General features: G+C 44.8%; 3 protein-coding genes across 6 annotated transcripts in view; 2 read left to right on the forward strand and 1 right to left on the reverse strand.

Moving 5' to 3' along the window:
* Nucleotides 1-1,486, reverse strand: part of ARHGAP17 (Rho GTPase activating protein 17) — a 57,069-nt gene extending 55,583 nt beyond the window's left edge. For 2 of the 3 annotated variants that reach the window (XM_072120074.1, XM_072120075.1), the window contains exon 1: nt 1,193-1,485. In XM_072120074.1, the coding sequence (XP_071976175.1) occupies nt 1,193-1,245 (53 nt within the window). In that variant the 5' untranslated portion in view covers nt 1,246-1,485. Of the gene's footprint in view, nt 1-1,192 lie in introns of all 3 variants that reach the window. The other variant, XM_072120076.1, reaches the window with a different exon arrangement.
* Nucleotides 1,487-9,768: 8,282 nt separating this feature from the next.
* Nucleotides 9,769-33,119, forward strand: LCMT1 (leucine carboxyl methyltransferase 1). Its single transcript, XM_072120077.1, has 11 exons — nt 9,769-9,918; nt 10,541-10,632; nt 16,503-16,624; nt 18,552-18,628; nt 19,461-19,522; nt 22,488-22,590; nt 23,897-24,017; nt 24,916-25,017; nt 28,858-28,949; nt 31,125-31,222; nt 32,896-33,119. Exons 1-11 carry the CDS (start codon nt 9,836-9,838, stop codon nt 32,916-32,918), a joined length of 975 nt encoding a protein of 324 aa, XP_071976178.1. The 5' UTR covers nt 9,769-9,835; the 3' UTR covers nt 32,919-33,119.
* Nucleotides 33,120-41,082: 7,963 nt separating this feature from the next.
* Nucleotides 41,083-58,822, forward strand: AQP8 (aquaporin 8). 2 transcript variants are annotated; one of them, XM_072120079.1, is made up of 6 exons: nt 41,083-41,222; nt 53,801-54,059; nt 56,155-56,281; nt 56,399-56,613; nt 57,256-57,390; nt 57,943-58,822. In XM_072120079.1, the coding sequence occupies exons 2-6, from the start codon at nt 53,809-53,811 to the stop codon at nt 57,983-57,985; spliced, it is 771 nt and encodes a 256-aa protein (XP_071976180.1). In that variant the 5' UTR covers nt 41,083-41,222; nt 53,801-53,808; the 3' UTR covers nt 57,986-58,822. The 2 variants fall into 2 exon arrangements, with proteins under 2 accessions (XP_071976180.1, XP_071976179.1); XM_072120078.1 differs by lacking the exon at nt 41,083-41,222 and adding an exon at nt 49,999-50,149.
* The last annotated feature ends 13,267 nt before the right edge of the window (nt 58,823-72,089 follow it).

The following is a 72,089-nucleotide window of genomic DNA, read 5'->3' on the forward strand; positions in this document are numbered from 1 at the left end:
CAGGATGTGACAGCTCTGTGCTCTCTATGCGTTTATGTCACAGAAGACTGTCAAGGTTGGAAATAACTGGGAACAGATTAGGTTAGGACGGGGTTTTAGCCTCTTTCCCCAAAAAGAACGCAGTCCTCGTCTTATAAGGAAAGTAAAAGTTGAATGAGGGCGCTGCAGATACATCATAGATAGGAGGTGCGAGTCAATTGGAAATATGGCGGCATCTCTGATACTACTCAAACAAGTAGAGCCATGTCAGGGCCAGGGCCGCGCCGCACCATAGACAAACCAATACAACCATCATGGCCGCCATAGCACATTCCAGCAGAACGACCGCCATACCACCGAACAATACAAAGTCATAGGACGGAATGATATGCCAGCACACAATATGGCGGGTCACTGCGTCACTATCCGTTATACCGATGATCCTGCCTCATGAAGTATGGCCCCCACCTCAAAGACAGAGCCAATACATCTACCGACGGCCGTAACATTGTCAAGTCCATACAACCGTACAGCGGCCTGCGCATCATAGCACAACCTGTCTGCGCACTATACAACCGCCATGACCCAGAACACCACACGCAGGCGCAGTCACATATCTGTCCACCGTAACATAGTGGGCGCACTACAGCCGCCATGCGCAGTCACATATCTGTCCACCGTAACATAGTGGGCGCACTACGACCGCCATAAGCAGGCGCAGTAACATATCTGTCCACCGAAACATAGTGGGCGCACTACGACCGCCATACGCATGCGCAGTCACTTATCTGTCGACCGTAACATAGTCGGTGCACTACAACAGCCATACGCATGCACAGTCACATCTGTCCACCGTAACATAGTGGGCGCACTACAACCACCATACGCATGCGCAGTCACTTATATGTCGACCGTAACATAGTGGGCGCACTACAACCGCCATACGCATGCGCAGTAACATATCTGTCCACCGTAACATAATCGGCGCACTACAACGGCCTTGGTCGCCACACAAGCACCCGGGGACGACCGCCATAACACCGACACCTATAGAAATGCCATATAAAGACAGTTATACAGCCATAAGGCGCCAGTATATGCAGTGTAGGGCACATGAGGGGCAGCACTAGTTATAAAGTAATGGTAGAAGTTACACAGAGTAGTAAGTGTCCCCAGTCAGTAGGTAGGTAGGTACAGGAGCCCCAGCACTCACCTCCCCACAGTCTGGTTGGCCAGCTGCCTCATACGGTTGAATTGTTTCTTCATGGCGTCTCCCTTCTTCGTCCCTGAACTCCCAGAGAAATCCCACCGTCCTCCCCGGAGCTCGGCTTAATCCATAGGGGGCGCTATGAGCCCGGGAGGCCCCGTCATACAGCGCTGAGAGCCCGGGCTGAGCTCCTGACTGGAATGGCTGGCGCCTCCCCGCCACACACACGGCTCTCCTCCCGCCCTTCCTCCCGGGCCTCCTCCCTCACCGCCTCCTGTCACAGTCCCCAACCACAACCCCTAACATGTCCGGGCAGGCTGGGGGTCGTAGTCTCTCCCACAGCTGGTCCCAGGAGCTGACACAGTCCTCACCACCAGCTTCTGTGTAAACTATCCCCATACACTTAGGTTATGTTCACACTGTGCGGTCCTATCACTTATTTGGCTCTAATTACCACAAATTTCTGTCAATAAAGGAAAATAAATGCATCTTTACTCCTCAACATGATTTTTTGTGTACAGTTTTTGGTGTGGAGCGATAAAATCCACACAGAAATAGATGTCAGGCCCGGTATGACAGACCAAGTGTGAAGTCGAGTGGAATTGGGGGGGGTTTAACAAATTTTTTTGTTGTATAGAAGAACTTGACATTAGACCATAGCTTGGTGTTGTCGCTTAATTCCCTCACCAAGCACAGCGCCATACATTGTACAGTGGCGGCACTTGGTATTGCAACTGATTTATTCAGAGGGACAGATCACGTGTTTGATGGACATGACGTCTTTGTACTGGGGAGCAGAAATGGGGGACCTGATTGCTGGGGGTGCCAGGCCACTATAATGTTTTGGGAAGCGATTAGGATCACTATGCCCTAATAACAGGGCGTAGCCGTATCAGATATCATGATGAGCCATCAGTCTTCATATGACACAGAGCGAGCGCCGATACTCTGATTAATCACAACACTAACAATCCCGGGTATAGTGCCCAAACACTAACAATCCCGGGTATAGTGCCCACATCACTAACAATCCCGGGTATAGTGCCCAAACACTAACAATCCCGGGTATAGTGCCCACATTACTAACAATCCCGGGTATAGTGCCCACATCAGTAACAATCCCGGGTATAGTGCCCAAACACTAACAATCCCGGGTATAGTGCCCACATCACTAACAATCCCGGGTAAAGTGCCCACATCACTAACAATCCCAGGTATAGTGCCCACATCACTAACAATCCCGAGTATAGTGCCCACATCACTAACAATCCCGGGTATAGTGCCCACATCACTAACAATCCCAGGTATAGTGCCCACATCACTAACAATCCTGGGTATAGTGCCCACATCACTAACAATCCCGGGTATAGTGCCCACATCACTAACAATCCCAGGTATAGTGCCCACATCACTAACAATCCCGGGTATAGTGCCCACATCACTAACAATCCCGGGTATAGTGCCCTCATCACTAACAATCCCAGGTATAGTGCCCACATCACTAACAATCCCGGGTATAGTGCCCACATCACTAACAATCCCGGGTATAGTGCCCACATCACTAACAATCCCGGGTATAGTGCCCTCATCACTAACAATCCCAGGTATAGTGCCCACATCACTAACAATCCCGGGTATAGTGCCCACATCACTAACAATCCCGAGTATAGTGCCCACATCACTAACAATCCCGGGTATAGTGCCCACATCACTAACAATCCCAGGTATAGTGCCCACATCACTAACAATCCCGGGTATAGTGCCCACATCACTAACAATCCCAGGTATAGTGCCCACATCACTAACAATCCCGGGTATAGTGCCCACATCACTAACAATCCCAGGTATAGTGCCCACATCACTAACAATCCCGAGTATAGTGCCCACATCAGTAACAATCCCGGGTATAGTGCCCACATCACTAACAATCCCGAGTATAGTGCCCACATCACTAACAATCCCGGGTATAGTGCCCACATCACTAACAATCCCGAGTATAGTGCCCACATCACTAACAATCCCGAGTATAGTGCCCACATCACTAACAATCCCGAGTATAGTGCCCACATCACTAACAATCCCGAGTATAGTGCCCACATCACTAACAATCCCGGGTATAGTGCCCACATCACTAACAATCCCGGGTATAGTGCCCACATCACTAACAATCCGGAGTATAGTGCCCGCAACGATGCCCGGCTCATACACAGGTTACAAAAGCACAGGTTTTGGCTTTTGGCTCACGCTGCTCCTCCATGCTTTACACTGCTGCTCTGCTTTTTCAGACCAGATTAGGCCCCCGGCTGTACTACTGGGGTGAGGCTATACTAAGACTAATTGTACCTCCCAAAATTCCCAAATTTAGCTGGTGCTGTGTGAAGGGGCGATCAGCTCCCTGCTCCTCTATATTCCCTCTATAAGAGCCTCTCCTGGTCCTATACAGCTGAATAGGCTATAACACACCCTGTATAATATGTGCACCCCAATATTTATAATGACTCCCCGGTGCCGCACAATGTGGCCGCATAGCCCTCGCTGTAGGTGCAGCCATCTCCAGGTAACAAGGAGGTGACGACATATCATACAGCCGGGGGGGGGGGGGGGGGCTCGGTATGTACACAGCTCCACCTTTCCGTATGACGGAAGTGAGGACATCACCTGCTCAGGTAACACAAGGTGTCACTGCATGGTGCACATGGGTGACGTAGGGCTCCGCAACAATCCCATGAATCATAACATTACACAGGAATTAGTAATTCACACATCAAGGCACACAGCGGCGGAGGAGACGAGTGATAACCCTGCTATACGGTATATAGCTATACTATGCTTCTTAAAGGGGAGCTGCATCAGAGTCGTCCTAGATTTAACCCTATTATGACTATTATAGAGTACATAGGGATGTTATCGCTTATAACACAACCTATGCAATGCACGTGGCCCAGGAGATCTATAGTCACTTACATCAACACATATCATGCTTTGCTTAAAGGGGTTGTCCCGGGTTTAATTGTTATCCCCTGTTGTTATGAGCGGTGGTGGACCGGCTGATAGGAACCGTAGCAATCAAAAGAATGGAGGTCTCGTTTTCACTAAATAAAGGAGCTGCAGGTCGAGCATGCCTACTGTCACTCCACTCAATACTATGGGAGTGTCAGAAGTTTCAGAGCACAGCGCTCAGTTATCTCCATCTCTAGTATATACAGTGAATGGGAATGCTCTGGATACCCGTGCACCGTGCTCACCAATTATCAACAATCCTTGGTATTGGAAGGCAATAGGCAAACTCAACCTAAATCTGCACCTGAGAGCGAGCTTTTGGAGCAATAATATTGTTATTATCTATTCTGGGGATAGAGGATAGCAATCAAATATGGTACAACCCTTTAAGCCACCAAAATGACACAAGATCCTGGAGCTACATATCTTCTGGACCTTCTGTTGCAGAGTTGTACATGAGGGTTTTCTTATGGGGAGTATAGGTTCACATTACCCTGGTGGACATAGTAATTATAATAATTCCTTCATTTATATAGCGCACACAGATTACGCAGCGCTGCACAGAACTTGCCAAATCGGTCCCTGTCCCCAATGGGGCTCACAATCGAATCAACCTACCAGTGCGTTTTGGAGTGTGGGAGGACACCGGAGGACACCGATGCAAACACGGAGAGAACATACAAACTCTTTGCAGATGTTGACTCTGGGACATGAACCCAGGTCCCCAGCACTGCAAGGCTGTAATGCTAACCACTAAGCCACTGTCCTGCATAAGTTGGATCAAACTTCAACTACCCCCAGAGCCCTCCCCTGTTGGCAAATTCTAGGAGGTGACTTTGGAGCCAGTCACTCAGGATTAGCACAGTGTTTTGCTGGATTTTATGAAAATTCCATGACATGAAGGCAACATGTGAAAATAAATTTAATCCAGATTTAAAGGGGTTCTACTAAGGGCTGCATCACATTGGCGTATATGTGAAGGTTAAACATACAAGACTTGTTCCCCAGGATCATCAGTGAAAAAAACGGACATGTTATCAGTTTTATTTTTGCAAACCCATTGGGGCACATTTACTTACCCCGGTCCCTCAGAGTTCCCCAAACTGTGCCGCGATTCACTAAGATCGTGCGCCCGATATTCTGCATGTGTCGCTTCCCCGCTCAGGTCCGCCAGAGTTCACCTTCTTCTTCCTGGTGCATGTAAGTGCATTGGTTGCGACACAATTTTAATCTTAAATCCGGCGCTCATTCCGAAACAGTCGGATCATCTGGCGGCCACCAATTTCTGTCACATGAAAGCTGGCGCCGCTACGCCAAAATCCAATCGTGTGCAACACAGTCCCCTGCTAAATTACTGTCACAGCGGCTCAAATCCCGAAAATGTGATCCGTGGACCCTTGGTAAATAAGCCTCTATTGGCTTCCGTGATCCACATCCGTAAGTAAAAACACATTTCAGGGTTAGACAGATTTCAAATTATTTTTCACATGATGAAAACACTCAATGAAAACAATGGCCCATTAAGGTATCCGAGAAAATCACTGATCCACGGATGTGAAAAACAACGCCAGTGTGAAAGAGCCCTGAGTTAGCAAGTTCCCCTTTCCAGAGGATGGGGATAACAAGCTGATCGGTCACAGTCCAAGTGCTGGCACCACCACTGATCACTAGAACGGGACCCCCACCAATGTGAAGAATGGGGGCCTTGTTCTTGGCTAATGGCTGCTAAATATATATTATTTTGAATGGAATGTCAGGACAAATACTCTGCTGCTCCAACCATTAGTGAAAAAGGGACCCCTGTTTGGATTGGTGAGGGCCCCATTCTTGAGATTGGTGGGGGATCCCTACAGACAGACCCTCATAGAACACCTTGTCCATAGGATAGGGAATAACTTGGTACAATCCCTTTAAAGAGTCTGTTATGTGGAGAGGGGATAACATGCTGATCCTCAAGGTTCTGACTACCGGGTCCCCTTTTTTAGAATTTTATTCTGTTCCCCCTAATGAATGTAGGTCGGTAGGCTCTTGCCCCATGCATTCTCCAGAATAGGATTGAGTAGAATGACAGCGAGGACTTGTGATGGGACTTATTCCCTCAGGATTGAGGGTCCCATTTATAATAATAATAATTCCTTTAGTTATATAGTGCACACAGATTACGCAGAACTGCACAGAGCTTTCCAAATCGGCCCCTGTCCCCAATGGGGCTCACAATCTAATCAACCTACCTGTATGTTTTGGGAGGAAACAGGAGGACCCGGAGGAAACCCACATAAACACAGGGAGAACATACAAACTCTTTGCAGATGGTTGAACCTCATCAATCAGACCCTATTCTGTCAATGGATAAGAGTGTAACCATCTTCCTTCAAGCACTAGGTCCATAATATGTGATTATATGTGCTCATCATTATTATAGTCACGAGTCCTTATTGTGCACCATATAGCGGTATAATAGGCACCTGGACTTATTACTCATCATATCCCCATAATTTACAGTGTATTATGCCTTATTGTGCAGCTCACTAGTGCAGAAAGCTGGGAACCTGTCATAACCGGATGACTTATATGGAGCCTGCAGCACAAAATTGTGGGAATGCTAAAAATGTGAGACTTTTATGGGATGGGGGAGGGTATGCACCTCAGTACGGTCAGGCAGGGTCTTTGTATGGTCAGGCAGAGTTTATGTGGGATTGTTCTGGTTTGGACCATACGTCACTGGGTTATCTGTAAGTTTTCCATCCAGACCCTGGTCAGAACTGGAGAGTCACAGGTTGGAGACCTCTGCACTGTAACATTGCGCAGAATTCCAGCAGTGATCAGAGCCGTGACTGTGCTGCCACCTGCTGGCTCTTTACAAAACACCACCCTGGGGAATAAGAAGAGACATGTGGTGGCCAGCTTTTTGAGGACCTTCCTGATAAAACACATGACATAAGGAAAAGGAAACAGAACTAGTAAAGCTTATTCTTATGCTGTAAATAGATAATTGACCGTTCAGTGCAGATGTAGAATCTTATAGACTTGTATCTTAATGTCTGCAAGTAGCTCACACAATCCCAGCATCGATTTACAGATGAGTGAAACTTGTACAGACAGAGAAATGGGGGAGAAAAGTTTCTATTTTAGGTTTAAAAAACTATTTTATTCTAAAAACAGCGCCACACTGTTCTACTGGTTGTGTGTGGTATTGTTTTTATAACTCACATGCTGTCCATTTCCTTCTGATCCTCCTTGAGATGGTTCTTCTCCTTCTTTGGAGTCCAGCTGTGTTTAATTAAACTGATTGGACTTGAAAGGCGCACACCTGTCTATACAAGACCTCACAGCTCACAGTGCATGTCAGAGCACATGAGAATCATGAGGTCTAAGAAACTGCCAAAGGATGATGTCACACATGGCGTTTTTAGGCCATTTTTGGCACCCGTTTTTAAAAGCGCATCAGTTTTTGTCCGGTTTTCAAAATTTGCGCCATTAAAAACGCATGGATTTTCAAAAACACATGCATTTTTAAAAAACGGATGCGTTTTTTAATGCATGCGGTTTTTATGATCTGAAAACGCACTAACTAAAAACGGCCCAAAAACGCCATGTGTGACATCACCCAAAGGAGCTCAGAGACAGAATTGGGGCAAGGCACAGATCTGGCCAGGGTTACAGAAGAATTTCTGCAGCACTCGAGGTTCCTAAAAGCACAGTGACCTCCATAATTCTTAAATGGAAGAAGTTTGGGACGACTATAACTCTTCCTCGACCTGGCCATCCAGCCAAACTAAGTAATCATGGGAGAAGATCATAGGTGAGAGAGGTAAAGGAGAACCCCAAGATCACCGTGGCTGAGCTCCAGAGATGCATCAGGGAGACAGGAGTCACATATCACAGCAGTCGGGGCTTTATGGTAGATTCTAAAAGCATCTCCTCAATGCAAAACACATGAAGACTCCCAGACTATGAGAAATAAGATTCTCTGCTCTAATGAGGCCAAGATTGAACTTTTTGGTGTTAAGTCTCCGGGCTGCACCAGCTCCAAAGCAGCTTCTACTCAACACTGAGCAAAGGGGTTGAATACTTCTGACCATGTGATATTTCAGTTTTTATTGTTTAATAAATTGCCATAAATATCTACTTTTCTGCTGGGAGGTTTTCTGTCAAGATGGGGGCAGAGTGTCTTTTTGATCTTACCACTTGGCTGCAGTGGAACAAAGAGTGAAAAATTTAAAGGGGTCTGAATACTTTCCGTACCCACTGTAAATGTATGTCTCTAATATGCTAAAATTGTGGTGCATTCCTGAATCCAGTGAATGTCATAGTGGCCAAGTCAATGAAATTTACATTTTACGTAAATAGATATACACACAAAAAATATGTTATCCGCTCAGTATGGCAGGTTAAAAGAAATCTTTCAGAAGTTCCCCAGATAAAGAATATAGATACACACACATATATATATATACGTACCTCTCTCACAGCATTCTTCTTCTGCTGCTCTGGCTGTTTTGGGCACTAGCAGTGCGATGGCATCCTTCCGATGCCTTTGTCCCAGTGAGGACACCCAGGAGCTCATGGTAGGAGTCCTGCCTGGTGTTTTTCGTTTCACGCCTTAAAGGGAACTCTCGGGTGAGAGCTGAGGAATGAGCAGCACAGACAAGTCACATGTTGTTTTTTGAAATACATGCAAACAAAAGCCCAACCCCTGAGACTACACAGAGGATTCTGTCAGGGTGCAAGGTAATTTATAACACACAATTATATTGTAATCTAAACGCTTAGAGGAGGCAGATTTACACTGCAGCTGTTATGGGCTTCTGAAACCTGTCTTTGGTGATAATGAGGTCCCTGGTGACAGGTTCCCTTTGAAGACTTGATTCTACTAGTAATATTTAAAGAAAGTGGGGGATGGAGCCGCCCCCTCCCTGTTCACTGCTGAAAACGACCCTACTCCATGGGAGGCAGGAACATTAAAGGTGAAGCTAGTTGTGCCATATTTTCTACATGCGTGTATGTTGCCTATGTAGGTGTCTGCTATAACCTTTAAAGTTCCCCTTTAAGAGCAGGATTTGAATATTTTTGTCATGCAGGGAAACTACATTCCCAGCCCTTATACAAGTCCTATTATGAATACATGGCACGGTTAAAGACAATTTTTATTAGTAAAATGATTGCGATTAGTATCTTGACACGTGACAATTCTTCTACCACACATAGCATTGCGGCTACACAGGTATAGTCTGCATTTAAAAAAAAAATTATGTAAAATTGACCCAACCTTGTAAATGACCTTAACTATAAATGTTCATAAATACAATATTTATGGAATATTCCATATGCAATATTCAGGATCATGAACATACAAAAATGAATGACCATATTTAAAGCTGAAAGCAAATAAAGCCTCTAATTCTAGCAGGTTTGGGCAGACATTTGCCAGTTTCCCAAATGAAAGATGTCTCCCGTCCTCCCATGACGACCGCAAGAAACACTTCCGGGTTCCATTCACACATGCAACCAATAGGAATACGTTAAGATTGACGGACACTCGGTTAGACCAATGGCAGCGGGGCATGCTAGAATCACGCAGCCAATAGCTTTGCAGATGTGAAACGTCAACAAGGTGCCGGAGATTCGTAGAGCAGCGGCGGAGACATCATGTCCAGAGCTACCGGGCAGGACTCCGACACCGCGGACGAGGCTGTGAGGGGGACGTGCGAGGACGCCTCTGTCTGTAAGAGGTAATAGCTGTCACTAACGAGTCATATGACACCGGACTTAAAGGGGACGTATCTGATTGTATTGTCAATGGACAATCCCTTTAAGAAATGTATAGACATGTAAATTAGTGATCATACAAGGACATTTCTAGAACCTTCTTCAAATTCAAGGTTCTTATTTGTGTGATAGAGGATACTGGCTGAAAATTTGTGAGGGATCTGGCCTCTAATACCCCTTAATCTTGTAGCAGGTGTGAAACGTGTGAGCCGCCATTACATTCATCCCTTTAACATCCCAGTCTAGTGGTTGGAGGATACCCTGCTGGGATAATCCCTTTAAGAACATGTAAAAGAAGCAAACTGTGCCCAAAACTCATGATTTTGACCCTGTGTAGTGGAAAGTCTAATCGAGAGAAGGACTATTCATTGGTTGGACGACCCCTTTAATCAGTTTATTTATGATTAATTTATCAATGGACGTGGTCGTAGTTACCATTTTTGCTCCAATATTACATTGTATGTAAGATAAAGCCTTCCCCCCTCCCAATGAAATTCTGATTTTTAGAAACACCCTGTTGACCTTTATGATATATAACTCCTCCTCCATGACTCCTCCATGTAACTCTCTTCTTCTTCCCTCCAGGTTTGCGGTCAGCGCTGGGTACTGGAAGGATCCTTATATTCAGTATTTTGTGAGACAAGCCAAGGAGCGCAAAGCACCGGAGATCAATAGAGGCAAGACTGGATAAGGGGGGTCATATAGCCCCTGCACAAACTTACCAGAATAGGGGGTCCTTGAAGGGGTTGTTCAGGCACAATAAGTTACCCCCATTCCCTATTGTCGGACATGTGCGCTGCTGCTCCATTCTCTCTCTTTGGTGCTGACAGAGTATTGCGCTCGGCCATCTGTCAACGTCATAGAGAGGGATGGCACGTGTGCAACCAGATGCCCGGTTCATTTGGGATTACAGTGGACCCCCGCATAGAACCAGGTGACTCCATTCATTCTGTATGGGACCACTGAGGGATGCGCCCATTCTCCAGTATCATAGACAGTGAGGGGGTAAAGTAACTTCTGCCTCATCATTCATGCTAGTACTTGTCTTAAGTCACCGATTTAGTAGTCCATCCCTATTGAATGGGGGAGGGGGGGGGTTAAATCAAATTAATGGATTGTTGATGTGATCCTTTGTGTCAGGTAGAGCTGTAAAGGTAAGACTTGTTCATTGTTGCTTCTCCTTCAGTCTGCTGGATGGACCGGCCTTTGCTTATGTATCCAGAACTAGTCCATTGTGGTCCCCTGTCACGGCGAGGACGCCGCCGCCTCGTCACGTGACGTGGGGTGCAACTGTACGGGTTAATTTAGCCTGCTCAAACTTGCGCTCACCTTTCACTCAGGACACAAATTGAGCCTAAATCACACCTCATATAGCTCCAGCACCCCCCAGACCCGCTGCCACCACTTATTGCATTTATACTGGGACCAATAAGTATCCCACTCTACATCAATTCTTGCTCTCAAGCAGTCACTTTGTCACACCACTAGACATGCACTTTAGCAGTTACACAGCTAACCACACTTCACAAGGCTATGAGTTCGCAGAGCATACAGGGACCAAAATTAAAGTGAAAAGCTTTAATTACAAAAAGTTGATCAGTGCATAAAAAGATATTAAAAACAAAAGAATTACAAAGGACACACAACACGGCAAAACAGTTATAAAATAAAAAGGGAGAAAAATAACAGAAACTTACAACTTAAAGTAAATCCTGATCCCTGGGGGTGGGAGAAATGAGGGACACACTCAGCTTGTCAAGCAGCCCCCAAAATGTGAACACCAATTCTTGGATTTCATATTGTTTTATAACTTCTCAGTTTGGTTCAGATTTCAGAACCTCCCATTCATTAATTAGTCCAGAGGGTCATTCAGGATTGGGCAAAGTGGTAATGAGGGGGGAGAGTCCAGGAATATTTAAACAGTTCTTTGTTTCCAAATCCTGATGCAGAAGAGGGGGGGTAGGGAGACCAAATGTCCTTTGGGGTCTGAACAGACCAGTCTTCAGTTCAGAGGTTATCAGGCTGTTAAAGCTCCAGGATGTCATAAAAGCTGCCTGGACGCTTCAATGGATGCCAAATATTTAAACAAAGTTTGTAATTACCCTATAGTTAAACCAATCTTATACATTCACAATTAATATCTCCTTGACACCTCCCCCTTTCAAGATTGGGCAAATTTGAAATGACCCACGCCATTTGAAATTTTCCCAAGCCAATTACCAATAATACATTGCAGAAGTTCAGTACCATAAAAATCATTCCCATAAGATGTGATTACCTGGGCACATCAACCATCTGGTCCTTTGTCCTGTGTATAAGGCCAAGTAATATCACCCCTGGTCACTTGTACACTGCTGTGCTGGGACCCCCTGCTGACTTTATGGCCTTGTGCTGCAGAAACACTGAGTTCTGTGTCCCCTCTCCCAAGTGTGAAATGGTTAACCCTCTCACTGCTGGATGAAATGCCAATGGAGTTAAGTGTAGGACTACTGTACCCAGTTACATTGTGTTTTGGTTTTCCCGCTGTACAGCTATTAGAGTCCCTCTCTTTATCATTTATACTACAGGGCTTAGGTGGGACCACTGACTGAACGCTCTCCTGAGAGTCCCTATGCCCCTGCTCCCCTTTCTGATCGCTCCCCAAAACTGCACTGGCAACACTCATCACTGGGAACCCGACCTCACTGTGGACCCCAGTCTCCTCTCTCAGCACTGGTTCTAGTGTACACGCTGTCTGTGGCTCATAGACACACTGCATCTCCCCAGTCTCCTCTCTCAGCACCGGTTCTAGTGTATACGCTGTCTGTGGCTCATAGACACACTGCATCTCCCCAGTCTGAGTAGAGGCATCTTTGTGGCTCATGCTCTGAGCCTTACTCATCTTGACACCTCTTGTCTGCTCTAGTACCTCTCCTTGAGTAATGGCCTCCACCAGATCCACACTCTGGACCTTAGAGCTTTGATGTGCAGATTCAGAGACTCCATCTTGGCAGCCTCTCACACCCTTCACCATATCTGCTGACTGCAGGGTTATCTCTGGGGGCCCGTTCACCACCCCCTCCCCCGTAGCTTCCTCATACTGGGACACCTCTGGTTCTGGAGCAGGCATAGCCTTGCTCTTGCTATCCTGTCCTCCCTCCCAGACCAGTCCCCTTGGGCTTCTGCCCATTTTCTCATATGATTGTTGTACATCAGGCACATACACAGTTGTCATTTTTCCCAAATCATTTCCCAACAATACATCCACAGGCAATTCTTGTGACACTCCCACTTGTCTGATACCTCTACCAGAACCCCAGTCCAAAAAAACCTTGGCAACGGGCACTCCTGGATGGCACCCAGTTATCCCCTTCACAGGCAAAGTCTTTTCTGGAATGATGTCCTCAGGGTTTATAATCTCAGGGCGAACAAGAGAATAACTTGCCCCTGAGTCTCTTAATCCCTGGGTGACTCTATCACCCACTATCACAGTCTGCATATGGTGCTGTAACTTGTCCATATCACCAGAAAGCAGCATGACTACTGGTACTGTAGAGTAGACAGTTGCCCCTCTCTCTGGGCACGCAGACCTCAGATGACCCACTTTGTTACAAATAAAACATTTGCGCATATCCCCCTGATTTATAGACTCCCTCAGTGTAATGTTCTCACCCACTTTGGAGACAGAAGGCTGTGATGTTGTCCTGGCTTGTTTTTCCTTCCAGCTGGTGGACCTTTGGGGGGATGTTTCCCTCTTTGCTTCAGGCATCCGGTTGGCAGTATAGGAGTCTGCAATCTGCGCAGCTTCATCCGCAGTTTTAGGCTCCCTGTCACAAACAAACTGTCGTACATCCACAGGACAAATGTGCAGAAACTGATCTTTTATCATGAGATCCTCCAGGTCCTCACGGCTGTTGACAGAAAGTCCTCGGGTCCACTGTAGAAAGGTAGTCCGTAAGTTGCCTACTGTATCAGCGTAGCTCTCAGTTGTTTCTCGCTTTACACTCCGGAATTTCTTGCGATACACCTCTGGAGTTAAGTTGTACTTTTTAATCAAAGCAGCTTTTATAGCGTCATAGTCCTCATCAAGCTCAAGAGGAAGGTCAGCAAATACTTCCAGGGCTTTGCCTCTTAGCCCTGGGCTCAAATACTGTGCCCACTGCTCACGGGGCAGATGGTATTGTCTGCAGGTCTTCTCAAACGACCGCAGAAAAATGTCCAAGTCCCCATCCTTGTCCAGTACTGGAAAACGTTCTTGACGAGGTCTTTTGGGGTCTACATCCTGGGATTGGGGTTGCACAGAATTGATACCCCTTTCAATACGCGCCATTTCCAGCCTGAATTCTCTATCAGCCTGGCGCTCACGCTCTGCGGCTGCTCTTTCCTCTCTCTCTGCGGCTGCTCTTTCCTCTCGCTCTGCGGCCACTCTCTCCTTCTCTCGCTCTGTGGCCGCTCTCTCCTTCTCTCGCTCTGCGGCCGCTCTCTCCTTCTCTCGCTCTGCGGCCGCTCTCTCCTTCTCTCGCTCTGCGGCCGCTCTCTCCTTCTCTCGCGCTGCTCTCTCCTCTCGCGCTGCGGCCGCCTGATTAAATTGAAGGATAAGCTGCAGGCGCAGGCTAGGATCACATTCACCTAGCTGCTGTAGGGCCATTTGTAGAGACACATCCATGCCTACCTGAGGGCTCCTGCTGTGGGTAGCCTCAGGGGAAACTCTTCCAGGATTAATGTCCATATCTTGGCTCCCTTGAGCCATGCCAGATCCTTGCTCTGCATCTTGCTCCATCAGAGCACAAACCAGCAGCTCTTTGGACTTGTCAGCCGGGTCGATACCTCTCTGCTCACAGAGGTGGACTAGAGCTTCCTTGCTCTGTCTCTTGTAGATGGTTGCCATCACTGAGTGCAACCTTTGCCAAATAAAAGATAGAAAAGAAAAACGGGGAAGGGAAACTGTTTGCACGTGTGTCTTAGAACAGCACTGATTTGGTCCGTGTAAAACTAGGGTACTCCTCGCAAGGATTCCACTAGTCCTTAAGTGCAGGGGTTAGTTACTTAATCCCAACACTTAATGCTCTGACAAAAATGAATTCATCCCACCGCTGCCAACCAATTTGTCACGGCGAGGACGCCGCCGCCTCGTCACGTGACGTGGGGTGCAACTGTAAGGGTTAATTTAGCCTGCTCAAACTTGCGCTCACCTTTCACTCAGGACACAAATTGAGCCTAAATCACACCTCCTACAGCTCCAGCACCCCAGGACCCGCTGCCACCACTTATTGCATTTATACTGGGACCAATAAGTATCCCACTCTACATCAATTCTTGCTCTCAAGCAGTCACTTTGTCACACCACTAGACATGCACTTTAGCAGTTACACAGCTAACCACACTTCACAAGGCTATGAGTTCGCAGAGCATACAGGGACCAAAATTAAAGTGAAAAGCTTTAATTACAAAAAGTTGATCAGTGCATAAAAAGATATTAAAAACAAAAGAATTACAAAGGACACACAACACGGCAAAACAGTTATAAAATAAAAAGGGAGAAAAATAACAGAAACTTACAACTTAAAGTAAATCCTGATCCCTGGGGGTGGGAGAAATGAGGGACACACTCAGCTTGTCAAGCAGCCCCCAAAATGTGAACACCAATTCTTGGATTTCATATTGTTTTATAACTTCTCAGTTTGGTTCAGATTTCAGAACCTCCCATTCATTAATTAGTCCAGAGGGTCATTCAGGATTGGGCAAAGTGGTAATGAGGGGGGAGAGTCCAGGAATATTTAAACAGTTCTTTGTTTCCAAATCCTGATGCAGAAGAGGGGGGGTAGGGAGACCAAATGTCCTTTGGGGTCTGAACAGACCAGTCTTCAGTTCAGAGGTTATCAGGCTGTTAAAGCTCCAGGATGTCATAAAAGCTGCCTGGACGCTTCAATGGATGCCAAATATTTAAACAAAGTTTGTAATTACCCTATAGTTAAACCAATCTTATACATTCACAATTAATATCTCCTTGACATCCCCCCATCACAAACATTTAAAGGACATCTACCACCAGGATGAAGGATTGTAAATGAAGCACACTGACATACTGGTGTGTGCTCCCACTGTCAGGATCCGCTCTTTTTTAAGCTTCTTATACCCTTGTTTTTATGAATAAAAAGGTTTTTAAAAATAATGCAAATGAAGGGCTCCAGGCTCCATTGACATCTATATAACCCAGAGCACCTCAGGCTCATTTGCATACATTTTAAAACCTATTTTCGTAAAAACAAGGGTTAAAGAAGCTAAAAGAAGAGCGGATACTGGCAGAGGGGACACACACCTGCATGCAAGTGTGCTTGGTTTACAATACTTGATCCTGGTGGTAGATTTCCTTTAAGGGTTAAAGAGGGTATTCTCCTGCTGACAGCCCCAATAAAAATGCAGTACCGAATCCTACTATAAGACTCGCTCATCTTTATATTGTATCGATATATTGTACTTTCAATTTTATTTTGAAAAAAAATTGAGTCTACTTTCAGCCTTTAGCGTAAAGTATGTGCAGTCTCTTTACCCTCCTCTCATTTTTCAGGTTACTATGCTCGGGTACAAGGGGTCAATCATCTGCTCAATGCCTTCCTCAAGAAGACAGAGTGCCAGTGTCAGATAATCAGTCTGGGGGCCGGGCTGGACACAACGTTCTGGAGATTAAAGGTATGAAATAGGGCATGAGATCCTAGGGGGCAATCTGTCTGAGCTCCCAGCATTCTCTGCTGATACCGGATCAGCTACTTTAAGGAAATCTACCATTAAACTCCATCATAATAAACCAGGGACACTTATTCATAGATGCAGGTGTCTTGACTGTGTTAATCTTGCTATATTTGTTACCCATGGTCTCCTTCCTTCTAAAATCAACTTTTGAAATTATGCTAATGATCCTGAGGAGCTACCCAAGCCCCTCTGTGATCTGATTTGCAGGCTGTTACACAGTCTCGCCCTCCTCCCTGCTTCCTCAGCACTGAGATTAGAGCAGGGAATGCTCACTGCGTAAGTGCTGAGGGAGCAGGACGGGGGTGAGACAGTGTAACAGCCTGTAAAGGCAGATCACACAGGGGCTAGGGTAGCTCCTCAGGCTCATAAGCAAAGTTTATTTTGATGTGAATGATCACAAATACTACATTCATCACTTGTGGATAGGCGTCGTGCTCTTTTTGGATTCAAGCAGCCATGTTTGTTATTCTGAACCACCTCTGACCATACACTTTAGCTATGCAAGGTCTGCCTTACTCTGGGGATTTTTACTCCTCAAAAATGTATTCAGTGCCACCCTCGTTGTTGCCTGCTGGCACTTGTAGTGGAGGTGAGTGATCTTTATGATCATGACAATGACTTTGTTATCACCCTCTTATCAGGCTTATGAGGCAGGAGCCGTATCAGGATCTTCTTACAGCTACAGATTTACAATCTGATCATTTGATCTGATAAACGCTGAGACCTGTCAGTGAGCAGCGCAATGATCTGAGGGTGATTAAAGCGCCAGTAAAGTGGTGGCTTCCGATTTCTGAAAATCACAGTCCCCACTGATAATCTCACTGCGGCTCGTCCACTGCGTTCCCATAAACGTTTAGTGTATTGTACGTGGCTCTATTTGGGACATTATACATATAATATAGCGCTTCTCATACTGGAGACAGTAACCTTCAACAATATGACATAAGGTAACGGCAATGTATACAAATCCATAATGTATTCTACCTTTCACCACTGGAGGGCGCTCAGCTGAAATGTTCAATGTGCTAAACTGTGAAGGTGAAGCAGGGTGAGCGTCCTCTAGATACACATTACTATATTACTCATCTAATGTCTGATGGATAGAGCAGATCTATATGGGTACCTCTTCTATAATCATATCTTTAAGTCAAAAGTGTGTATATATTTAGTGCACTGGTGGCATCGCCTATCACTCTTAGCTGTGAGCTCTTAGCATTGAACTTCTCCATGACCAGAAGCCTGATACAGCCAGATAGAGCATAGGAGAATAGAAATACCAGATTTGACAGTCCTGCTGCTACTAACAACATACACAAAGGTCTGATTATACATCTCTCCAGGGATAATACCTAACACTGGTTGCAGAGAGCACCGAGCACAGCAGTGTGTGGCTTTGGAAAAGCTACAATCCTAGAATATAAATCTATATTTCACATCCCTGCTGCAGCTCATACAAAGGTCCGATTACACATCTATTCAGGTACAGTACCTAACACTGGCTGTGGTCTGTATGGTCACACCAGCTGACAGATTCCCTTTAAGCTGGAGGAATATCTATGAATATGGTGACTCAATATCGTGCAGCGATGCACCTATCATTTTCTTCAGAGATCCAAAAATCTACTTCACCTGTCATGAGGTTCATGGAGACTCCAGGTATACATGTTCTCTACTATTCATTATAAACTGAGTGATCTCTGGCTGATTTGCAACTACAACTCCCAGCATGCCTTTACAGCCATGCCTAAAGGTTATGTCTAGCCCGTCCCCTGCATCTACCATGATACTATTCATGATATTCCATGACACTTTTACATGATTTTATAGTCATTTTATTTTATTTATTATTATTATTTTTTTTTTGCAGGATGAAAATATTCTCCCAAAGAAGTATTTTGAAGTGGACTTCCCCTCCATAGTCTCTAGGAAACTATATAACATCAAGTAAGTCCATGGATGTGCATTCTCATGGCTTGGGAGAAGGGAGAATATCCACCTGTCATGCTGCTTGATCTGAATTATATGATAATTCACACCAAATGGTTCTAGTCCATGTGATCCCTGGAGGAGTGGGGGTGGGTCTAAAAGAAATTCTGTAGTCACAGGAGAATTGTGTGAACACAGAGATCTTCCTTTTCACATATAAGAAGTTTGTACTTAACCTGTTTTCTATATGTGCATGGATTTTCCTATTTGTAGACCCCAGTTCTTGTTGTTGCTGGGAAATCACAATGGTCAGTCCTAGAAATGAGCCGCTAATTCCTGATCCTGTGGACAGACTCTTTTTGGAAGAAGGCAGCCATGTTTTTCATTCATCGGGCAACCCTTTTAGAGAGCTGCAGGTGATTCATAGTAGATCCAGTCTGCTGATTTCTGGCTATATTGTATAGTGTATGTGCTTGTTATTGCAGCTCAGGCCCTTTAAGTTATGGGGGTACTCTGGGGAGACCTAGGTGTACCTATAGCTAACTAAAACACTGCAGACAACTCAATTAGATTGTTAGCAAATCAATGGCCGACTGTGTGACAAGCCGGTCCTCCCTGCATGGTGGTTAAGCCGCGTCATGCTCTGGTACAAGTCCCGGCGCTCAGGTTATTTTGCAGTATTCAGGATGATTATTTGCTCGCTGTTACATAACCACAATGTTTCCTGGCATGGTTCAGTCTTATTTCACCACAGCCGCCTGTAATAACTTAGTTCAAGTCTTTATCCAACTTGTAAAACTGGAGATTTTCTCATTTTCTTACGTTTAAATATTAACTTTATGTTTATTAGGTCAAAACCTCCGCTGTCCAAACCAATAATGGAATCCCATTCTGGAGAGTCACTGCTTATAGGTGAGCCTGGGGGTCTATGGAGTGGTTTCGGGGTGCACCATGGTCTCACTGATGGTGCCAGAAATACTGGCACTGGGCCTGCTGCTGCCTGAACAATCGTGACATAAGTTAATATTCATATTTTGTGGAAAGTGACATTGCCTCATGGATCCTTTGTGACATAATCCCAGTGTGCCCCAGGAACTTCATTCGAATGTGGCCACCTAACTATAACCACTCTAATTGTCAACCATATCGGACTTCATGTGATTTAGTATCATAGTTTATACGGTCGAAAAAAGACGCATGTCCATCAAGTTCAACCAAGGAAGGGAAGGGATTGGATGAGGAAAGGATTTAGGGGAAACAATTCTATATAATAGAATCAATGTTATTTAGGTGTAAAAAGGCATCTAGACCCTTCTTGAAGCTCTCTGCTGTCCCTGCTGTGACCAGCGCCTGAGGCAGGCTATTCCACAGATTGACAGTTCTCATAGTAAAATAAAAAAGCCCTGTCGCCTCCGGTGATTAAACCTTGCTTTCTCAAGATGGAGACGGATTTCCTAAAGGAAATCTATTTTCAAAATCCATCATGATAAACCAGGGACACTTACACATAGATCCAGGCACCGGGACTGTGGTAATCTTTTTATATTTGTTATCCATGGCCTCCTTGCTTGTAATATCAACTTTTAGAATTATTCTAATGAGCCTGAAGGGCTCTGGTAGTGGTACCAGAGCTCCTCTGTGCTGTAGCTTCACAGGTTGTAACAATGTTTCCCTTTCCTCCTACTCCCTCAACACTGTAACAGCCATGGAGGGGCTCTGGTAAAACCCCCATAGCCCATCTGGCTCATTATCATAATTTTAAAAGCTTTTAGAAGGAAGGAGACCATGGATAACAAATATAAGAATATTCCCACAGTCACGGTGCCTGGATCTATGAGTAATGCCCCTGGTTATCCATGCTTTGATAGTAGATTTCCTTTATCTCTCCCATGTAGTTCAGTATAATGAGCCCCATTTATTCTTATGGCTCTGGTTGTGATTAATGTATGAATCCTGGGGGTCCGACCACTCGGACATCTTTGCCATAACAAATCGAGCGCAGGTTTTTATTCTTGCCCTCTGATCTATTCACTCCGTGTATAGAATGGCTATTGTAGAAGTTCCATAGATGTGAGTGGAGCGGAGACCAGGTATGTGTCCCTGCCCACCCCTTCCCCTATGATCGGAGGTGGATCACACTCGGCTATCTTACTCTTTATGCGGATGATAGATATTAAGTTTCTATTATGACATGACCCTGTAAACTGGAGAAAAACCAACAGGTGCTAAAGGGAACCCAATGGTCCTGAGAGTGGACCTTAGAGGTCAGACCCTCTGTCACAGAATACAGATAGGCTTGTGATGAGCTGTAGGTGGTTTGCCACGCTCTTAGATCTTCCACTTTTTGCAGGCTAAGCCTTTGATATTCCCATTTGTGTGGCGGCCCATCAGATATAGTGTGTACATGAGATAAAGTATAATACATTCCCAATTACTGGATTCTACACAGATAGTAATGATGAGCTATCAGGACCCGGCGCTATCTCTCAGGTGTCCTCACTGGGTAGATAAGGGGTAATGTGGCCTGTGATCTATATTTGGCTTCAGAACAGCAGGGTCCACAGTTCTCACCCTCTGTATTGAAGAACTACAGGTAAGTGATAATAAGCTTTATTCATTGTTACATAGTGAGCTCTGGGGGTCTGACTGCTGGGACCCCCAGTGATGAGGATAAAGTAGTGGCCAAAGGTTCCCCTATAGAGCTCTGGTCACTTGATCCCCATTCACTTCTATAGGAATGCAGCAGGTCAAGCTGATCTCTAGTCACGTAGGAGACGTGATCACCGGGGGTCCCCCAGAGTCAGACACTTATCCCATTTCCATTAACCCTGCAGACACTTGCATGAACCTATAAGCCCGGGTCAGCTCCTGCCTCGCTGGTAAATTCCATATCTGATCCGTGTTTTCACTCTTACCATTTCATTCCAGAATGATTATTACGACTCGTAAAACACACAATTTACCTTTTATTTATCTTCCTAAATTGACACATCATAAAACCTTACATCAAGGGGAAAGGTGCAAACTGTTGCAGAGTGTGTGCACTTTGTCCGCTATGATACCACCCCCTTGGGTTTTAAGTACAGAAAGCTAGGATTACAGCGGGTGCTCTGCTGCGGCTGGACCTTATCTGGTTATATGCTTTTCCTTAGAATGGCCCAAGTCATTAAAGGGGATGGGAGATGCAAGAGAAAAAGGGGAGATGTGTTAGAGATTATTAAAGAAAAGCCATCATGTCCCCATAAATGGAGGTGACCTCTTCCCGTTTTCCCATTCATAACACCCACATCTTAAAGGAGTTTTCCCATGAACAAAAGTTAGGCCCTGTCCACGGATGGGACCAAACTTGCTGTTCAGTGGAGTCTCAGTCATGAGACCCCCACAAATCACGAAAAAGAGGGGTCCAATGGGGTCTAGCGTACATCCGTCGGACCCCTCGTCGCTCCATCAGACTAATGGAGCAGACGGCTGCGCATGACTGTCCTGCTCCATTAATCTCAGGAGGGACGTGGGACCCGACGGAGGGACGTGGGACCCGACGGAGGGACGTGGGACCCGACGGAGGGACGTGGGACCCGACGGAGGGACGTGGGACCCCATCGGACCTCTCTTTTTTTCATCATCTGTGGGGGGTTTCAGTGATGAGGTCTTGTTGCTCGTCACTGATCAGCAAGTTAGGCCCTATCCCATTTGTTAGTGTTCATTACAGCATTGATTTAGTGATTGGTAAGAACTTTCCCCTGTGTAGTCTCCGTCCAGACCTGTGGATGTGATTGAGGCTGATTGTTTGTCTCTGTTCTTCTCCCAGCACCTTGTAATATTTGTATAAGCTTCTCCAGACGCTTGTAAAATTATATTTGTCTGACTTCTCCCATAGATTCTCACAGCCTGGACTCTACTCATTTCTCCATAATAGGCGCAGACCTGAGAAACCTAAAGGACATGGAGGAAAAGTTGAAGAAATTTGGCCTGGACCCACAGTAAGGTGTCTGTTTGACTTCAATACATTGGATCTAATACCGTGCACTGTAACGTTATACTTTTTTTTTTTTTTAAATTGACATCAACATTTCTGGGTGTCATTGTATGGCTATGTATCCTTTAGGTGGGGATGTATAGGGGCATTACCTTGATGATAATGGGCTTGTTCTTGAGGTGCTTGTAGAAGGTTCATTCTCAATGGCACTGCTAGAGGTAGGGGAGCACAGGGTTTATCTATCTCTAGCAATCCCATAGTCGGTGAATCATGGCGCATGCTTAGCTTGATTCGAGACGCTTCTTGTAATCCCCCTAATGCAGAGAAATTGGACCCCCTTCTTGTGATTACCACTGGTTTAGACTAATGGGAACCCCCTTCTTGTGATTACCACTGGTTCAGACTAATGGGAACCCCCTTCTTGTGATTACCACTGGTTCAGACTAATGGGAACCCCCTTCTTGTGATTACCACTGGTTCAGACGAATGGGACCCCCTTCTTGTGATTACCACTGGTTCAGACGAATGGGACCCCCTTCTTGGGATCCCCACTCGTTCAGACGAATGGGACCCCCTTCTTGGGATCCCCACTCGTTCAGACGAATGGGACCCCCTTCTTGGGATCCCCACTCGTTCAGACGAATGGGACCCCCTTCTTGGGATCCCCACTCGTTCAGACGAATGGGACCCCCTTCTTGGGATCCCCACTCGTTCAGACGAATGGGACCCCCTTCTTGGGATCCCCACTCGTTCAGACGAATGGGACCCCCTTCTTGGGATCCCCACTCGTTCAGACGAATGGGACCCCCTTCTTGGGATCCCCACTCGTTCAGACGAATGGGACCCCCTTCTTGGGATCCCCACTCGTTCAGACGAATGGGACCCCCTTCTTGGGATCCCCACTCGTTCAGACGAATGGGACCCCCTTCTTGGGATCCCCACTCGTTCAGACGAATGGGACCCCCTTCTTGGGATCCCCACTCGTTCAGACGAATGGGACCCCCTTCTTGGGATCCCCACTCGTTCAGACGAATGGGACCCCCTTCTTGGGATCCCCACTCGTTCAGACGAATGGGACCCCCTTCTTGGGATCCCCACTCGTTTAGACGATTGGGACCCCCTTCTTGTAATCTCAGTGGTCAAACTCCCATCAGTCAGCTAGTTATCCCTTTTCCAGTGTATATGCAGTACTCTGGATATATACAACCCCTTTAAGCTATGTCCAGTGTAATGTGACTCTAGTCTGACACGACCTGGTTGCCCAGGTCACTAATGGTTGGACCCATTCTGACCTCCTTCTCTAATCCCAGGCTTCCGACTCTCCTCGTGGCTGAGTGTGTGCTGGTTTATATGACTCCCGAGCAGTCTGGAAGTTTGGTGAAGTGGGCCGCAGACACGTTCTCCACCGCCATGTTTATAAACTATGAACAGGTAAGGTTGTCCTTGCAATCCTGCAGGTAGGTTTTGTCCCTGTAGATGTGTGTAATCATACATTATGTGTATGTTAGTAGCAGCAGGACTGTGAAAAACGGATTCTATTCTAGGAATGTGCTAGGGGCTTATGCTCACACTGCTGTGCTCTCTGCAGGCAGCGTTGGGTATTCTCCCTGGAGAGATGTGTTATCGTACCTTTGTGTACTTTGTTAGTAGTAGCAGCAGGACTGTGATATATGAATTTATAAGCCAGGAAGTTCCCTGGGGTGTGTCCTCACACTGCTTTGCTCTTAGCTCTCTGCATTGTACTGCTTCACAGTATCTCCCTTATCAGTAAAAGCTGTGGGAGGATTCTGGTCGAGGACTACAGTGGTCACTTGCAGAGGATGAGGCACAGCAGTGTGAGGATATATTATATATTTGGTAATCCCTATACTGTTGGATATTGCTGCCTTCCTTCCACAGACTGTGCTGGTGCCTAATATTGGACATCAGAATAGTTTTCGCTATGTATTGTGGGTCAGAACCACTGAGTCCAATCATACTGTGATTTATTAGGGGACCCCACCTTACATGTTGTGTATTTCCAGCACCCATGTGTGACAATGGTGTTGGCAGATCAATGTGTCAGTAAAGTTTTTGTGACTTCCATAATTTCGTGTGATAAACAGGTGCAGATATTTGGCCACTGTGTCCCCTGCAAGTCGTGAAATATTGTAATGAGACGACTTGAGGACATCGTGTTACCAGATTTTCCCATAAACTTCCACCCGGCCGGGACTGACACAACCCAAGTCCGGTTTACAAGCTGTGAACAGTCTCCTATTATTTGTTCACTTATGGAGGGAGTTGGTGATCAGGAAACGTCCTTCAACCTCTGTTCTGGTTTTCACAGGTGAACATGGCGGATCGCTTTGGACAGATTATGGTAGAGAACCTGCAGAGGAGGCAGTGTAACCTGGCGGGGGTAGAGGCCTGCCGATCGCTGCAGTCACAGGTCAGGAGCTGCCCGTTATACAATGTTATCTGTCACACTATACCACTAATGTGTTTTCTATGTACCCTGCGGCTGTAAATGGACCATAGAGGCAATGATTAGTATCGATCTGTTGGGACTCCTCCTCATCTGTACTATCTATACTATACAGTGCATCATTCTTACATAACGAGATAAACTTACACTACTATTATACAACTACCATAATACTGACTCCCAATACAAAATATCTAAAATATTAAAGCTATAATACTGTCAAAATAAATAACTACTATAATGCAGCCCCCTATGCACAGGAATATAACTACTATAATACTGCCCCCTATGTACAGGAATATAACTACTATAATACTGCCCCCCTATGTACAAGAATATAACTACTATAATACTGTCCCCTATGTACAAGAATATAACTACAGTACTATAATACTGCCCCGTATGTACAAGAATATAACTACTATAATACTGCCCCCTATGTACAGGAATATAACTACTATAATACTGCCCCCTATGTACAGGAATATAACTACTATAATACTGCCCCCTATGTACAAGAATATAACTACTATAATACTGCCCCCTATGTACAAGAATATAACTACTATAATACTGCCCCCTATGTACAGGAATATAACTACTATATTACTGCCTCCTATGTACAAGAATATAACTACTATAATACCGCCCCCTATGTACAAGAATATAACTACTATAATACTGCCTCCTATGTACAAGAATATAACGACTATAATACTGCTCCCTATGTACAAGAATATAACTACTATAATACTGCCCCCTATGTACAGGAATATAACTACTATAATACTGCCCCCTATGTACAAGAATATAACTACTATAATACTGCCCCCTATGTACAAGAATATAACTACTATAATACTGCCTCCTATGTACAGGAATATAACTACTATAATACTGCCTCCTATGTACAGGAATATAACTACTATAATACTGCCCCCTATGTACAGGAATATAACTACTATAATACTGCCCCCTATGTACAGGAATATAACTACTATAATACTGCCCCCCTATGTACAAGAATATAACTACTATAATACTGTCCCCTATGTACAAGAATATAACTACAGTACTATAATACTGCCCCGTATGTACAAGAATATAACTACTATAATACTGCCCCCTATGTACAGGAATATAACTACTATAATACTGCCCCCTATGTACAGGAATATAACTACTATAATACTGCCCCCTATGTACAAGAATATAACTACTATAATACTGCCCCCTATGTACAAGAATATAACTACTATAATACTGCCCCCTATGTACAGGAATATAACTACTATATTACTGCCTCCTATGTACAAGAATATAACTACTATAATACCGCCCCCTATGTACAAGAATATAACTACTATAATACTGCCTCCTATGTACAAGAATATAACGACTATAATACTGCTCCCTATGTACAAGAATATAACTACTATAATACTGCCCCCTATGTACAGGAATATAACTACTATAATACTGCCCCCTATGTACAAGAATATAACTACTATAATACTGCCCCCTATGTACAAGAATATAACTACTATAATACTGCCTCCTATGTACAGGAATATAACTACTATAATACTGCCTCCTATGTACAGGAATATAACTACTATAATACTGCCCCCTATGTACAGGAATATAACTACTATAATACTGCCCCCTATGTACAGGAATATAACTACTATAATACTGCCCCCTATGTACAGGAATATAACTACTATAATACTGCCCCCTATGTACAAGAATATAGCTACTATAATACTGCCCCCTATGTACAAGAATATAGCTACTATAATACTGCCCCCTATGTACAAGAATATAACTACTATAATACTGCCCCCTATGTACAGGAATATAACTACTATAATACTGCCACCTATGTACAGGAATATAACTACTATAATACTGCCCCCTATGTACAAGAATATAACTACTATAATACTGCCTCCTATGTACAAGAATATAACTACTATAATACTACCCCTATTTACAAGAATATAACTACTATATTACTGCCTCCTATGTACAGGAATATAACTACTATAATACCGCCCCCTATGTACAAGAATATAACTACTATATTACTGCCTCCTATGTACAAGAATATAACTACTATAATACCGCCCCCTATGTACAAGAATATAACTACTATAATACTGCCCCTATGTACAAGAATATAACTACTATAATACTGCCTCCTATGTACAAGAATATAACTACTATAATACTGCCTCCTATGTACAAGAATATAACTACTATAATACTGCCTCCTATGTACAAGAATATAACTACTATAATACCGCCCCCTATGTACAAGAATATAACTACTATAATACTGCCCCCTATGTACAGGAATATAACTACTATAATACTGCCCCCTATGTACAGGAATATAACTACTATAATACTGCCCCCTATGTACAAGAATATAACTACTATAATACTGCCTCCTATGTACAAGAATATAACTACTATAATACCGCCCCCTATGTACAAGAATATAACTACTATAATACCGCCTCCTATGTACAAGAATATAACTACTATAATACCGCCTCCTATGTACAAGAATATAACTACTATAATACCGCCCCCTATGTACAAGAATATAACTACTATAATACCGCCCCCTATGTACAAGAATATAACTACTATAATACTGCCTCCTATGTACAAGAATATAACTACTATAATACCGCCCCCTATGTACAAGTATATAACTACTATAATACTGCCCCCTATGTACAGGAATATAACTACTATAATACTGCCCCCTATGTACAAGAATATAACTACTATAATACTGCCCCCTATGTACAAGAATATATCTACTATAATACTGCTCCCTATGTACACATATATATACTACTGAGAATACAATGAATGTGTATGACTTGGGTTAGGATCTGGTTTGGGGGTGACTATTGCTGTAATGTGTATTGTCAGCTCGGATACCTTTGTCATTGAATTCCTGATGAATCATTGATAACTTCTCCTATCGATGTCACTGACCTCTATTCGCACAAGTTTATTTTGCTGCGTTCGACGTGTGGATCAATTAGCCGCTGGACAACCTTTTATTAAGTCCATTGTACTTCATGTGATAAGATATCTGTAACTTGTGACACTAAGCAGGAATGAAGTGCAGATACCTGTGCCTCCTCATATGCAGGGACAAAGTGGGGCCCTGGGCGAAACTAAATGGGGCCCCAAAATAAAACTATTTTGTGAACAGTCGCAGTCAGTAAGAGGCTCCTCTAGCCCTGCTCTATAATAACACTTGTAGTTACACATAGTATTGGGTAAGTATCTGTAATATGGGGCTGTAGGAGAAATATATAGGAGAGAGACAGATGATAGAAGATTAATATGAAAGATGATAGAGATTTATAGATGCAGAAATATAAAGTAGATGATAGAGGAGAGATGGATATGAGAGATAGAAGATCGATTGATACTGGATAGATAATAGATGATGAGTAGACAACAGGCTAGATAGAACCAAGGGGTATTAAAGGAGCAATACATCCTCTGCCCACAAAAGTCCACAAGCAGGGGACCCCTTTAGTATAGGGGGCCCTGGGTAAATGCCCAGTTTGCCGCCCCCTTACTCCTGGTCATAGGATGCGGCCATACAGATATACATCTCTTACCTAGACCAGAGTCTTCTGCCAATGGCTCCTTGAATTCCGACATGCTGGATCCATATCTTCTGATGGCTCCGGTGGCCCCGTGTACTCTAGAAGGTCGGTCAGTCCTATAGGAGAGGTTTGACTTTTTTGTGACTTCCTTTTGCAGATGGAGCGCTTACTGTCTAATGGCTGGGAGGCGGCCGATGCCCAGGACATGATGAAGGTGTATGATAGTCTCCCGCGAGCTGATGTTATGCGGTGAGTGATTTCTCCCTGTGTATATGGTACCAGTACCACCCATTACTACATGTGGGGACCACACACAATTTTGCTTCCTTATTCCGATTTTCATATACCCATTCAATAAACACGCCATCTTGGATACCGTTCCAGCTCCTTTGCAGACATATATGTTAACATTTGTTCTACAAGCAATCCCTGCAGATCCCTAAAAGTCTGATATTTGTAATCAGGATTTATAGGGGTTGTCCGAGAGTTGGAATAAATTAGGAGCCGGGCTGGGATGGCTTTTTTAAAAAATAAACATGTAGTCTATGGGGAATGGGGTCCCGCTTGTAGAAATGGGGGTTACATAAGGATTGGGCAAATTGAAACTCATCTGCCCGATCATTGGGGCACATTTACTTACCCGCTCCAGTTGCGATTCTGCGGCACGTTGTCCGACGGTGATTCGGGTCTGCCGGGATTCAATAAGGTCGTGTGCCCGATATCCAGCAGGTGTCGCTGCTGTGCTGAGGTCCGCCGGAGTTCACCTTCTTCATCCCGGTGCATGTGAGTGCGTGATCTTGCGACACAAATTCTTTTTAAATTCCGCGGTTTTTCTGAATCCGTCGGGTTGTTCATCGACCACGGCCCCTGATCTCTGTCGCGTGCAAGCTGCCGCCGATGCGCCACAATCCTATCGCGTGCGCCAAAATCCCGGGGCAATTCGCTGCAGACCGGAAATATTCGGGAAACTCGACAAAAGTGTGGCGTTCGGACCCTTAGTAAATGAGCCCCATTATGTTTCATTCGGAGCTGCTACCTGCAATGTCTGGTAGTGGCTTTCTCCATTAATTACACATGCACTCATGGCTGAGCATGCATGTGTATGCGGGAGGCTGGAGAGGGATAACTCCAGTAACTGGGGGGATTGATCTGTAGATACCCAGGTCTGGGCAGTAATAAGCCTCATGTCTTTGGGTGACCATACACGTTAGACTCGGAGGGACTGGCTCATCATCTAAAGTTTAGGGGGCTGGTGGTGAAGGTACTTACCTGGTCACTCCTATGACAAGTGTAAAGGTGAGATGGATCTAACATGATGATGCAAGGTATTTCCCATTCCCTCTAGGCCGAGCATGCAGGTGTGTAGAGTCCTCCGTAGGAATACCTGTGTATTTCCAGCCTTTTTTTGATCGCACATGGACTCCGTAGCCTTTTCTCACCGGCTATAAAACCATCCACCGTTAAAATAATAGCGCACATAAAAGCGGAGAGAACACCAAAAATAAACATAATCCACGTCTGATGATCAACATCACGTGTGTCATAAACACTAAAAGTGCCATAAATGCAGTAAAATAAAACCGCAATGAAACGGCGGAGGGAAATGAAAGCGGCGTCCGGCCAAGGGCCCGAGATACTGATAGGGGATGTATGTGTATATATGGGGGTGACGGGGATGTATGTGTATGTATGGGGGTGACGGGGATGTATGTGTATATATGGGGGTGACGGGGAAGGGGATGTATGTGTATATATATATGGGGGTGACGGGGATGTATGTGTGTATATATGGGGGTGACGGGGAAGGGGATGTATGTGTATATATATATGGGGTGACGGGGATGTATGTGTATATATGGGGGTGACGGGGATGTATGTGTGTATATATGGGGGTGACGGGGAAGGGGATGTATGTGTATATATATATATATATATATATATATATATATATATATATATATATATATATATATGGGGGTGACGGGGATGTATGTGTATATATGGGGGTGACGGGGAAGGGGATGTATGTGTATATATATATGGGGGTGAAGGGGATGTATGTGTATATATGGGGGTGACGGGGAAGGGGATGTATATGTATATATATATGGGGGTGACGGGGATGTATGTGTATATATGGGGGTGACGGGGAAGGGGATGTATGTGTGTATATATATATATATATATATATATATATATATATATATATATGGGGGTGACGGGGAAGGGGATGTATGTGTATATATATATATATATGGGGGTGACGGGGAAGGGGATGTATGTGTATATATATATATGGGGGTGACGGGGATGTATGTGTATATATGGGGGTGATGGGGAAGGGGATGTATGTGTGTGTGTGTGTGTATATATATATATATATATATTATGTGTGTATGGATATAACTGCTCTGTTATCCATAGGATCGAGAAGCTGGAATTCCTGGATGAGAAGGAATTATTGGAACAACTCCTCCTCCATTATTGCATCAGCTGGGGATCTAAGGATTCCCGAAATCTAGGTATGAGCGCCTCATTGTTCCCCTCATTGATTCTCTATATCTCATGTAAGATGTATATAGGTGAGAAGATTGTGTAGGTTCAGGTTATCGGGACACAAATCTATACCTGTGCTGTGCAGGGGCTGCCAGGAGGAGATGAAACAACAAATCCATAAAGCAATGAATGGATAATTATATTTTCCTGGATATGTAAATCGGCTATAAAGTGCAGTGGGGGCGGGACCAAATCGGCAAATCTTCTTCCACGATGGAGGCTAAAAATGTCAGCAGCCCCACTTGCACCTGAAATCTGATTTGCATATCCATACAAATTATCTCTGCATTGATTTGTGTGGTAGGTAGCGAATGTATGCTGAGTGCTGAGCTTGGCCTCTCTGACCAATCCTATAGAATTGGAATGGAGCATCAGCTCATCCTGTGCTTTATCCACTAGTGAGAGCTGGACCTCCGTCCTGTGGATCACTGGGGGTCCCGTTTTGGTAATTGTGGAGGTCCTAGCAGTTGGACCCCCATTGATCTTCCTAAGTTCGGACAACCCCTTTAAAGGGAACCTGTCACCACATTTGCACACATACAGCCAGTGACATTTTCCCATAGAGCTCTATTAACTGACGGCCCCCCTTCTTTTAGCTAATTGTTTCGCTGGCATCAGGGGTGGGTTGTCCTGCTGGCCAGGCCCCTCCCATCTAATCCTCTTCATGCCTTATGCCTCCTTACTGGTCGCAGTTCATGTCAGGTGACCAGAGTCCAGGTGATCAGGTTCTTTAGCCTCTTAACAATGACAAACTATTGCCCCAAACTATTGTATCTGACGGCATGAAGTCACAGCAGCCTCCATGTATTTCTACCACTCCTCATCTTCCATGGAGGCTGCCGTGACTTCATGTGGTCACATGCATGGTGTACAGTTTGCTTTTATTAGAAGGCTAAAGAACCTGCAATGATGTCACTCTGGGCATAGGTACCATGTAAAAAAATTTACACAATATTTCCCATCTTTATATGTCTGTAGTTGAATATTAGTAGATGGTCCTTAAGTACAAGGAGGCAGAGCAGGGATTAGAGGAGACACAGAGCCGTCAATCACAATAATGGGACGTGGCTCACTGCCAGCCTGAGAGAGAGAAGAGTCACAGATACCAGAGATGAGTCAGAAAAACTAACTTGCAAATCAGAAAACGTCTGTAATTAAGGTACAGGGCTCCACTAGCACTAGGTGATATGGGGAGGTCTTATAACCCTTTTATCAGCAGGCATTGTTACTTAGGGGGTCAAAATCTGGTGACCGGTCCTCTTTAAGCACTAATTTAGGAGACACTTTAGATCTGACAGACACCATGGAGGAATGGAGAGTTACAGCTGCAAAGTGTGCACCCCTTTCCTTGCCTACACGCTCTCTTCTGCCTGCACCCTATTTTTCCCCAGATTATATCCTTTACATCCTATTGTTAATGGATGGCCTGAAGAAGGGGGATGCAGCTGAAATTTGTCTGTCTGAGACTATGCTGCGAGAGGGGAGAGGGAGCTCTTCAGAAGGAGCGTAGCCTCTCCGCAGAGTTCAAGAGACTAACCAGCAATAGGATGGGAAGTAACCCACAATCTATAGGCAGCGCACACCATTTTGGGCGTACACCTCTACAGCTGGTATATTATTCTTCCCATTTACTCCCCAGGTCTTGCAGAAATCACGTTTTGACCACATCACGGGGCATGGATGCTGCAGCGATGGATCCTGGATGCATGATCTAAGCTCTTGGTAAAGTCTCCATCCCTGGAGGACACGCACCTCTTACGGAGGACACCTGATCGCCCGATCCCCGTTTTCGTGGTTCGCCTTGGGGCTGCACTGACTGCACTGGTGTTTTGTGGCATTTTAAATAAATGACGACTCTTTGAATGGTTTGTACATTGAGGGGTTAAGTGGCGGTGCCCCGTGTCTGCCCGCTGCGGACTTCACTCTTTGTTTTCTTGTTTACGTCTCTCTTTTTTTATGACGAGGAAATGTCGCACGGTACAAGGTTTGAAGGTTTGGAATTGCTGAAGTGTTATTTTTACACTTGTCTGGCGGAGGATCTTCATGCTAAATGTTATTGCAGCTAAGGGGCGGGGTGAGGCCACACTAACGAAAATATTTGTTTTTCCAGAAACGGCGCCCCCCTTGGGTAATTATTTGTATAACAGCCACAGGCCATTCAATGAGAGTGGGCTGCAGTACCCTACATGGCCTCTGGATAGCGGTGGCGCTGCTTCTGAAATAACATCTTTTCTGAGCTTGGATCCAATTTTGTTTATGGTGAATGATTCCATAAGGAGTCAAGTCCGCTCCCCTGTAAGATTTTTTAGGTTTAGGCTGTTAATTATTGCGTGTGGGTGCAATGCTATAGATAAAACATGAAGAGGGCTCCGCCCATAGGATAGTGGCCACTGGGGCTTACTGCAAACATGGCTCCCAATGTAGATAATGAGAGATACCACAACCCAACGTGGGGTTAAGCAGAGAGATGGACACCCCTGGCATAGTAGATGTATAGACGGAAGTCTGCCTAATCCTCGCATTATATTAAGTGACACCCCCAACACTTGGGAATCCAAAAATCTGCACCTTAATAGCTATTGAGTGGGCCCATAGTATAGGAGTCCAGGGTAGTACATAGGATAAGATGATGATGGACGGATGAGAAGCAAATGTGTATACAAACAAGTGATGTCAGAGCTGGAGTTAATCTATGCAAAGCTTTCAAGGAACTACAATCCTCCTTATCCAGGGTCCTACGCACAAGTTTCCTTACATTGAGCCGATTAACTTACTATAGCTCATCCCTGGCTGGACCACACGTGCAGCATCTATATACACTGAGACCAATCCAGAATATCCCCTTAAATATTGACCTATTTTTTCCATTCTACTCTATGGTCTTTTTACTCTTTTAAAAGACCATTATTTTGTGCAGAATTGGGAGGTCTTCTTGAAGAGGTTACACTGTATATTTTTAGGGAAGGACAGGCTGAGATAAGTATTGTAGGTAAGTTTCATATGCTGTTTATAATCGTATATAATAGTACTAAAATACTGACCCCACCTGCAGGAATATGACTACTATAATACTGCCCCCTATGTACAGGAATATAATTACTATAATACTGCCCCCTATGTACTAGAATATAACTACTATAATACTGCCCCCTATGTACAAGAATATAACTACTATAATACTGCCCCCTATGTACAGGAATATAACTACTATAATACTGCCCCCTATGTACAATAATATAACTACTATAATACTGCCCCCTATGTACAATAATATAACTACTATAATACTGCCCCCTATGTACAAGAATATAACTACTATAATACTGCCCCCTATGTACAAGAATATAACTACTATAATACTGCCCCCTATGTACAAGAATATAACTACTATAATACTGCCCCCTATGTACAGGAATATAACTACTATAATACTGCCCCCTATGTACAATAATATAACTACTATAATACTGCCCCCTATGTACAAGAATATAACTACTATAATACTGCCCCCTATGTACAAGAATATAACTACTATAATACTGCCCCCTATGTACAAGAATATAACTACTATAATACTGCCCCCTATGTACAAGAATATAACTACTATAATACTGCCCCCTATGTACAAGAATATAACTACTATAATACTGCCCCCTATGTACAGGAATATAACTACTATAATACTGCCCCCTATGTACAATAATATAACTACTATAATACTGCCCCCTATGTACAATAATATAACTACTATAATACTGCCCCCTATGTACACGAATATAACTACTATAATACTGCCCCCTATGTACACGAATATAACTACTATAATACTGCCCCCTATGTACACGAATATAACTACTATAATACTGCCCCCTATGTACACGGATATAACTACTTTAATACTGCCCCCTATGTACACGGATATAACTACTTTAATACTGCCCCCTATGTACAGGGATATAACTACTATAATACTGCCCCCTATGTACAGGGATATAACTACTATAATACTGCCCCCTATGTACAGGGATATAACTACTATAATACTGCCCCCTATGTACAGGGATATAACTACTATAATACTGCCCCCTATGTACAGGGATATACCGTATATACTCGAGTATAAGCCGAGACCCCTAATTTCAACACAAAAAACTGGGAAAACCTATTGACTCAAGTATAAGCCGAGGGTGGGAAATGCATTGGTTACAGCCTTCCAGTATATAGTCTGCCAGCCCCTTTAGCATACAACCTGCCCAGCCCCTGTAGTAGGAAAAAAAATAACACTGTACTCATCTTTCCGACGTCCCCCATAGGTCCTCTTCTGTCTCAGACAGAAGAGGACCTACGGGTGACGTCAGAAAGGTGAGTTTTGTCTTTATTTTTTTAGTTGACTCGAATATAAGCCGAGTTAGGGTTTTTGAGCACAAATTTTGTGCTGAAAAACTAGGCTTATACTCGAGTATATAAGGTAACTACTATAATACTGCCCCCTATGTACAGGGATATAACTACTATAATACTGCCCCCTATGTACAGGGATATAACTACTATAATACTGCCCCCTATGTACAGGGATATAACTACTATAATACTGCCCCCTATGTACAGGGATATAACTACTATAATACTGCCCCCTATGTACAGGAATATAACTACTATAATACTTCCCCTATGTACAGGAATATAACTACTATAATACTGCCTCCTATGTACAAGAATATAACTACTATAATACAGCCCCCTATGTACAGGAATATAACTACTATAATACTGCCCCCTATGTACAAGAATATAACTACTATAATACTGCCCCCTATGTACAAGAATATAACTACTATAATACTGCCCCCTATGTACAAGAATATAACTACTATAATACAGCCCCCTATGTACAAGAATATAACTACTATAATACAGCCCCCTATGTACAAGAATATAACTACTATAATACTGCCCCCTATGTACAGGAATATAACTACTATAATACTGCCCCCTCAATACAGGAATATAACTGCTATAATACTACCCCCTATGTACAAGAATATAACTACTATAATACTGCCCCCTATGTACAAGAATATAACTACTATAATACTGTCCCCTATGTACAAGAATATAACTACTATAATACTGCCCCCTATGTACAGGAATATAACTACTATAATACTGTCCCCTATGTACAAGAATATAACTACTATAATACTGCCCCCTATGTACAAGAATATAACTACTATAATACTGCCCCCTATGTACAAGAATATAACTACTATAATACTGCCCCCTATGTACAAGAATATAACTACTATAATACAGCCCCCTATGTACAAGAATATAACTACTATAATACTGCCCCCTATGTACAGGAATATAACTACTATAATACTGCCCCCTCAATACAGGAATATAACTGCTATAATACTACCCCCTATGTACAAGAATATAACTACTATAATACTGCCCCCTATGTACAAGAATATAACTACTATAATACTGTCCCCTATGTACAAGAATATAACTACTATAATACTGCCCCCTATGTACAGGAATATAACTACTATAATACTGTCCCCTATGTACAAGAATATAACTACTATAATACTGCCCCCTATGTACAAGAATATAACTACTATAATACTGCCCCCTATGTACAAGAATATAACTACTATAATACTGCCCCCTATGTACAAGAATATAACTACTATAATACTGCCCCCTATGTACAAGAATATAACTACTATAACACTGCCCCCTGTGTACAGGAATATAACTACTATAATACTGCCCCCTATGTACAAGAATATAACTAATATAATACTGCCCCCTATGTACCAGAATATAACTACTATAATACTGCCCCCTATGTACAAGAATATAACTAATATAATACTGCCCCCTATGTACCAGAATATAACTACTATAATACTGCCCCCTATGTACAAGAATATAACTAATATAATACTGCCCCCTATGTACAGGGATATAACTACTATAATACTGCCCCCTATGTACAGGGATATAACTACTATAATACTGGCCCCTATGTACAGGAATATAACTACTATAATACTGGCCCCTATGTACAGGAATATAACTACTATAATACTGGCCCCTATGTACAGGAATATAACTACTATAATACTGGCCCCTATGTACAGGAATATAACTACTATAATACTGCCCCCTATGTACAAGAATATAACTACTATAATACAGCCCCCTATGTACAAGAATATAACTACTATAATACTGCCCCCTATGTACAAGAATATAACTACTATAATACTGCCCCCTATGTACAGGAATATAACTACTATAATACTGCCCCCTCAATACAGGAATATAACTGCTATAATACTACCCCCTATGTACAAGAATATAACTGCTATAATACTGCCCCCTATGTACAAGAAAATAACTACTATAATACTGTCCCCTATGTACAAGAATATAACTACTATAATACTGCCCCCTATGTACAGGAATATAACTACTATAATACTGTCCCCTATGTACAAGAATATAACTACTATAATACTGCCCCCTATGTACAAGAATATAACTACTATAATACTGCCCCCTATGTACAAGAATATAACTACTATAATACTGCCCCCTATGTACAAGAATATAACTACTATAACACTGCCCCCTATGTACAGGAATATAACTACTATAATACTGCCCCCTATGTACAAGAATATAACTACTATAATACTGCCCCCTATGTACCAGAATATAACTACTATAATACTGCCCCCTATGTACAGGAATATAACTACTATAATACTGCCCCCTATGTACAAGAATATAACTACTATAATACTGCCCCCTATGTACAAGAATATAACTACTATAATACTGCCCCCTATGTACAAGAATATAACTAATATAATACTGCCCCCTATGTACAGGAATATAACTACTATAATACTGTCCCCTATGTACACGAATATAACTACTATAATACTGCCCCCTATGTACAGGAATATAACTACTATAATACTGCCCCCTATGTACAGGAATATAACTAATATAATACTGCCACCTGTATTGCACATGCTGCTATCAGTCATTCTCTGTCTATCCGTGTTCTTCTGCAGACGGTATTATTATTCTCTTATATCAGGAATGTCTCATTGGGGTCTATAATGCGGCTGCACCTTTTACTCGAGAGCTTACAATAACCTTATGTCTACACTTAATATTCATTTTCCCCCTTGAATCCTGGTGGCTCTTGAGTTGTGTTTGTTGTTGATCTCGCCATTTTAGCGGTGACCTTGTGTGGAAGGAGTTGGCACCGTACTGCCTGAAAACATCTTAAGTGCCCCTTCTCTGAAATACAACACAGTAATGACACAGAGAGACTGGTAGCGGGTAATTGCTCCACTGCGTATGGCAGCACTTAGCAGGACGGAGAGGCTCGTATTTAGAGCACTTGAATGACTTAGTTTGTAGATTGGCACCTTTCCTTTACAAAGAAGGCACTTAGCCCGTGAGGAAGATTGCAGTCAATTCTCTTCCGATCTCCTGTGGTTTGCTAATGCAGAGAGAATGGGCAGCCTGACGGCCATAACTGGGTCACTCATGTGGGCATGATGTACTATACACGAGACACAGGGGTCTACGGGATGGGCACTGACGAAGGGCAAGGCTGAAACGTTTCCTTTCATCATCTAAGCTTCCCACTTATGGACCTCACAGGAACATCAACTCTGAGATTTTGTCACATGGGTGGAAGAATTCAGATCTCCACTAACCGTATGGACATTGATTCTTGGGTAAAGTTGGACTTCCTGAACGTCAGAAGTGTCCGATGGATTTAAGGTTGGCCTCCCGTGTATGGCTTGCCTTCAAATTTTGGGACATGGCTGAAAAGTTCCGTCAAGTCCTACTAAGAATAGACGCTCATGCTTGGTCATAGTTGTCCATCATAAAAGTGTCCAATGGACTTTTGTGAACCTCACATCTATGGCTTAAGCTTTGAATTTTGGAACGTGGCTGAAAAGTTCCATGGAGCCCTTGGAGTCCTACTAAGAAGGGTCTCTGATGCCGGGCAAGAAGGTCTAGATCATAGTAGACCTTCCAGTTCAACATTGCGTCTTTCAACGTTTTTAAATTTCATATATTTCATCTCTGCGTCAATTCTGGAAAAACTTTCCTTCTTATTTTGGAACATGTCTGGAGAATTTTTTGTTATTAGATGAGCATTGGTAAAGGGTAAGTCATTCCAGTTCGTCACTGGATTTGGGTTCCCTTGTCAGTTCTGTGTTGGGTTCTCCATCAGATTTTGGAAGGAGTCACACCACCACAAACCTTCATGAGTATTACAACAGATGCGGAGCAAAAGACCCTTGTGTAAAGTTGTCCTCCTGGTTCATCAATAGATGTCCAATGGATTTAAGGTTGCTTTTTATGTATCTACCAGGTGTTTCCTTCAGATTTTGGGTCATGGCTGGTCTGTGTGTCCATCGAGCGATGAATGGGCAGTGATGCTGGGTAACACGGCCTAGCTCATGGTTGGCCTTGCGTAATAAGAATGCCCAGTGGATCTAAGGTTGCTTATGTATCTCCCAGATATTACTTTCCTTCAGATCTTGAATCCTGACTGGAAAGTTGTGCAACCTTTGATCTATAATCTGATGCTGGGTATGAAGTTTATCTCATAGTTGGTCTCCCAGTTAATCATAAGAGTGGCCAACAAATGTGAGCTTCAGTTCTTTTTTTTTTTTTAGATCTCCCGGGAATGGCTTCCGATTGGTTTTTGGAACATGGCTGGATGTGTGTCTACCAAGATGTGTGTCTACCAAGCCATAAGAGCCCTGATCCTAGGTCAGGCCATGCTGATACATTTCTTTATGAAGGTGTCCATTACGCAAACTTAATATGAACATGGCTTCTGTGATGTCTATCCATCAGACTTTGGAACAAGGTTGGAAGGACTCAAATCTCCACAGGCCATGATGACTCTGGACACTGATGCTGAGTATTAGAACCTCCATTATATAGTTTGTATTCCAAGTCATTCTCATGGTGTCCAATGGATTCAAAGTTTCCTTCTTTGAATTTCCCTGGAATGGTTCTCCACTAGATTTTGCAACCTGGCTGGAAAACTTTACATCCAAGACTTGATGGTCCTTCCTCCAGTGGGGACTGATGGGTAATATGGTCCATCTTATAATTGGTCTTAGGGCGCATTCACATGGCCGTCTGCGGGGACGTACATGCATCCGCATGTACGTCCCCATAGACGGCAATAGCGGCACACCGATCCGCACACCGCAAAAAGATAGTGCATGCTCTATCACCTCCTCCTCCTCTCCAGTGCACGGCGGGCATACCGCGTGTGAATGGACCCTTAGAGTTTAGTGTTAATGTTTCCAAAAGATTTAAGGTTCCCTTTTACAGACGTTGCCCCCCGTGGCACGGACAGACACTGTTGTTGGGTAAAAGGTCATCGGTCATCATAAGAAAGATGATTCTATAGTAAGAAGATGTTACATGCCGTTTTTCTCTGTGATCCTAGAGGGATAAGCCACGGATCGGCCCCGTGCAGATTAGCCCCTCTTAATGGGAATAATATGGATATCCTCTAAGGACTCTCCCATTTTTGCCCCTTTAGAACATATGTGATCTTCCTACTTCTGAAACTAATCTTGCAGGCACTTCATTACTTTTTATCCTTGCAAAAAAAAAATTTTTTAGAAGGTTTTCCCTGGTGGTGTGTTGTGCATGTGCTCCGTGTGTACCGCTCTACCCCGGTGACCTGTGCCTGTCAGGTGACACTGAGATGAACTGTCTGATTAAGTACCGTCCCCGGGATTATCTACAGATGAGCTGGTAATGTCACCTCACTCATTCCTTCCCCAGCGCCGATACAGACAGACGGAAAGTTCTATCCACAATGTTCCATTATCAGTGATCGTCTACTATATCCTGGAGCCCATCTCTATCCAGAAGTGGAAAGGGGTAAGGAGATGCAGCCAATTTAACCAACTGAGTAACTTGGAAGCTAATGTACAAAGGAACCTGTCAGCAGCAGGTGTGACCATGCATGCATGTACGGCAGCCAGTGTAAGGTATTGTTCCTGGAGAGATGTCTTATCGTACCTTTAATAGGTGTTGTTAGTAGCAGCAGGACTGTGATAAATCCATATATCGTCTTTCTCAAGTGTGCTGGGGGTGTCCTCACACTGCTGTGCTCTTTGCAGCCACAGTTGGGTATTTTCCTACCTTTGTGTATGTTGTTAGTAGCAGCAGGACACTGAAATATGGATTAATATTCCAGGATTGTAGTTTGCTCCTGTGCCGCAATCCTTCAGATTTTTTATTAATGTTCTGTCTATGTCATTTAATAGACAGCAGATCACACATCCAGGGAGCACAAGAACATGCAATAGTGTGTATTGTATCTAATAATGTTCTGTTATCAGAGATAAGATCCCAGGTCTGAACTGTGTCTTACAGTGTGTTTGACGCCTTGGTGTAAGCTCCTTGTGTTTCCATTGATCTACGCGCTGATGGAAAGTTGATGTAAAGTGAAGCCTCCGGTCTTTTACCTCATCAGCCAGACATTCCTGTCCATAAAATGGCGGCAGATGGAGGGTCATGTGATCTCTAAATGTCCAAGGACCTTGATCTTCTCTTCATGAATTCTATCATAAGGTTCTGACAGGGCGATTGGACAGATGGCGGCAGATGGAGGGTCATGTGATCTCTGACCATAAACAAATGTCCTGCAGGACCTTATGATAGTATTCCTGAGTATAAGATCAAGGTCCTGATAGGGCGATTGCTCATGGACAGATAGAGATCACATGACCCACCATTTGCCGCCATTTTATGGACAGGAATGTCCGGCTGATGAGGTAAAAGACATGTAACGTGAAGCCTCCTGTCTTTTACCTCATCAGCCAGAGATTCCTGACCATAAAATGGCGGCAAATGGAGGGTCATGTGGTCTCTATCTGACCATGGACCTTGATCTTCTCTTCATGAATTCTATCATAAGATCCTGACAGGGCGATTGTTCATGGACAGATAGAGATCACATGACCCTCCATCAGCCGCCATTTTATGGTCAGGAATGTCTGGCTGATGAGGTAAAAGACAGGAGGCCTCACTTTACATCTACTAATAGTTTTGATATGTATATTGGTAAATTACCTCATGTCCTGCCCCCACAGTTACACAGATTATAAAAACATGAGGTAAAGCGGCCAATTTTTGTAATGTACAAATTTAAAGTAACTATTCGTGTGGAATATTTCTTTAATTTTTTTTCCTCCTTTGCTCTATTTACCCTCCTGTTATCGGACTTACCTCCATGGGGAGGATATAAGATTTGGTCCAATTGGACCATAATCAATAGAAACGCAGCAAAAAAGAAACCACTTTGGGCAAACACTTCCATAATGACGTCTCTGGAAACTTGGCGGTATAATATCTTGTAGATTATCAGCTCCATTCACCCAGGATCGCTCTGTTCCGGCCAGGCGGGCGCTCCCTCTTGGCACATGGTCTCCGCTCTACAGACGTGTGGGGGTTGTCCTTCAAGGTTATCTCCGAATTAGGGCACAGTCGTGTCTACACGCCATCACTTCCCATAGTCCGGAAACTTCCACAACAAAAGGCTCCATTCAGAACCGTGTCGCCTTGTGCCAGCAGAACCTGGGTGTGATAAACGTAGGGACTTGGACGTCACAGTAATTACCTGCGCCTACGAGTGATAAGGGGCGAGCTCTTACTCACTTGGTCATCAGATATCCATTTGTTTCCACTCATCGTATAGCTGCCCGCTCAGTTTATACAGCTGGCACCGCGGCCATAGACACAGCTGGATGACTGGAGCGAGATTGGCGTCCGGTGGTCCTGTTACCTCTGGCAATCGCTTGCTGTGGCTGGTGGCTACTGCTCAGGGCTCTTTACATGTGAATGGGGGCCTGCAAGTCCTCTGAGGTCTATCACTCCATCCACTCCTATGGGACATCTCAGGTCACCATTCACATTGGTGACATGAGGTACTATCAGTTCCCTCTTCTCTAATCATCATCCACAAAATAGTGAAGGGTAAAATATAATATTTACAAACAAAAGCCCCTTTTTCCCTTTGTACCTGAATATCCCCCCATAAGGAAGAGCCCTGATCTGTGTGGCTCCCGCTTGTCTGCATTGTCTATGGGAGGCTGAGGTGGTCTGAGGTAAGTTTTCTGGTCCACGTCCAGTTTTGGCTGTGATTTTGTTTTTTTTTTCATTCTGCATCCATCAATTAGAAAGTTATATGCAAGAAAATAAACTTTTATAGAAAAGTAGGTCACACTCCTCCTCCAGCTCATTACTGCTCTAAATTGAATGGTTTATTACATGCGGCCAAAAGTTGTCACAATTCTATCCACAGTTTCCTTCTCTGAGAGTCTTGCATCATCCACCAGTTTGGGAACATTCTCTGTCCTTATACCCTGTGTCCTGGGCATCTACAAGTACTGGGGAGGGGGATATATAATGTATATAACTGTTCCTCCTTATGCTTAGCCCTTATACCCTGTGTCCTGCGCATGCGTGCCTCCATGTAATGGGGGAAGGGGATATATAATGTATATTACTGTTCCTCCTTATGCTTAGCCCTTATACCCTGTGTCCTGCGCATGTGCACCTCCATGTACTGGTGGGAAGGGGATACATAATGTAATATTACCGTTTCTTATGCTCAGCCCTTACACCCTGTGCCCTGCACATGCACACCTCCATGTACTGGTGGGAAGGGGATACATAATGTATATTACCGTTTCTTATGCTCAGCCCTTATACCCTGTGCTCTGCACATGCGCACCTCCATGTACTGGTGGGAAGGGGATACATAATGTATATTACCGTTTCTTATGCTCAGCCCTTATACCCTGTGCCCTGCACATGCGCACCTCCATGTACTGGTGGGAAGGGGATACATAATGTATATGACCGTTTCTTATGCTCAGCCCTTATACCCTGTGCCCTGCACATGCGCACCTCCATGTACTGGTAGGAAGGGGATACATAATGCATATTACCGTTTCTTATGCTCAGCCCTTATACCCTGTGCCCTGCACATGCGCACCTCCGTGTACTGGCAACTTTTAACTCATTACTTACTGTGTTTTGCCCATGAATGACGCCTTCACATATTATTGGTTGTTATTACTGATATTTGGCTTACATTGTAAGGATCTTAATCTGAACAACAACCAGTGAAGGCAATATAAAATTAGGGAATTCGGAAGTGAACCCCTGGTGTGGAAAAGAAAACCATTACCAAGCTGTGCCATAGAGATCTTAAAGGACATCTACCACCAGGGTGAGGGGCTTCAGGCTCCAATAACACCTATGGAGCCTGGAGCCACCGAGGCTCATTTGCATACAGTCCTTCATCCTGGTGGTAGATGTTCTTTAAGGATGTGACATGGACAGACCATAGAAGGCGCAGGGGTTACGGTGTGTAGAGTAAGGCCGCCATGCACTTTTACACAGCGGTGATAAGAGCCACAATAAATAGTTGTTTTATTACTGCCACATAAAGTGCTATCACTTTACACTAAGACAATAAACACAAACCTATTGAGAAAGATAAAGGAATGTACAGATCCACGGCGTGACCTCCGTATCCAATCTGTCAGACTGATGCCCTAGTGGATTGACTGAGCTGCATCTACGGTACAGTGGTAGTGGTGACCCGATGAGACCAACCATAGCTGCTGGGCCATGTCCGATAGTAGTCACTACGCCACACATATCCTAATGACTGGTACCTACACCTTTCACCCACACCTGAGAGTCCTCCACAAGATGATGCACAAAAATAGTTGCAAGTTTTCAAAAATAAACAATCCATGTATATAAAATATGTTCTCATCACAGCAAACAGTGTAAAATACTGATATATAAACCTGTGCAGGCTCTGCTAGGGTGGAGCATGACACATACAAAGCACCAATAAGAAAATGCTTTTCTGAAGCTCCACCCCTGAGGAACTGTACTTATCAAAACATACTGTATAAGACCAGGGCCGGATTTAGACAAAGTGGGGCCCTGGGCAAAACTGAAATTAGGGCCCCAAAATAGAACTATTTTATGAACAGTAAGATTGTTCCCTTTAGTCCTGCATGATAAGGGGGTATTATAGGGGTATTAAAGGAGCAATACATCCTCTGCCCAGAAAAGTCCACGTTCAAGGGGCCCCTTTAGGACAGGGGTCCCTGGGCAAATGCCCAACTTACCGCCCCTAACGCCGGCCCTGTATAAGACTTCTTTACAGTGTTTCCATAAGGGTATTTGCAGCCCCGTACACACATTTAGTTCTCAAATAAGATCCTATAGTAAATAAGGGGCAGGAATATGATGTGTAAACGGGAAACTATAGTCACTAATAAAAGACAATACTGTGCCCCTTCCTTCCTAAGGAACTATATTCTAATATTTTATCTTCATATAATACTTCTCTCTTTCTATGAGATTTTCCTCCAGTGTCTGGTGTCTCTGGTGGCTTTATCTCCTCCTGGCACTCTGCCCGCTCAGTGTTTTGTTATCCAAGTGTAAAATAGATTTTCTTTCAGTAATTTTCCTTGGCGTCTGCCCTCTCTCACTCCGTCACATCTGTAAAATCTAGAACTTGTAAGAATGTACAGATAATATTTTGTTCTATGAGAGAACAGCAGTGTGAGGAGCACTTGGAGAAGATTCAGAAGCTTTCTACATTGGAAGACCCATTGGGTTGAGAAGGCTTCCACCTCACAGATGGTCCACGTAATGACGTCCTGGGTGTCACCATGTAGCCTTGAACTGAATAATTCTCCTCTGTTTTTTTGGTTCTGGAAAGTTCTTTGACATTCAGCCTTAAGCCCGGACGGATTAACATCAAGGAACATGAATGTATATGGTGCAGGTAATTGATGGTGACTGCGTAACAAAGATCATAAAGCAGGGTGGTGCAGAGTCACTTATCTGCATGGTAGTAAGGACATGCACCCGCACCCATCAGCACATCTCAGGGTTTGGGAAAGGCTGAAAATCATTGGATAGGGAAAAAAAATTGCAAAAATTGGGATCACAAGTGCAAAAAAGTAAAAGAACACGTGGCCAGACCCCCATGACTCCCCACATGTAGAATCCTGATTCAACGACTGTCACTATGAGTATCGAAGCTCAGTTGATGGTGTAAAATGGGGCCAGAATATGTTAAAACCTCAACCAAACATGGAGCATTTCCAGATGGGAATAGGACAGACTGGAAAGCAAAGTTTGAATGCCCCAACTTTTTAAGGGGTCATAGCGCTGGTGACATGGGATAGCCACAGGTTCCATTATTCCATTCCATCTTCTCCAGGCTCCGTTACATCTATGAAAGGTGGTGAAGAGGTTAATTCCTCGAAATGCTATTCCAGGAGCAGCAGGGACCTCATACCAGACGGATACCCCCTCCCTTTTATGTGATTACTGGGTGCCACAATGCCCATCCCTGTGTATTATTACATGTAATGGGCAGCACTTCTCCGAGGCAGAGACTATACTCCCCCCCCCCATCGCTCCTCACTACACAGACCCTATTGTTCCTACATTTAAAAAAAAAATTATAATATGGTTAACTGGTTAAGTGCTGCGGCGCTGCATTTACTACAAGAATGTGAACTATGAAGCAAGATGCCCTTAAAGTGGAGTAGAGTATAAGTGTGCACTCACTGTCAAGAGCTCGCTGCGGCGCATAGACTATTATGTATGTGTTTCACTATTAAAATATACAGCATGAAGATAGGATTCAATAAAGTTATCTCTGTTTTGTATATAAAGTTCAGATGCAAATCTGTGCCTCTCCATGGTTGCAGACTACGACACAGCTCGTGTAGTCTGTTACTTGCGGCAACATTGTTACAATCTGCTGGTTGTGGTTCCGCTGCCTTATATAACTGGATTGACTTTGGACTTTAGAGATCTCTCTGGTTTTTACTGTTTAACCCCTAGATTGAATTTCACTACAGGGTGGAGACCAGGTCACTACCTCTTGATTTAGTCTCTGCATAACCTGACTAAGGGCGAAACACTGGACACCAGGTGAAGAAGGGTCAGGCATAAGCCAAGGTCTGGACTGCTGAAATTTGAAAGTCAAGCCATAGGTTAGGTTGGGCAGACTACACAGGGTTTGTTTGTAGTCTGTAACCACGGTGACATGTAGATCTGCAAAAGAGATAAGACAATTTTAATCCAGTCTGTTCTATGAGTTGAAGCAGTGATGTATGAAAAGTGTCTTATGGGTCTATGTGGAGCCAAATTTATTACACCTTTGCTGGATTTTTGATAAATTCGGCACAAATTGTGCAATTCTTGTTGGGTCTTCCAATTATCTGCACCATGGAAAATTACCTCCCCGTCTAAAGGAAACACAGAACGTCTTGTAAATCTGATGGATGCTGCTGTTTAGCGAGATATAACCCGCTGCCCCTGACAAGTCATGACTCTGCAGCTCGTAAAGCGCTGGTGCCATGGCTGCGGGCACGGAGAGGAGTCCCGTGTGCGCTAGGGTAATTTTCCACCTCGTGCCTCTCAGGATTCACAGGTTAGGTCCATGTTGTGAAATCCAGTGATAAATCTCAGCTGAAGTGTCACTGCTCGTAGCGGCCATTCAGTATCTAACTATGAAATTGTGAAATAACGTGGAATGTGAGGTGAGAATTGTGACATCTGGAAGAATTCGAAAAATTTACTCACAAGATTATAACATCCATCCAGGATTTTAGTCCAATCTAGAATGATCAGGATTCCCCTGAGAAACATCTATAAAATGTGTCATCTCTAGAACGAGCATCTCTCGTCTTGGAGGACCCGGAATATCCATGAATTACATTGTAGTTTTGATTGAAAACAGTGTAATGCCTTTTTTCACCTGCAGGGGTGCTGCAGGGGGTCAGGACCTTTAGTAAATGTAACCTTGGCTTTGGGTTACAAATCAACTAGTGTTCAATTCTCCTACAGCGCCTCCGCAGGGAATCTGAAGCATTACACTATTCAGAATGGGTTGCCCTTAAAGTGTTTAGACACTTTGGGGCTCATTTACTAAGGGCTCCGGGGACTGCACTTTCGTCGGACATCCCCACGATTTCCGTTTTGAGCCGCTGGGACAGGTATTTAAAAGGGATTTTTGGCGCACACGATCGGATTTTGGTGCCGGCTTTCATCCGACACAGAGCAGGCCGTCGGGCGAACTGACGGTTTTGGACAAACTGCAGGATGTAACTTAAAAATTGTGTCGCAAGCCCAAGCACTTACATGCATCGGGAAGAAGAAGGTGAACGCCAGCGGGCCTGAGCAGGGAAGCGACACATGCAGGATATCGGGCGCATGATCTTCATGAATTGTGGCAGAGTTCATCCTCGTCAGACAGTCCTGTTCAGGGATCGCGCAGGGACCGGGTAAGTAAATGTGCCCCTTTGTGTCCTCCATTCAAGGGCCCATGATGCCTCCATGGTGTCACATCTCCCATATCTCTATAGTCTGCCGGAATCGTAGACTTATCAGATGACGCGTGGATTCTGCAGTCGTCAGCTCCATGTTCATTGTATTTATTCCCTCCATACTGGGAAAGTGCAGACGCCGACATTTTCATGGTGGTGGGCACATTAATCACGCCGCGCGGAGTGAAGACATTTATTGCATCCTAATGCTGGGGGAGGGGGGGACAGAACTATCATCAGGTCGCTATTCACACAATGGACCATCAAAGACACCAGAACAGATCAGAAGGAGGAATCTCCGGTGATAGTGGTTGTCCTCCATGTGAGGTCCTAACAGGACTGCCCCTTTAAAGGTTCTCTCCACCTTCATGTACAACTTCCTGGAATAACATTAATGTCATTGAAAGGTGTCGTTAATAATACTGATTATCTTGTGATGATGGGATAAATGTGGAAGAACTTGACCAGAAAGAGTAGGACATCTCCACCTCACACCAAGGGGTGGACTAGAAAGATGTAGGTCTTCATCCCGCTTCTCCCTGGTTCCATGATCCAGTGTTGTGCTGACATCCGATCTGGTGAACTTACATGTGTGGGGCCTCCTGGTCTCTAGGGACATGGGAAGAGTTAAGGGTTTAGTCTAAAACCATTCAGAATGCCCAGGGTGACCCAAATGTACCACTTGGAAAAGACCCTGGTGGATGCAATCGGAATGACCATTCCAATGGACAACCTTGGCTCCTGATAACATGTTACTCCCTCACCATAACACTACACCTACACTACCTCCTTTCATTCCCCGGGCCACATTATAAAAATATTCAGGAATGGTGTGAGGAACATGTCAAAAACTTCAAGGTGATGACTAGCCTTTAGATTTCCCCATCCATCATCTGCCTGAAAACTAAGTCTGATCCAAGATTCGCTGATAATGTCTTGGTTCCAGATACCACAGGACCTGAGTAGAGGTCTAGTAGGACCTCACCCCATAGGGTCACATCTGCGCTGGTGGCATTTGAAGAGACCACATACTAATAGCCTATGGGCAGATCGTTGCCTGCTCAGGATCTTATTGTCCCTCTTATTCATTGGCCGCGTGTTACTTATGGATTTAGAACCTTGTGATCTCCTCCTGTCTTGATCCTTGAGTATATTGCTCCCCGTCCCGCTGCCTGGGAGGGCACAGGAGCCGACATAGGAGGGAGGGCAACTCATTTACCTTCTTGGCAGGAAGATTATTGACTTGAGAAATGATTGAGATAAGAGCACATTAGAGGCGAGTGTGATTGGTCGCCCCGGACTCGGCTGCTGCATTTTATTGCTTTTCATAAGGAGAAGTAAAGTACTTGAGACAACATCTTCACATGGAGTCAGTCTAGAAGGTCCTGTCATAGGTGAAGACATCTCCAGGCGGACATCCCGGTAAGTAAACTCAGAAAACTTAACACTATACAAACTGTTATGTAATAATAGCTGTCATGTATTTTTTTTTACTTTAATTTTTTATGCCTTTTTGGGTAATTATTAGATAATTTTGGCTTTTTAGCTCAGCACCGAGCATTGGGTGGGGGGATAAACCTTCCCGATTAAATGTGCGATTTCTTCACATTGTAGCTGGGGGAAACCCACAATTTTTCCCAAATCTCACCACCTAATTTGTCTTTTGAAGAATTTTAACTTCCCTCTATAGGGGGACGACATTAACCCCTTAACACCACAGCCCTTTTTCATAATTTTTTTGTTTGTTTCCCTTTTACGCTCCCCTACTTCAGAAATCCATAACTTTTTTTATTTTTCTGTGTACGGAGCATAATGAGGACTTGTTTTTTGTGTAACAAATTGTACCTCCTAGTGATGGTTTTTAATATTCGGTGCCGTGTATTGGGAAATGGGGAAAAAAAATCCAAATGTGGTTAAAACACATTTGCGTCACCTTCTTGTGGGCTCTGTGCGCTCCCAATGGCACCTCTTATGTATTTTTTGGTTCGGTATCATCACAGAGATACTAAATTGATATACTGTAGGTTTTATGTTTTAATAGATTTTTAAAAATTTTAATTTTTTGTAAAAATAAAAATCTTCCCAGTTTTCCGTACGCTGACACATAACCTTTTCGTACTTCGGTGTACGGAGTTTTATGAGGGGTCATTTTTTTGCCGGGACGAGCTGATTTTTTAATTGCCACCTTTTTTGGGACAATCGTTGGATTATTTTTTATTTAAAATGTTATGTATTGCTAAAGGGCAGTAAAGTGTCAGCATTCTGGCGCTATTTTCCGTTATCAGGTTCACTGCTAGGAAAAAAAATGTACGATTTGATAGATCAGGAATTATAGGATGTAACGATACAGAACGTGTGTGTGATTTTCTTTGTTTAGTTTGATATCATTTCAAGGGAAAGGGGGTAAACTTCTTAGTTTTTTGTGAATTTAAAATTTTTTTTAAATATTTTTTTTTTACTCTATTTTTAGACCTCCTCGGGTAACTGAACCCTAGGGGGTCTGATCAGTCCTCCCATATGCTGCAATATGACTGAATTCACAGTCCAACTGTTTCAGTCTCTTACTCATAGAACATTACGGATCCGGTGTGCAGTCTAACGGAGATTCCTTGCTGTCATCATGACCCTTTGTTGCCCCCCGATGACATCACCGGGGGTAGGAGGGCAACAATCTCAGCCAAAATGTTGGCACCCACACGCTGACAGCATTGAAATGGTTAACGCCCACGATAGGTGCCAGAACCAACCCGGGACCCTATAATGCATATAAGGCAGCAAACATGCACCTAGTATGAAGAGGTACAGATCCACTCCCCCCTCCCCCTGCTTGTTGATGGTTTCTAAAATCCTATTCATGCAGCAGGACACTCTGTGAGTAAATATATTTTGGGGAATTTTTTGGTAATATGGACTACCCCTTTAAGACGCGCCCCCTTATAGAGAAATGTGCCCCTAGCCTGCGTCATAATATATACCCCCATAGAGTATAGAGCGGAGATAATCTCTGTCATTATATTATGGAGAAGATTGCGGCTATTAGGAAAGTATAGAGACTGATATTACTGTAATATGGATAATTGTTTGGGATGGGGGGGGGTGTAAATCACTTGGATGGGGTCATAAATGGGACACGTCATGAAAAGGAAACTTGACCTGAAAGTTGCTGACTTCATTTTACCCATATCAAAAGCCCCCAAGCGTTGTGTTCTCACCCGTAGAAGATCTTGTACCTCGAATAGGGCGATCCTGCACATTGCCAGCGGTGACTGTGATATAAATCTCCTAGGAATTGTAGATAAGGGAAAATGCTTAGGTCAGAAATCAAAGATCACTCACCTGAGCTATCACACAGATGCCTTCAGTCCTAGATTGTACCTTCACATGAGGATTATCCAGTGAAGGAAGGGTCCACTTACATGGAACCTATTGATGAAGTGTCCACCTACACAGAACCCATTAATGAAGGGTCCAACTACACGGAACCCATTGATGAAGGGTCCAGCTACTTGGAACCCATTGATGAAGGGTCCACCTACACAAAATCTATTGATGAAGGGTCCAACTACACGGAACCCATTAATGAAGGGTCCAACTACATGGAACCCATTGATGAAGGGTCCACCTACAAGGAAACCCATTGATGAAGGGTCCACCTACAAGGAAACCCATTGATGAAGGGTCCACCTACACAGAACCCATTGATGAAGAGTGCACCTACAGAGAACTCATTGATGAAGGGTCCACCTACAAGGAAACCCATTGATGAAGAGTGCAGCTACAGAGAACTCATTGATGAAGGGTCCACCTACACAGAACCCATTGATGAAGAGTGCACCTACAGAGAACTCATTGATGAAGGGTCCACCTACACAGAACCCATTGATGAAGGGTCCACCTACAGAGAACTCATTGAGGAAGAGTTCACCTACACAGAACCCATTGATGAAGGGTCCACCTACACAGAACCCATTGATGAAGGGTCCACCTACACAGAACCCATTGATGAAGGGTCCACCTACAGAGAACCCATTGAGGAAGAGTGCACCTACACAGAACCCATTGATGAAGGGTCCACCTACACAGAACCCATTGATGAAGGGTCCACCTACAGAGAACCCATTGAGGAAGAGTGCACCTACAGAGAACTCATTGATGAAGGGTCCACCTACACAGAACCCATTGATGAAGGGTCCACCTACAGAGAACTCATTGAGGAAGAGTGCACCTACACAGAACCCATTGATGAAGGGTCCACCTACACAGAACCCATTGATGAAGGGTCCACCTACACAGAACCCATTGATGAAGGGTCCACCTACACAGAACCCAGTTATGACCTGACATTCTGTACATATATTATGGTTTGGAACAAAAGTGCATAGGGGGAACTACTAAATAAATCCAAAAATGTGCAAAACCCCAATCTGCCTGCGGAGGTGCTACAGGAGTGATGAATATGCCTTTATGTTCCCCCAAAGTGCAAGATCCCTTGAAGTCTCTGGCAGTAGGAGACATAAAGCTGGCAGGGAGTGCGTGTAGCTATGAATTTGGGTTTTTGTGGACTATGTACATAAGGTGTCTGGATTATAAATAGCTCCCCGATTGCACAGATTAAGCAGTTTACAGGAAGGGGGTCACCTTGGGAAAACCTGTCTGCACAAGGCAAACAAAACTGAGCGTCTGTATGTGGAGCGCAAACACCATCTTATCCCTTAGTGCTCTTTCCAATTATAACTTCAGTCACGTTTTTAGGATGTGATCCAATTACTGCACCCAAAATATCCCATCACACAGTCACATAGATGTGCAACAGCCAACCTGTGCTACTTTATATGAAAGTGCTGTGTATACAGCTCCTCTGCAGGTCTATGTGTCTCCATGGTTACAGACTACAAACCAACCCTGTGTAGTCTTACATTATTACATACATGTGGTGACTTTTACTGTAATACAGGAATGCAGCATCTTGGTTTGTTTGTAGTCTGTAACCATGGAGACACATCGACCAGTGCAGGAGCTGTATACACAGAATGGCACCATATACTATATATATTGTTGTTTTCTGTTCACTAGATTCAGCCATGATGGACACAGAACTCGGGAACATGAACTTCAAAGAAATGGAAGAAATTGCACCCCAAAAGGAGAAAAAGCCCCACTGGTTTGAGGTTTATGTGCAGCCGTGTCTGGCCGAGCTGCTGGGCACCACCCTCTTCGTGTTTGTCGGGTGCCTTTCCGTCATTGAGAGTTCACCGGACACAGGCAGACTCCAGCCGGCACTGGCCCACGGACTCGCCCTAGGACTCACCATCGCCATCCTCGGAGGCATCAGGTAAATGTCCCTGCTGAGACCATATATATATATATATATACCCCAGTGACCATATATCATATACTCCATAACCCCAACACCAGTGACCGTATATCACATTCCCAGGCTCCACTACAGGAATAACAAGGACAAGACAATGTACCGGGGACTTACTAAAAGAATCTGAGATTGGGGGGACAGGACAGGGACACGCTGACACTTGGGGGACAGGACAGGGACACGCTGACACTTGGGGGACAGGACAGGGACACGCTGACACTTGGGGGACAGGACAGGGACACGCTGACACTTGGGGGACAGGACAGGGACACGCTGACACTTGGGGGACAGGACAGGGACACGCTGACACTTGGAGGACAAGACAGGGACACGCTGACACTTGGGGGGCAGGACGGGGACACGCTGACACTTGGGGGACAGGACAGGGACACGCTGACACTTGGAGGACAAGACAGGGACACGCTGACACTTGGGGGACAGGACGGGGACACGCCGACACTTGGGGGACAGGACGGGGACACGCCGACACTTGGGGGACAGGACGGGGACACGCCGACACTTGGAGGACAAGACGGGGACACGCTGACACTTGGGGGACAGGACGGGGACACGCCGACACTTGGGGGACAGGACAGGGACACGCTGACACTTGGGGGACAGGACAGGGACACGCTGACACTTGGGGGACAGGACAGGAACACGCTGACACTTGGGGGACAGGACAGGGACACGCTGACACTTGGGGGGATAGGACAGGGACACGCTGACACTTGGGGGACAGGACAGGAACATGCTGACACTTGGGGGACAGGACAGGGACACGCCGACACTTGGGGGGACAGGACAGGAACATGCTGACACTTGGGGGGACAGGACAGGGACACGCTGACACTTGGGGGACAGGAGAGGGACATGCTGACGCTTGGGGGGACAGGACACGGACACGCTGACACTTGGGAGACAGGACAGGGACACGCTGACACTTGGGGGACAGGACAGGGAACCGCTGACACTTGGGGGACAGGACAGGGAACCGCTGACACTTGGGGGACAGGGACACGCTGACACTTGGGGGACAGGACAGGGACACGCTGACACTTGGGGGACAGGACAGGAACACGCTGACACTTGGGGGACAGGACAGGGACACGCTGACACTTGGGGGGATAGGACAGGGACACGCTGACACTTGGGGGACAGGACAGGAACATGCTGACACTTGGGGGACAGGACAGGGACACGCCGACACTTGGGGGGACAGGACAGGAACATGCTGACACTTGGGGGGACAGGACAGGGACACGCTGACACTTGGGGGACAGGAGAGGGACATGCTGACGCTTGGGGGGACAGGACACGGACACGCTGACACTTGGGAGACAGGACAGGGACACGCTGACACTTGGGGGACAGGACAGGGAACCGCTGACACTTGGGGGACAGGACAGGGAACCGCTGACACTTGGGGGACAGGACAGGGAACCGCTGACACTTGGGGGACAGGACAGGGACACGCTGACACTTGAGGGACAGGACAGGGACACGCTGACACTTGGGGGACAGGACAGGGACACACTGACACTTGGGGTACAGGACAGGGACACACTGACACTTGGGGGACAGGACAGGGACACGCTGACACTTGGGGAACAGGACAGGGACACGCTGACACTTGGGGTACAGGACAGGGACATTATTACCATTACTGGGGTTCGGCGGCTGTGGTGTGAATTTACGTCTCTATTTCTTGTAACCATTAACCGGCATCAGAGAAGAGAAAGGTAAACTGTTATGGCTGAGTGCAGCGGCCGCTGAGATAAGGAGCCACGACATCTCCTTGTATCCAGTCACTTATTATGTGTGCAGTACACAGCCCTACACCTGCCGAGTACACGGGTCACTATCTATCTATGTCCACCTGGAGGCGATGTCACTCCCACTATTCCAATCCCTGCGTTGGGACTTTCCTTCTCACCATAACAAATCCTGACTGTTCCCAGTGCACACAACCCAGAGTCTATAATGTCCTGGTGGGCCGGGGTGGGGATGGGGAGGTGCAGACCTCTCATCTCATTACTTATCTTTATGATTTTAGTGGTGGACATTTTAACCCTGCGGTGTCCCTGGGCGCCTTTATCATCGGAGGACTCAATATGATCCTGGTGGTGCCATACTGGATTTGCCAACTTTGCGGAGGGATGATTGGAGCGGCACTTGCCAAGGTATGACAACACGTAGCACTTAGGGCAGTACCAGCAGTCTAGGGCAGTGTTCATACATATATGGTGCCTTGTACCTATCTGTCAGGTCTCTCCACTTACCTGCTGTGTATTTTCCAGGCTCTGACATTGGAAAACAACTACACCAGCGCCGGCGGAGCTGCCTTTAATGTTGTGACCAGTGATAGCCAGGTTCCCCGGGCCCTTGGGGCGGAGATAGTCATGACATTGTTCTTGGTGCTCGCTGTCTGCATGGGAGCCATCAATAATAAGACGGCCACTCCTCTGGCCCCGTTCTGCATAGGATTCACTGTGGCCGTGGACATCTTGGCTGGGTAAGTAAAAACCTCTCACCTCCTACTCTTCACCTCCTCTAATAGACCTCGTTCCACGGATTCCAGCGCAGTTGGAATTTTCTCTCTAGCCCGCACAGTTCCCGAGCAATCGCCTACTATGGTATCACAATCCAATATGCTAATTCCGATCCCTACTGTCAGGGGGGCAGCAATGACCACCTACCTGACTGTAAAGAATTGGATTCCAAACTTAGCAGAACTGATTGCTCGGAAATTATAGGGGCTAGAGAAAAAATTCCAAATCCTCCAGAATCACTGGAGCGACGTCTGTGAATGGAGGTAAGAGTTGGAGTTACTGGTGGTGGTGGGAACCTCCTCTTTAAATCCAACATAAGCATCTGCAACTATAATCTTTTGACCAAGATTCAAGACAAAACATTCTTCTTTCCTCATCTTTGATCATCTTTTTCGCATTCTTCTCTAGTGCTGCACCTTTTCTTTAGAATTCGCTTCTCCAAAGCTTATAACAATACAGAGTCACCTGTGCCCATAGGATTTATATTGGAGTAGATGTTCTCCTACACACACAACTCCACTCCATGATAACCGTTTCTGGAAGATCATGGCTCCCGTTTTCTGTGTGGCTCCTGATTTTCACATTTTGTCCTTGATGTATTTCAGAGGGGCCATTTCTGGAGCCTGCATGAACCCCGCCAGAGCCTTCGGTCCTGCTGTGGTGGCCAATTACTGGGCATATCACTGGATATACTGGGTTGGACCCATGATTGGTGGTCTACTAGTTGGAGGAATAATAAGGTAAATATACTTTGGTATAATACCCTCACATAGTGTATAAATAATACCGCCATACAGTGCTCAAACAATGCTATATACAACACCCAAATGATATGCAGTGAGCAATATGAATGGCCACCTACCCCCCACATAATTATCATTATTTATATTATCATATAGTAACTATTAGTATAATACCCTTACATAGTGTATAAATAATACCGCCATACAGTGCCCTATGCTACATACAACACCCAAATGATATGTGCGGTGAGCGGTATGAATGGCCACCTACCCTCCAAATAATTATCATTATTTATATTATCATTAAGTAACTATTAGTATAGTGTATAAATAATACCGCCATACCATGCCCACATAATATCGCCACGCCATGGCCAGATAATCAGCGATGAGCGCTGTGGATTGTATGAGTGACCACTCGACTCCCGAGTGAAGCTGTATGAAATAATGGCGCGTGATGAAATAATGGCGCCATACAATTCCCAAATACAACCGCCATGCAATGAATAATCAAGATGGTAACTCCCGCTCTTATCTTTTTTTTGTAAGGTTATTGTTCGGAGACCCGAAAATCCGCCTGTTTCTGAAGTGACGTAATGCAAAGAGTCTCTCCTCCGACTTCCGGGCTCCTCCTGCCCCGCCAGCAGGGGGCGCTGATAACCAATTCACTTCTACAGAACAAGAGACTTGTGTTCCACCCCATGAACTCACACAGATGGCTATGAATACCTGGAGAGAGGGTCCGACCAGCCCCCCTCTACACCCACATACACTCACCCAATGCCAGGAGTCTAAAGGTGATGCCGAGGAGACCCAGTCACTGCTGACACCTCGGGCCGAGCACCACTAGGGGAGGCTCTTACCTACTTACCTGCTCTGAAATATGGACCTTGTAAACCTCAGTTTATGCAAATGACTGCTACAGGCTCAAAGGATTCTGGGATTGCTTTCACTCTCCCTAAGGCAAGCAGAGCACTACATAGCAGTATGCAAGTCACAGGAAGCTAAAGCTTTACTATAGCTGCCCCAGACGTACTAACCACCGTGTGGTTCTATCTACTATAGTCTTGTAATTATACTATATGCTATTCTTATCCCTTGTCTGCTGGGTCATGGGCATTATATAATCAGGACCCCCGACAAGACCACTGTGATAATCAGACCCCAAACCACTGTAATAATCAGGACCCCCGACAAGACCACTGTGATAATCAGATCCCAGACCAGACCATTGTAATACTGAGACCCTAGACCAGTGTAATAATCAAAACCCAGACCACTGTAATAGTCAGACCCCCCGACAAGACCACTGTGATAATCAGACCCCAGACAACTGTAATAATCAGGACCCCCAACAGGACCACTGTGATAATCAGACCCCAGACCACATGTAATAATCAGACCCCAGACCAGACCACTGTAATACTGAGACCCTAGACCAGTGTAATAATCAAAACCCAGACCACTGTAATAGTCAGACCCCAGGCCACTCTAATAATCAGGACCCCCGACAAGACCACTGTGATAATCAGACCCCAGACCACATGTAATAATCAGACCCCAGACCAGACCACTGTAATACTGAGACCCTAGACCAGTGTAATAATCAAAACCCAGACCACTGTAATAGTCAGACCCCAGGCCACTCTAATAATCAGGACCCCCGACAAGACCACTGTGATAATCAGACCCCAGACCACTGTAATAATCAGGACCCCCAACAGGACCACATGTAATAATCAGACCCCAGACCAGACCACTGTAATACTGAGACCCTAGACCACTGTAATGATCAAAACCCAGACCACTGTAATAGTCAGACCCCAGACCACTCTAATAATCAGGACCCTCGACCAGACCACTGTGGTACTGAGACCCTAGACCACTGTAATAGTCAGACCCCAGACCACTGTAATAATCAGACTCCAGCCCCGACCACTGTAATACTGAGACCCTAGACCACTCTAATAATCAGAGCCCAAACCTACACCCAGAGCAGTTTCTTGGTCATTTGACCAACAGGACAAACCTTAAAATATGCACCTCCCCCCAAGCCAACTATTGTTGACCACTGCTACAAAGCTTAGGTCCTGCAGAACCTCATAATACACACCTCAGCTGCTGCAGAACATCGTTATACACACCTCATGCTGCCACGGATCCACATAATACACATCTCAGGTGCTGCAGAACCTCATATTGCACACCTCAGGTGCTGCGGAACCTCATAATACAAACCTCAGCTGCTGCAGAACCTCATAATACACATCTCAGGTTCTGCGGAACCTCATAATACAAACCTCAGGTGCTGTAGAACCTCATAGTACACACCTCAGGTCCTGCAGAACCTCATAATCCACACCTCAGCTGCTGCAGAACCTCATAATACACACCTCAGGTGCTGCAGAACCTCATAATACACATCTCAGGTTCTGTGGAACCTCATAATACAAACCTCAGGTGCTGTAGAACCTCATAAAACACACCTCAGGTCCTGCAGAACCTCATAATCCACACCTCAGCTGCTGCAGAACCTCATAATACACACATCTCAGGTGCTGCAGAGCCTCATAATACACACCTCAGCTGCTGCAGAACCTCATAATACACATCTCAGGTGCTGCAGAGCCTCATAATACACACCTCAGCTGCTGCAGAACCTCATAATACACATCTCAGGTGCTGCTTAAATCAATTTTAGACCTCAGCCGGAACCTTAAATATATTTTGAACCTTTCTATTAAACTTAAAATTACAATGAGACCCTTAATATAATTACACACCCCAGACCCCTATGCTAATATCAGACCCAAGACCACATTTTAACTTAATCAGAGACTATATTATTATATTTTCACCCCAATATTAGACCCCAGACCATACATATACTTAATGACTATACTCCAGACCAGACCCCTGCATTGATTTGATTTCGATCTCACCCTGTGTATATATATATATATAAATCTATATTCAGACCCAGGACTCCCTGTATCAGTATCGGACCCCAGAAGACCTTATCAGATATCAGACCAGGCACCTACCTGTGACCCACTGCCATTATCTGTAGAGTAACCTGGGTGTCATATACAAAGCTGCCAGCAGAGGGAGCCCTGGTAATGGCTGTGATCCTATAGGCGCCTCTGTATCTATGTACATAGCACTAATTGCATGAATAAAGATATTTACATTTTTATTAAAAAAAACTAAATTTGTTGTACATCAATTGTCTCACAAAAACATCTACATGGGTGAAGATATACTCCATTATTATCAAAGGAAACCTGCATGTGTAATCAGAGCATTTTGTGCGTTGTTAGTAGCAGCAGCAAGACTTAATGGTGGTGTGTGCTCACACTGCTGTGCTCTGAGCTATATACATTGAGTGTAGAGTGCAGAAGTATTGTCCCTGTAAAGATGTGTAATCAGCCCTTTGTGCATGATTTTAGTAGCAGCAGGACTGTGAAATAAGTAATTATAGTCCAGGATTGTACTAAAGGTTTCCTCACACTGCTGTGCTCTCTGCAGAGCATGTTAGTTAATGCCCCAGGACAGATGTGTAATGATACCTTTGTGTATGATTTTAGTAGCAGCAGAACTGTAAAATAAGCAATTATATTCCACTATTGTAGCACTGCTGCCATGTCCTCACATTGCTGTGCTCTCTGCAGAGCTTATTAGGTATTATCCCTCAAGAGATATGTAATGATACCGCTTTGTGTATGATTTTAGTATGATTTTAGACCGTGAAATAAGGAGTTATATTTGAGAATCTTACTGGGAGGGTGTCCTAACACTGCTGTGCTCTGTGATTTCATTGTACCTGGAGAGATGTGTAATCACACCACAGTGTGTGTTCTTAGTAGTAGAAGGATACTGATAAGCAATTCTAGTATTGAAGCTTCTACCAGTGCACTAGGAGCATGTCCTCACACTGCTGTGCTCTTAGCTCTCAGCAACTGAACTACTTCCCAGCCCAGTGATGGCTAACCTATGACACGCGTGTCAGTGCTGACACACGTAGCCATTTTCACTGACACACGGCTGCCTGAGAGTTAAGTTTCATCCTACATGATCAGGTGCAGTAGCCAGGAGGCTGAGAGATTGCACTGAGCTTCCAGCACCCCCCCCCCCTCCTCCTCCTCCCCCGGGCCGGCCCCTCCCCATGTGTGAGCTGTGCCTAGTGTCTCCAGTCAGCACAGGTATCAGCATGGGGCACAGCAGGAGAGGTGACCCAGCCATACACCCAGGAGGCTCCTCTGCAGCTCCTGATAGTTGTGGTGGGGGAAAGATGGCATCACAGTCAGAGGTCACATCGCTGCTGCCTTGTGTGATGTCCCAGCAGCTGCCACCTCTACACTGACCATCTCCACAGCAGGGGCAAGGGACAACCACTCATCATATAGTAAGTAAGGTCAGTGCACTGTATGATAGAAGACAGTCATCAGGTCTTGTGTGTCAGTTTTGTCATGTACAAGCCCAGACATTGCGATTATTTTGCTCCTCACACCTTCTCCATGCCAAGAGGGCATGAGGGAGATGCAGACAGCGGCGCCTGCGCCCTCGCTATAACCTGTGAACTTTCATGACAGAAAGTTCACAGGTTACTAAGCATTTCCACACCTGTCTGATTGTAACCGATCTATTACAATGTGCGATTTGCACATAGTAATAGATGATTGGGAAAATCCCCATATACGGCCATAATGTAGTATGCCAGTACATGGTAGGATCAATCAGACAGCCTACGGTTAAAGTACCCTAGAAGTTAAATAGTATACATATTTGTTATTTAAACTATAAATATCACAAAATTATGTTTTTTTTTTCTAAAGGTGACACACCACCCGAGTTATGCTCGGTTTTTTGGCGAATTTTGACACACCAAGCTCAAAAAGGTTGCCCATCACTGTCCCAGCCTCTCTCCTCTGCTGTACATGATTGCTGTTGTATTAAACCAAAACCCTGCAACGTCTTTGACACAGATGAAAAGAGAGAAAGCTGAATGCAAAGAGCTAAGAGCAGAGCAGTGTGAGGACTCCGGGAATATACATCAACAATAAATTTCACAGTCCTGCTGCTACTGAACACATACACCTCAGTCTGACTACACAGCAACATAACACCGGGACTCGCTGTATTGTCATCCATATTTCATGTATACAGGGTTCACTAGGTTTTGTGCAACTACAACTCCCAGCGTGGCCGGACGGTGCACCCTGGGATGTGTCACAGCTTGGAAGCTGTTGCTGTGAACCATGAGGATTTAATAGAAATCAGTGATAAGGGTGGCAGCTGTGGCAGGGCGAGGGTGCAAGTCACATGATGAGGGTGCCAGCTCTGGCAGGGTGAGGGTGCAGGTCACATGATGAGGGTGCCAGCTCTGGCAGGGTGAGGGTGCAGGTCACATGATGAGGGTGCCAGCTCTGGCAGGGTGAGGGTGCAGGTCACATGATGAGGGTGGCAGCTGTGGCAGGGTGAGGGTGCAGGGTGAGGGTGCAGGTCACATGATGAGGGTGGCAGCTGTGGCAGTGTGAGGGTGCAGGTCACATGATGAGGGTAGCAGCTGTGGCAGGGTGAGGGTGCAGGTCACATGATGAGGGTGGCAGCTGTGGCAGGGTGAGGGTGCAGGTCACATGATGAGGGTGGCAGCTGTGGCAGGGCGAGGGTGCAGGTCACATGATGAGGGTGGCAGCTGTGGCAGGGCGAGGGTGCAGGTCACATGATGAGGGTGGCAGCTGTGGCAGGGCGAGGGTGCAGGTCACATGATGAGGGTGGCAGCTGTGGTAGGGTGAGGGTGCAGGTCACATGATGAGGGTGGCAGCTGTGGTAGGGTGAGGGTGCAGGTTACATGATGAGGGTGGCAGCTGTGGCAGGGCGAGGGTGCAGGTCACATGATGAGGGTGGCAGCTGTGGCAGTGTGAGGGTGCAGGTCACATGATGAGGGTGGCAGCTGTGGCAGGGCGAGGGTGCAGGTCACATGATGAGGGTGGCAGCTGTGGCAGGGCAAGGGTGCAGGTCACATGATGAGGGTGGCAGCTGTGGCAGGGCGCGGGTGCAGGTCACATGATGAGGGTGGCAGCTGTGGTAGGGTGAGGGTGCAGGTCACATGATGAGGGTGGCAGCTGTGGTAGGGTGAGGGTGCAGGTTACATGATGAGGGTGGCAGCTGTGGCAGGGTGAGGGTGCAGGTTACATGATGAGGGTGGCAGCTGTGGTAGGGTGAGGGTGCAGGTCACATGAGGAGGGTGGCAGCTGTGGCAGGGTGAGGGTGCAGGTCACATGATGAGGGTGGCAGCTGTGGCAGGGTGAGGGTGCAGGTTACATGATGAGGGTGGCAGCTCTGGCAGGGTGAGGGTGCAGGTCACATGATGAGGGTGCCAGCTCTGGCAGGGTGAGGGTGCAGGTCACATGAGGAGGGTGGCAGCTCTGGCAGGGTGAGGGTGCAGGTCACATGATGAGGGTGGCAGCTGTGGCAGGGTGAGGGTGCAGGTTACATGATGAGGGTGGCAGCTGTGGCAGGGTGAGGGTGCAGGTTACATGATGAGGGTGGCAGCTGTGGCAGGGTGAGGGTGCAGGTCACATGATGAGGGTGGCAGCTGTGGCAGGGTGAGGGTGCAGGTTACATGATGAGGGTGGCAGCTGTGGCAGGGTGAGGGTGCAGGTTACATGATGAGGGTGGCAGCTGTGGTAGGGTGAGGGTGCAGGTCACATAACGAGGGTGGCAGCTGTGGCAGGGGGAGGGTGCAGGTCACATGAGGAGGGTGGCAGCTGTGGCAGGGTGAGGGTGCAGGTCACATGAGTGCACTGGACTGCGGGCACCCATGGAGTGGGTGTAGCTTGTCCTCCGCCTTCTCCCCTGCTCTTGCCTCTGGGTCCCTGCGCTGCTCCATTACTGTAAGTGCTGATCCATTCCCTGACTACACACAAAAACATTCAATTCAAATGTGAGAAGAGAACCCGGAGAATGTGCTCTGTGAGCGGTGGGGGAAGATGTTCTGCAGAAGACGAAGGGGTGCAAACACATCGCATCCAGAGGGATTGAAAGGGAACCTGTCAGCAGGTGTCACCATGCAGACTTCAGCCAGGGTTATGTACTGTTCCTGGAGAAATGTGTAATCAGACCTGTATGTTGTTAGTAGCAGCAGGACTGTGAAATTTGAATTTATTCTACAGGATTTTACTGGGAGACAGGTCCTCACACTATTGTGCTCCCTGCAGCCAGTGTTGCGTACTGTCCCTGGTGGGCTTTGTAATCTTACTTCTGTGTATTTTATTAGTAGCAGCAGGACTGCAATTCAGATTAATATTCCTGGGTTGTACTCGGAGTGTGTCCTCACTCTGCTGTGCTCTGTGTCCTCTGCAGCCAGCGTTAGGAATTGTCCCAGATATATGTGTAATCATATCTTTGTGTATGTGCTTAGTAGCAGCAGGACAGTGAAATATGGATTTACATTCCAGAATTGTAGCTTCTTCATGTGCCCCGGGAAAGTATCCTCACACTGCTGTGCTCTTAGATCTCTACATTGAGCTATTACATGGTTTGTCTTTTTGCATTTGCCGTTGGATGCAACGAAAAACCTGTTACAGTTTTTACTCAGAGCAGATGGGAGGGGCTGTGTACTAAACCCGGGGCAATACAGGGAAAATCAGCGTAAATCGGAAATATTCGGGTAAAAAAGGTCGGAAAAACGCGAATCGGGACCTTAGTAAATGACCCCCAATGACTCACATTTACTAAGAACAGTGCAGTGTGTACTATGGGCAGTAGTAAATGTGCCCCAGTGTCAGCAGCACCGCAGGAGCCAGGAACATCCATCTGACGGCGAGAATCATGAAAGGTGGAAAATTCCTATAAGATATTGTCACAGAACACTTAGAACATATTAGAGGAAGTTTCCATCCTGTGACCTTGAAGTGGAAACGTTGGTCCAGGAGATGGTGACCCCGGGGATCATACAGTGATGTGAGCAGGTGCCCCGTGTCCTGTACTATACTGCCCCCTACTGGCTGCTCGTGTTACACTTTCCATACATAAAGAAGTTCTCAACCTCTATCAAAAGATTCTGCTCTACATGAGGGGACTTCTGGTTTGTGGGTACCTGTCCCCATGGTGGTTGAGCTGGTACACGGTAGATACACAGTGAAGAGCACATGGAGGCACATGGAGACAACTGAACTAGTTGCACAACTACAACTTCTCCGACTACTGATGTCACAGTACAGGGATAATACACACAGTGATGTCACAGTACAGAGATAATACACACAGAGATGTCACAGTACAAGGGATAATACACACAGTGATGTCACAGTACAGGGATAATACACACAGCGATGTCACAGTACAGGGATAATACACACAGTGATGTCACAGTACAGGGATATTACACACAGTGATGTCACAGTACAGGGATAATACACACAGTGATGTCACAGTACAGGGATAATACACACAGTGATGTCACAGTACAGGGATAATACACACAGTGATGTCACAGTACAGGGATAATACACACAGTGATGTCACAGTACAGGGATAATGCACACAGTGATGTCACAGTACAGGGATAATACACACAGTGATGTCACAGTACAGAGATAATACACACAGAGATGTCACAGTACAAGGGATAATACACACAGTGATGTCACAGTACAGGGATAATACACACAGTGATGTCACAGTACAGGGATAATACACACAGTGATGTCACAGTACAGGGATAATACACACAGTGATGTCACACTACAGAGATAATACACACAGAGATGTCACAGTACAAGGGATAATACACACAGTGATGTCACAGTACAGGGATAATACACACAGTGATGTCACAGTACAGGGATAATACACAAAGTGATGTCACAGTACAGAGATAATACACACAGTGATGTCACAGTCCAGGGATAATACACACAGTGATGTCACAAAACAGGGATAATACACAGTGATGTCAAAGTACAGGGATAATACACACAGTGATGTCACAGTACAGGGATAATACACAGTGATGTCACAGTACAGGATAATACACACAGCGATGTCACAGTACAGGGATAATACACACAGTGATGTCACAGTACAGGGATAATACACACAGTGTTGTCACAGTACAGGGATAATACACACAGTGATGTCACAGTACAGGGATAATACACACAGTGATGTCACAGTACAGCGATAACACACACAGTGATGTCACAGTACAGGGATAATACACAGTGATGTCACAGTGCAGGGATAATACACATAGCGATGTCACAACAAGAATAATACACATAGTGATGTCACAGTACAGAGATGATACACATAGTGATGTCACAGTACAGGGATAATACACACAGTGATTTCACAGTACAGGGATAATACACACAAGGATGTCACAGTACAGAGATAATACACACAGTGATGTCACAGTACATGGATAATACACACAGTGATGTCACAGTACAGGGATAATGCACACAGTGATGTCACAGTACAGGGATAATACAGGCAGTGATGTCACAGTACAGGCATAATACACATAGTGATGTCACAGTACAGGGAATAATACACAGAGTGATGTCACAGTACAGGGATAATACACAGAGTGATGTCACAGTACAGGGATAATACACATAGTGATGTAACAGTACAGAGATAATACACACAGTGATGTCACAGTACAGGGATAATACACACAGTGATGTCACAGTACAGGGATAACACACACAGTGATGTCACAGTACAGGGATAATACACACAGTGATGTCACAGTACAGAGAGAATACACACAGTGATGTCACAGTACAGGGATAATGCACACAGTGATGTCACAGTACAGAGATAATACACACAGTAATGTCACAGTACAGGGATAATACACACGGTGATGTCACAGTACAGAGATAATACACACAGTGATGTCACAGTACAGGGATAACACACACAGTGATGTCACAGTACAGGGATAATACACACAGTGATGTCACAGTACAGGGAATAATACACAGAGTGATGTCACAGTACAGGGATAATACACATAGTGATGTAACAGTACAGAGATAATACACACAGTGATGTCACAGTACAGGGATAATACACACAGTGATGTCACAGTACAGGAATAACACACACAGTGATGTCACAGTACAGGGATAACACACACAGTGATGTCACAGTACAGGGATAACACACACAGTGATGTCACAGTACAGGGATAACACACACAGTGATGTCACAGTACAGGGATAATACACACAGTGATGTCACAGTACAGAAATAATACACACAGTGATGTCATAGTACAGGGATAATACACACAGCGATGTCACAGTACAGGGATATTACACACAGTGGTGTCACAGTACAGGGATATTACACACAGTAATGTCACAGTACAGAGATAATACACACAGTGATGTCACAGTACAGGGATAATACACACAGTGATATCACAGTACAGGGATAATACACACAGTGATGTCACAGTACAGGGATAATACACACAGTGATGTCACAGTACAGGGATAATACACACAGTGATGTCACAGTACAGGGATAACACACACAGTGATGTCACAGTACAGGGATAACACACACAGTGATGTCACAGTACAGGGATAATACACACAGTGATGTCACAGTACAGGGATAACACACACAGTGATGTCATAGTACAGGGATAACACACACAGTGATGTCACAGTACAGGGATAATACACACAGTGATGTCACAGTACAGGGATAATACACACAGTGGTGTCATAGTACAGGGATAATACACACAGCGATGTCACAGTACAGGGATATTACACACAGTGGTGTCACAGTACAGGGATATTACACACAGTAATGTCACAGTACAGAGATAATACACACAGTGATGTCACAGTACAGGGATAATACACACAGTGATATCACAGTACAGGGATAATACACACAGTGATGTCACAGTACAGGGATAATACACACAGTGATGTCACAGTACAGGGATAACACACACAGTGATGTCACAGTACAGGGATAATACACACAGTGATGTCACAGTACAGGGATAATACACACAGTGATGTCACAGTACAGGGATAATACACACAGTAATGTCACAGTACAGAGATAATACACACAGTGATGTCACAGTACAGAGATAATACACACAGTGATGTCACAGTACAGGGATAATACACACAGTGATGTCACAGTACAGGGATAATACACACAGTGATGTCACAGTACAGGGATAATACACACAGGGATGTCACAGTACAGGGATATTACACACAGTAATGTCACAGTACAGAGATAATACACACAGTGATGTCACAGTACAGGGATAATACACACAGTGATGTCACAGTACAGGGATAACACACACAGTGATGTCACAGTACAGGGATAATACACACAGTGATGTCACAGTACAGGGATAACACACACAGTGATGTCACAGTACAGAGATATTGCACACAGTGATGTCACAGTACAGAGATAATACACACAGTGATGTCACAGTACAGGGATAATACACATAGCGATGTCACAGAACAAGAATAATACACACAGTGATGTCACAGTACAGGGATAATGCACACAGTGATGTCACAGTACAGAGATAATACACACAGTAATGTCACAGTACAGGGATAATACACACAGTGATGTCACAGTACAGAGATAATACACACAGTGATGTCACAGTACAGGGATAACACACACAGTGATGTCACAGTACAGGGATAACACACACAGTGATGTCACAGTACAGGGATAATACACACAGTGATGTCACAGTACAGGGATAATACACACAGTGATGTCACAGTACAGGGATATTACACACAGTGGTGTCACAGTACAGGGATATTACACACAGTAATGTCACAGTACAGAGATAATACACACAGTGATGTCACAGTACAGGGATAATACACACAGTGATATCACAGTACAGGGATAATACACACAGTGATGTCACAGTACAGGGATAATACACACAGTGATGTCACAGTACATGGATAATACACAGTGATGTCACAGTACAGGGATAATACACATAGCGATGTCACAACAAGAATAATACACATAGTGATGTCACAGTACAGAGATGATACACATAGTGATGTCACAGTACAGGGATAATACACACAGTGATTTCACAGTACAGGGATAATACACACAAGGATGTCACAGTACAGAGATAATACACACAGTGATGTCACAGTACAGGGATAATACACACAGTGATGTCACAGTACATGGATACACACAGTGATGTCACAGTACAGGGATAATGCACACAGTGATGTCACAGTACAGGGATAATACAGGTAGTGATGTCACAGTACAGGCATAATACACATAGTGATGTCACAGTACAGGGAATAATACACAGAGTGATGTCACAGTACAGGGATAATACACATAGTGATGTCACAGTACAGGGATAATACACATAGTGATGTAACAGTACAGAGATAATACACACAGTGATGTCACAGTACAGGGATAATACACACAGTGATGTCACAGTACAGGAATAACACACACAGTGATGTCACAGTACAGGGATAACACACACAGTGATGTCACAGTACAGGGATAATACACACAGTGATGTCACAGTACAGAGATAATACACACAGTGATGTCACAGTACAGGGATAATGCACACAGTGATGTCACAGTACAGAGATAATACACACAGTAATGTCACAGTACAGGGATAATACACACGGTGATGTCACAGTACAGAGATAATACACACAGTGATGTCACAGTACAGGGATAACACACACAGTGATGTCACAGTACAGGGATAATACACACAGTGATGTCACAGTACAGGGAATAATACACAGAGTGATGTCACAGTACAGGGATAATACACACAGTGATGTCACAGTACAGGGATAACACACACAGTGATGTCACAGTACAGGGATAACACACACAGTGATGTCACAGTACAGGGATATTACACACAGTGGTGTCACAGTACAGAAATAATACACACAGTGATGTCACAGTACAGAGATAATCCACACAGTGATGTCACAGTACAGGGATAATACACACCGTGATATCACAGTACAGGGATAATACACACAGTGATGTCACAGTACAGGGATAATACACACAGTGATGTCACAGTACAGGGATAATACACACAGTGATGTCACAGTAAAGGGATAACACACACAGTGATGTCACAGTACAGGGATAACACACACAGTGATGTCACAGTACAGGGATAATACACACAGTGATGTCACAGTACAGGGATAACACACACAGTGATGTCATAGTACAGGGATAACACACGCAGTGATGTCACAGTACAGGGATAATACACACAGTGATGTCACAGTACAGGGATAATACACACAGTGGTGTCATAGTACAGGGATAATACACACAGCGATGTCACAGTACAGGGATATTACACACAGTGGTGTCACAGTACAGGGATAATACACACAGTGATGTCACAGTACAGGGATATTACACACAGTAATGTCACAGTACAGAGATAATACACACAGTAATGTCACAGTACAGGGATAATACACACGGTGATGTCACAGTACAGAGATAATACACACAGTGATGTCACAGTACAGGGATAACACACACAGTGATGTCACAGTGCAGGGATAATACACACAGTGATGTCACAGTACAGGGAATAATACACAGAGTGATGTCACAGTACAGGGATAATACACATAGTGATGTAACAGTACAGAGATAATACACACAGTGATGTCACAGTACAGGGATAATACACACAGTGATGTCACAATACAGGAATAACACACACAGTGATGTCACAGTACAGGGGTAACACACACAGTGATGTCACAGTACAGGGATAATACACACAGTGATGTCACAGTACAGGGATAACACACACAGTGATGTCACAGTACAGGGATAACACACACAGTGATGTCACAGTACAGGGATATTACACACAGTGGTGTCACAGTACAGAAATAATACACACAGTGATGTCATAGTACAGGGATAATACACACAGCGATGTCACAGTACAGGGATATTACACACAGTGGTGTCACAGTACAGGGATATTACACACAGTAATGTCACAGTACAGAGATAATCCACACAGTGATGTCACAGTACAGGGATAATACACACAGTGATATCACAGTACAGGGATAATACACACAGTGATGTCACAGTACAGGGATAATACACACAGTGATGTCACAGTACAGGGATAATACACACAGTGATGTCACAGTACAGGGATAACACACACAGTGATGTCACAGTACAGGGATAACACACACAGTGATGTCACAGTACAGGGATAATACACACAGTGATGTCACAGTACAGGGATAACACACACAGTGATGTCATAGTACAGGGATAACACACGCAGTGATGTCACAGTACAGGGATAATACACACAGTGATGTCACAGTACAGGGATAATACACACAGTGGTGTCATAGTACAGGGATAATACACACAGCGATGTCACAGTACAGGGATATTACACATAGTGGTGTCACAGTACAGGGATATTACACACAGTAATGTCACAGTACAGGGATAATACACACAGTGATGTCACAGTACATGGATACACACAGTGATGTCACAGTACAGGGATAATGCACACAGTGATGTCACAGTACAGGGATAATACAGGCAGTGATGTCACAGTACAGGCA

The sequence above is a fragment of the Engystomops pustulosus genome, chromosome 8, assembly GCF_040894005.1.
Source record: "Engystomops pustulosus chromosome 8, aEngPut4.maternal, whole genome shotgun sequence".
Lineage (NCBI taxonomy): Eukaryota > Metazoa > Chordata > Amphibia > Anura > Leptodactylidae > Engystomops > Engystomops pustulosus.

Bases quoted from the DNA above. Each gene is read 5' to 3' on its own strand.
- LCMT1 (XM_072120077.1), top strand. From the start codon at position 9,836: ATGTCCAGAGCTACCGGGCAGGACTCCGACACCGCGGACGAGGCTGTG. The intron at 22,591-23,896 runs GTAAGGTGTCTG...CTCTAATCCCAG, and splicing joins AAATTTGGCCTGGACCCACA to GCTTCCGACTCTCCTCGTGG. The intron at 31,223-32,895 runs GTATGAGCGCCT...TTTACTCCCCAG, and splicing joins TAAGGATTCCCGAAATCTAG to GTCTTGCAGAAATCACGTTT.
- AQP8 (XM_072120079.1), top strand. From the start codon at position 53,809: ATGATGGACACAGAACTCGGGAACATGAACTTCAAAGAAATGGAAGAA. The intron at 54,060-56,154 runs GTAAATGTCCCT...TTATGATTTTAG, and splicing joins GCCATCCTCGGAGGCATCAG to TGGTGGACATTTTAACCCTG. The intron at 56,282-56,398 runs GTATGACAACAC...TGTATTTTCCAG, and splicing joins TTGGAGCGGCACTTGCCAAG to GCTCTGACATTGGAAAACAA.